This window comes from Crinia signifera, chromosome 7 (genome assembly GCF_055691185.1).
Source record: "Crinia signifera chromosome 7, ASM5569118v1, whole genome shotgun sequence".
Lineage (NCBI taxonomy): Eukaryota > Metazoa > Chordata > Amphibia > Anura > Myobatrachidae > Crinia > Crinia signifera.
Genome location: NC_139223.1, coordinates 175,531,424 through 175,600,023, shown reverse-complemented (window position 1 = coordinate 175,600,023; position 68,600 = coordinate 175,531,424). Strand labels below are relative to the sequence as shown.

At 47.8% G+C, this 68,600-nt stretch overlaps 1 long non-coding RNA gene across 2 annotated transcripts; it reads left to right on the top strand.

Moving 5' to 3' along the window:
• Window positions 1-22,092: 22,092 nt before the first annotated feature.
• On the top strand, window positions 22,093-57,348 carry LOC146019633 (uncharacterized). 2 transcript variants are annotated; one of them, XR_014450624.1, is made up of 3 exons: window positions 22,093-22,206; window positions 28,800-28,896; window positions 56,979-57,348. It is a non-coding gene; the product is annotated as an uncharacterized LOC146019633 (long non-coding RNA). The 2 variants fall into 2 exon arrangements; XR_014450625.1 differs by lacking the exon at window positions 56,979-57,348 and adding an exon at window positions 54,589-54,955.
• The last annotated feature ends 11,252 nt before the right edge of the window (window positions 57,349-68,600 follow it).

The following is a 68,600-nucleotide window of genomic DNA, read 5'->3' as shown; positions in this document are numbered from 1 at the left end:
CGGAAAACATTTCTTTTTACAGTAACATTCTCCCCAAGAGAATTTTGTCTGGATGGAATGGCGCCTGAGGTCGGAGGCCGTGCGGAATGCCGGACAAACTTTGATGTTTGTTTAAAGGGACAATCATTTACAATGCATGGTTTATTTAAAAAAAAAAAAGTCCAAGTTGGGGGGCTAGGATACGGTCGCGATGTCGATAGTCGACATACATTAGGTCAACAGGGCTTAGGTCGACACAAAATAGGTTGACAGGGTTGGAAGGTCGACCCATGCATTCGGTTGACAATGGGTCGGCAGTGTGTTGAGTGCAGCGAGCCATGTGAGGGGACGCGGTACACTGATACGGTGTCCATGTTGACTTACGTCGACATTCAACACACACCTTCCCATTGTCGACCTAATGCTTTTGTTAAAGTTACAACCCTGTCGGCCTTCATACAGTCTACCCTATGACCGATACCCGTGCGAGCCATGGGCTGGCTGAATACTCCCGGCAGGCCGTCGGTGGTTACAGCTGCCAGGGGCTTGCCTGTGTCTCATACTGGACCAGGAGCACTGAGCCTTACACATGATAAAGTGGGCGGAGATAAGCTATTAACCAACCAGCTACTGTCATTTTCCAGTCTGTAACATGGCAGTTAGGAGCTTATTGTACTTTATCTCTATCCACTTTATCACTTTTAAGGCTTAGAACATCTGTCCCCCAGGTCTAAATTCGCCGGGCGGGGTTTGGTGGACTCGCAAGGCTGCGAATTTGCAGCCTGGCAAATCAACCAGAATCACCCACCAGATCCGTAGTTCACCATGATGTGAGTAGCGCAGTTTAGTGCAGAGGCCAACATCTACAAGTAGAGTTAGCTACAGTGGATAATGGTTCATGGATTTAGAGCAGTATCAGGCCTTAAGAGTAATGAGCCTAATTCAGACCTGAATGCTGGGCTGCTTTTTTAACAAATGGGCAAAACCATGCTGCACTGCAGGTGGGGTAGATGCAACATGTGCAGAGAGAGTTATATTTGGGTGAGTCTTTCATTTCTGTGCAGGGTAAATACTGGCTGCTTTATTTTTACACTGCAATTTAGATTTCAGTTTAAACACCCCACCCAAACACAGACGTGGCAGAAAAGCGCTAGTGTGCGAGAATAAACACACACAGTCTTTGCTGTACGCATCTATTTGCACAGCGAGCACATTGATACGCAAGGTGGGATTTCACTATAGCGGGGCAGGGTTTCCTTGATTGCTGGCCGCTACATATGCACACAGCAGGTCTGAATTGGGCCCTGAGGCCAATATGTTCATGTCTCCGCCAACGTACATGTCCCTCGTTCTCCTCACCATGCAGGACATTGTGCTTGTACCCCTGTTACCCACGGTCTCTCCCTGTCGCCCACTGCCTCCCCTGTCACCCTCTGCCTCTCTATGTCATACTGTGTCTCCCCTGCTTTACTCTACCACCCACTGCTGTGCGGCATATTGTGAACTTGGATTGGGGTAAAGTGGGGGTCCAAATTATAGTTTTTGGGCCCACCACAAAAAGAAACTTCCACCACTGATCCTAAAGGTGCCCATATACTGGTACGATTTGGGCCAATTTCACCAGATCCCAATGGATTGGGCCAAAATATTGGCCCAAATCGGATGTGTTTGATGTCCCCCTTGGGTCCGATGTGCATCGGACCTGCTGCCTGTCCAGCAATGGACTGCGAGTAAATAACCACTGCCCAGACAGAGAGAAACACTTGCAAATGGATAGCTAATCGCAATCCATCTGTAAATCCGTTCGCAATCCCAGAAACATCAAAGAGACTCTGCCATCCGTGCAAGTCCGTGCAAGTCTGAGGCTGCCATTAATCTGCGACTGAGGCGGTCTGGAAGCGGTCAGCTCTGACGTCAGAGATCCTCCTCAAAAAAGTCTGGGCTTGCCTGCCTTATTTCAAACACACCCAGAATGTGAATTCCCTCATTAGTGACCTGTGCAGAATTAGGCTGTATGTGCTAAACCTTGGGTCTATGCACTAAACCTTGGAGAGGTGATAATGCACCAGGCAATCAGCTCCTAATTGCCATTTTTCAAATATAACATGGCAGTTAGCTGTTTGGCTGGTAATTTATCAATGTTATCTCTCTCCAAGGCTTAAGGTGCCCATACACTAGTAAGATTTATCTTCAGAACAAAAACATGGTTATGGATGAGTGACAGTTTGTCAGTTTTCCAGCATTTCCAAGCAAATGGTCAACTGTTATTTGCTCTCATCCATAACCAGGTTTTTGTTCCAACCAGCCAGATCTGAAGATAAATTTGCGTGTGTATGGCCACCTTTAGTTCATCTGACCCTGACCAGTGGCGGTTTTTACCTATGGGCTGCAAGACTGCAGACCCCCAGGTAAAGTTCCATCACTTTGCTCTGCCCAAGTGAAGCCAGAAGTAATCTGTGAGACTGCACTGGCTTCTCTGTGACTGGCAGTGCAGTGGCGTAGCTACGTATGTGGCAGACCCCGCAGCAGCTTGGGGGAGCGGCGCCAACGGGGTCTGTGAAGGGTGCCGCTGACTAAACTTACAGGCGACCCAGGCAGCAGTGAGCACTGAGCTGGTTCCGCCCTGTACATATCTAATGAGCGGGGACCCAGTGCAGTGCATATCGAATGAACGGGTCCCTGCATATGTAATGAGCAGGTCCCGCTCATTAAATATGCATGGAGTGGGGCCAGCTCAGCCCTCACTGCTGCCTGGTATGCCTGTCAGCTCAGCCAGCGGCGACCCTTCTTGGTGGGGAGGGGGGGGGGGTTGCGCAGGAATTGTTTTTGGCAGGGGGGAGTAAAATTTCTAGCTACACACATGTAACGGTGACTTCCTATAGCAGTGGTCAGGCAACTCGTCCTCATTACCCCACACAGTTCATGTTTTGCTGGTAACCCAGCACAACAGGTGCACAGGTGTACTAATTACTCACAGACACATTTTATAAGGTCCGCAGGTGGAGTTAATTCGTTCCCTGACCACTGTCCTATAGGTAGGGCGACCAATTACACAGGTTCTGTGGCTGGCTTTCACCTGGTTTTAACCCCTTCCCGACATATGACGTACATTTACGTCATATGTCGGGTGCGGGGGAATCAAGCCAGCTCACGGAGTGAGCTGGCTTGACAGAGAGCAGGTAATGGCTGTATATTACAGCCAGGTCCCTGCTCTCACGGCCACGAGCGGCGAGTTCGCCGATCGTGGCCGTTTAACCCTTTAAGCACCGCGGGCAAAGCGACCGCAGTGCTTAAATAGCTGATCGGAGGGGGGGCGCCCCCCTCCGGCGCCGATCGGGGCCCCCCGCAGCGAGATCGGAGGGTGCCGATCGGTTGCCATGGTAGCCAGGGGTCTAATGTAGACCCCTGTGCTGGCCGCGTCTGCATACCTATTATATCCTGCCTGAGGCAGGATGTAATAGGAAGTGCATAAAATCACTACGTTCAGCCATAGAGCTCTATGGCTGAACCTAGTACAGGCGATCGCGCCCCCTAGTGGTCAAGTACACTAGGGGGCCTTGTAGTAAAAGTAAAAAAAAAAAGTTTAAAAATAAAAAAAAAAAAAAAAAATATTAAAAGTTCAAATCACCCCCCTTTCCCCATTTCCCAAATAAAAATAAATAAAAAATAAAAAAATAAACATATTTGGTATCGCCGCGTTCCTAAAAGTCCGATCTATTAAAATATAACATTAGTTATCCCGCACGGTTAAAGGCGTAAACGGAAAATAATCCCCAACGCCAAAACTACGTTTTTTGGTCGCATCGCCTACCCAAAAAAAAATAGCTAAAAGAGATCAGAAAGTCGCCCATATCCCATAATGGTATTAATTAAAAAGTACACTTCAGCCCGCAAAAAATGAGCCCTCACCCAGGTCCGTAGGTGGAAAAATAAAAAAGTTATAAGCCGCAGAACATGGCGACACGACGCAAATTCGAAAAACCGTAACATTTTCTATTTTTTTTTTTAGTGGTAAAATGTAACGAAAACTATATAAGTTTGGTATCACCGGAATCGTAACGACCCATAGAATAAAGATAACCCATCATTTTAAACGAACTATGAACTCCAAAAAAAACGTAACCAGCGCAAAATTGTGGAATTGCGTTTTTTTTTTTTTTACCCCACATTGAATTATTTCCTGATTCCCCAGAATATTATACGGTATAGTAAATGGTACCATTAAAAAGTACAACTTGTCCCGCAAAAAAAAAGCCCTCATGTGTCTATATAGCCGGAAAATTAAAAAAGTTAAGCTTATTTGAACACAAGGAGGAAAAAAAAAAAAAAATTACCTTAAAAGGCAATGTCGGGAAGGGGTTAAACTGCCACACCTCAAGACTCCATTTCACCTGGTTTTAAACTGCAACAGAACTTGTGTAATTAATATGTGTCCCAGGGCGGTATTCAATGAGCCTGATTCGCCATGTTTTTATGGCGAATTTGTGCTGTTTGGCGAATTTCTGACTAAAACGGTGAATCACCCTATTCAATGACCACATGGCGAATACATTTCAAGGTTTTTTTCACCATGATTCACCGAGTAGCAATCGCTATCTTTTTATGGTGAAGTGGAATGTGAACTTATAAAATAAAGTGTTTTGTTTTTTACATTTGGTGTCAAAAAATCAGGAATTTTATTCTAAAGAGGGGCATGCTATTTTTATTCATGTGCTGTAAGCACATGAATATATATTTAATTTAAAAAAAAATATATATATATATTTTTTTTTTTTTTACACAGCTGCCAGCAGGGGGCGCCGGAGCCGAGCCGCTCATTACATATTCATATATTCACTGCACCCGATCGTTACTATCGGGTATAGTGAATATACGGTCCCCTGCTGGCACCCCCGGGGGGGCAGCCTGTGCTGCCTGGCACCCGGGGAGCCCACCTACCCCCCACAAAGTTCTGGGGCAGGCAGAGAGACTTCCATCTCTTTGCCTGCCACCGTCCTCAGGCTCCCTGCGGCAATCGCCGCAGGAGCTCATATTCGCCAGTCAGGGGCAGCGAGCCCCTGACACGTTAAATACCGGAGCCCGCCGGCTCTGGAACGTGGCGAATGTGCAGCGAATCCTAAAAAGGATTCGCTGCACCTCGCAGGTATTCTCATTGAATACCGCCCCCAGAGTAAAGGGATGAGTTGGTCACCCCACCTATAGGAAGTCTGACCTGCCAGTCACCCAAACCAGCCAATGGAAACGCTTTCAGCCAATCAAACTGTCAGCAGGGACGGAGATAGCCGGCTCACCCCGCTGTCAGTGCAGGTGAGCCTGCAGTGGAAAAGACGGAGTCAGCGCTGGAGCCTGGTGTTGTAAGTATACTGATGCAAAAGTGAGGTTTGTTTATTAAACTTGCTGGGACTTGTGGTTCACCTGTAAAAAGCAATGTTTTATATGGGTGATTTAACCGTATCAGGCCGGCGCCCACCGCCCATGGACGCCGGTGACAGCCCCGGGGTTCAGCCCTGGATGGGTGAAGCCTGGGAAGAGGGACTACTTTATTAGGCGGGGGGGGGGGACCCCGCTCCCCCAGGTACCCAGTCCAGAGCTGACCAGCCACGGTGAGCATGATACGGCCAGGGGACCTTATGTAAAAAGTGTCCCCCAGCTGTGGCATGACACCGCTGGCTGTTGGAGCCCGGTGCTGGTTCCAAAATACGGGGACCCCCAGTTTTGTAGTCTCCCTTATTTTTGGAACCAGGACTGGTCCAGGGCTGGTTTCAGAAATACGGGGGACCCCTACGCTTTTTGTCCCCCATATTTTTGGAACCAGGTCCGGCTCAATGAGTCCGGGGCTGGTTATGCTTAGGAGGGGGGACCTCACGCCATTTAAAAAAAAAATTGCATGTCCTCAAATTTTCAAGCCTAAAAATCTCACTTTACCGCACTTTGTTTCCCGGAATTCGCATCTCATAAAATATTCCATAATGTGCGATTTTGGAAAGTAACTTAAAATCTCATCCCATTAAATGTCACCCACAACGTCTTGTCTGTTACTCAGTGGGTTAATGACTTCTGTTCTTACCAGGGGCACAGGCGCGAGCCCTTCACTACATTTTTTTGTCCAGCGGGTCTGTGATTGGTCTTCTTGTGTCGTTTTGCAGTCAATGGATTTTGTCGCAGCCCAGTTGCAGTTACACAGGGGGGGGAGGGGGGGGCGATGTTCCCGGTCAGTAACTTAATATCGCATTTGGTCATCCATCTCTGAGGCTTTTTGGAGCAGGGCCCATAAATAGCTGTAGCGACGTTTCAGAGGAATGCTAGATGGAGAACATATGGTGTGTGCCAGGGCTGCTGAGCCATAGTCGGTGACTTCTGATATTGTCAAGTAGTTGGGGGAAATGTTCTACAAGTGAAAGAAAGTGCGCCATACCAACCAATCAGATTCTACTTCTTATTTATTTAGCACCTTCTAGAAGATAATAGATGGAATCTGATTGGTTGCCCATAGCAACATCCCATCTTCAATAGAACTCCCAACTTAGTAAGTTTACCCCTGTGTGAGGCGCTAATAGGACCTCAAGGTGTATTAATGCTAACTATGGGCCCGATTCAGACCTGATTGCTGGGCAGTGATCAGGTAAGCGCTGCCCCGTGTGCAGGGCTGCAAATACATTCCCAATTACATGCGATAAAAAACGACCTGATATCACGATTTCTGAGCGATGGTCATTATAACGGTATTTAATTAGAGGCCATTTTTTATTGGTCCGATCGTGCATTATCACATGGGGTCCAGGATAAGCTCCCCATCCCATGAATTATCGTGGCTCCGAGGGTTGGCTTTTCATAGAAATGATTGGTCAGTGGGCCTGGGCCATACTTGTCAACTCTCCCTGTTGGTATTAGAAAGGCCCAAAATTGGGGGACAACTTCTGCTCTCTTGACAGATCCTGATGTTGATATGTATGGTATTGCACAGCCCGTAGGGGAAGAGGCACAGCACTACCATACAGCTAATGATATCATGTGCAGGGGGCATCTGTAGATAAATATACCTCCCGCTAGCATCTTCCATCTGAGTGCTGCGTCCGAAGACCCAGCTTCGGATTGATGGCACAGGCCATCTGCGTAAGACATATACGCTAGTGAGATTTGGTCTGATTTGACCTGATTCTGATGGATCGGGCTGATAAATCGGACCAAATCTCATGTTTTGACATCCATATAATACTTATATGCAGCCCAGAGCCAGGCAGGGGGATGCTGGGAGCCAGCATGGGGGATGAAGAGCGGTGGGCGGGAGACCCACAGAACCATACAAATGAATAGAAGGCCGCTGATGGGCTGAGTTCAGCCAATCAGCGGCCTCCATTTATTTGTATGTGTATTTTTTTTTTGCAGTTCATCTCCCAGCACCCGGTTCCCCTGACTGGCTCTCTGAGAACACTGAAGTCCATTGGCCCCAATGTTAAATGCCCCCCAGACCCCATTTTTCATTGTATGCCCCCCCCCCCCCCCATTGTTAACGCCACGATTAACGTGAACCCGAAGCGTGGTGAGTGCAGCGAGCCCGCAAGAGGCGGCGGTACACGTCCGACCTTTTCATACCCCCACTATCCACGTTGGCGTGGAGTTGATTCTATATAGTTTGGCGAGCCACCGAGCCCAAAGCGTGGCGAGCGCATAACTTCAGATGTATTACGCGTCCCCTCGCGGGTCTTGCTGCGCTTGTCACGCTTCGGGCTCGGTGGCTCACTGCGCTCGCCACACTATATAAAATCAACTCCACGCCGACGTGGATAGTGGGGGTATGAAAAGGTCGGAGGACGCGTACCGCCGCCCCTCGCGGGCTCGCTGCGCTTCGGGTTGGCGTTCATCGTGGGGTGGTGTTAACAATGGGGGGCATTTGACATACAAATTACCATCTGGGTGGCTATACAATCAAAAATCAGGTATGGGGGGCCATTTAACATTGGTTCCTATGTAAAATCGGGTCCATCGCATTGGTCGCATCGCATGCCATTATAATGGCATGCGATGGACCCGATTTTTACATTGTCGGGAAAGCTGTTAAAAAGCCTGAAATCGGGTCAGTCGGGCCCCATCGCATACCTTAAGTTAAGGTATGCAATGGGACCCGACGGGCGCCCTGCTAGGAAACAAGTACCCATGTTTTAATTATGTTTAGTCTAAAATTGATTTTATTGAAAGATTTCAAATAAATTATAACAAAGCCTATTAACTTTGGATTATTAGTTATTATTCCAATACAAAGCAATGTTTCACAGTATTGTAACAGATAGGATACCGATATTTTTTCAGTAAACCATTAATGCACAAAAAAAAAACGGTCTAAATAAAAAAAAAAATTGGGGGGGGGGGGGGGTATTAAAAAATGACATAGGGTCAACACAATTAAGGTATGCGGTGAGAACACTGGCCCTGACCGGTGCTCTAACTAGATTTATCCAGCATGCTCAAATGATTTCTCCTGCAGCGGTTGCATGCGAGGGGATGTGTACTCATTATGGTACTGAGGGAAATCGGCGGCAGAGGGCGGGCGTTCAGACGGGCGGCGTCTCAGGCACTCAATAAGCGGAGCAGATCGCTTAGAAAATGCCCTGAAATCGCCCCGTGTGTAGGCCCCATTACAGACATGCCCAATAATCTTCAGGGTTACTTCTCTAACACAACAGCCTGCAGGGAATGCCGGATTGTCCCCGAGCACAGATCTCCTGGAGTCAGTTCTACGAGACTGAATTAGAACTTGAGTGGATAAGCCCTAAGTGCTAAGCAAGATGTGAGCTATTATAGGCTTCTCCAGTTGTCCCGTCCTTTTCCCTTGTGGCAGCCTGTACATGGAGAGACTGCGCTGACCAAATCCAAGGGATAAGGAAAATATTCTGGTTAGTGGCGCTGCAAATACGGCTGCTGAAATGTGCTGCAAGACAAAGACGCCCAACCTGACAATTGCTTGTGACACATTAATGGGCATGCAACTAATGTCAGCGAGCAGCCATTATTCTGATGACCGTAGTGCAATTCAGGGGACTTGGTTCTGGCCACTCCGGTGCATAAAATGCAGAGTCTATGGGCCCGATTCGCCTGATCGCACGGCTGCGCATTCCCGGGGCAGACAATAATCCTTACACTGCGCATGCAGACGGTTCACAGTGCACATGCGCAAGGCCGTCCTGCGATTAAATGCTGCAACTAAATCTATACGCGCGCCGTTAGCTGATGACAGGAAGTCCGCGTCTGGGAGTGGAAACTGGACGTTTAGTGGGAGCGCTAGGAAAAATGTAGGCGTGCCTAGGAAAACACTGGGAGTGTCAGGGAAACCGCAGTTGTGTCTAGGAAACTGCTGGGAGTGTCTGGGAGAACACAGGCGTGCCTGGGAAACTGCTGGGAGTGTCTGGGAGAACGCAGGCGTGCCTCGGAAACCGCTGGGAGAACGCAAGGGTGCCTGGGAAAATCTCTGGGACTGTCCGGGAAAACACAGCATGCCTGAGCGTTTTAGGGGAGGGTGTGTGATGTCCGCTCCAGGCCAGTTTTTCCTTTTTCCATTTGGTATCAGTCATACGGGTGATACCACTAAGGTCGACATGCATTGGTCGACATGGGGTTTTTCACCCTTTTTTTTTGTTCCAAATGTTGACATACACCGTATCGGTGCACCGCGTCCCATTGAATGGCTCGCTGTGCTTGCCATGTGTCTCGATACGCTCTGCACACTATTTTATTCTCCCAACACGACCTAGTGGATGGTAGGGCATGAAATACCGGCTACCGGCACATGTCGGCTCCAAAACAAAATAAAAAGGTGAAAACCCCCATGTCGACCTTTTGACTATCGACCTTGTCCATGTCGACCTAACGCTTGTGTTGACCTACTGACCCTGTCAACCTAAGCCCATGTCAACCATTTTAGGTGTCATGTGGCTCCTTGCTGGTTAATCGTAGACCCAATTTAGGGTAATGGTGGTGTGGGGTGCGGTGCCCCTGGACTGGTTGGGCTGGGTGGCTTTAGTGCGGCACGCCCTTACATTCTATTAACACTTTTCCCTCACTAACACTCTCTCTCTCTTATTTTAATTGCATTCCATTTTTTATTTTCTTTCTCTCTTTATATATAGCTTCGGCTTCCTATCACTAATTATTAACACTTAGTATATCACTGGTGCTCCGCGCTGGGCTTGCTAGCTTATGATAGTTTTTGGGGTGCTGCACCCTGCACCCAGGGCCGGTGCAAGGCACCGGAGCGCCCCAGGCGAGTCGGGCTGGGGGCGCCCCGGTGCCGGGGGGGGGGGGGGGGGTACCTTTCGTTCGGCGCTCTCTCTAATCAAACCTGGCGGCGGAGGCAGCGGGGGTCCCTGCAGTCTATTAAAAAGCACGAGCGCTATCCGCCGGGCTATGCGGAAGCGCTTCTAGTGTGAAAACACTGGCAGCACGCTGATTGGCTGCCAGAGTTTTCACAATAGAAGCGCTTCCGCATAGCCCGGCGGATAGCGCTCGTGCTTTTTAATAGACTGCAGGGACCCCCGCTGCCTCCGCCGCCAGGTTTAAATAGACAGGTACAGGTACCCGGGCGGCATTTTCCGCCCTCCAGTGGCCGGCGCCCTAGGCAAATGCCTAGGTTTGCCTAGTGGTGGCGCCGGCCCTGCCTGCACCTAGATATAGCGCTAGGGACCCCCAATATACAGAGAAGCCTTGACGCGGCTTGGGGGCATGTCATACACCTGCGCAGGTATATGTAACCAATATCTCTGAATTCTATTATCATGTAGTGTTCAGGATTGGGTACTAATAGCACTCAGTGTGCCGGGGGAACCAATGTCTTGTTACTTACTCAGTATTAACCCCTCCCTTGCATACACCTGAGTGGTATTACTGAACTAATTTGAGCATCTACCACTATCTGTATGTACATTTTAGGTGTCAACCTAGACCCATGTCGACCTTCAGTGGTCGACACAATGCATGTCGACCTTACTGATGTTGACCTTACGACTGCATACCTATCCATCGCACCTCCGAGTAAGTCTCTGGCTACTCTGAGCGGGCCTATATACTAGTGGTGACTGTAGTGTAATACTGAGGCTCCTTAGTCTGGTGACCACAGTGCAATGCATGTCGGTTTTAGTCCTGTGACCTCTAAATATTTTGCACAATCTATATTCTAATGACCACAGAGTACTGCAGAGGCCATATTCTGGTAACCATGTTACAGTTCCGATAATGGGGCAGATGTATTAAGCTTTAACAAGGGATAAATGCAAGGGTGATAAAGAGAGATAAACGTGCAACCAATCAGCTCCTTACTGACTTTTTCAAACACAGCCTGTAACATGGCAGTTAGCAGGTGATTGGCTGGACGTTTAGCTCTCCTTATCACCCTTGGATTTATCTCTTGTTAAAGCTTAATACATCTGCCCCAATATACCGTATATTCTGGTGACCATGTTACAGTTCCGATAATATACCGTATATTCTGGTAACCATGTTACAGTACAGATAATATACTGTATATTCTGGTAACCATGTTACAGTTCCGATAATATACTGTATATTCTGGTGACCATGTTACAGTTCCGATAATATACCGTCTATTCTGATGACCATGTTACAGTACAGATAATATACTGTATATTCTGGTAACCATGTTACAGTTCCGATAATATACTGTATATTCTGGTAACCATGTTACAGTACAGATAATATACCGTATATTCTGGTGACCATGTTACAGTTCTGATAATATACTGTATATTCTGGTAACCATGTTACAGTACAGATAATATACTGTATATTCTGGTAACCATGTTACAGTACAGATAATATACTGTATATTCTGGTGACCATGTTACAGTTCTGATAATATACTGTATATTCTGGTGATCATGTTACAGTTCTGATAATATACTGTATATTCTGGTAACCATGTTACAGTTCCGATAATATACTGTATATTCTGGTAACCATGTTACAGTACCGATAATATACCAAATATTCTGGTGACCATGTTACAGTACAGATAATATACTGTATATTCTGGTGACCATGTTACAGTACAGATAATATACTGTATATTCTGGTGACCATGTTACAGTACAGATAATATACCGTATATTCTGATAACCATGTTACAGTACCTATAATATACCGTATATTCTGGTGACCATGTTACAGTACAGATAATATACCTTATATTCTGGTGACCATGTTACAGTTCCGATAATATACTGTATATTCTGGTGACCATGTTACAGTACCGATAATATACAGTCTATTCTGGTGACCATGTTACAGTACAGATAATATACCATATATTCTGGTGACCATGTTACAGTACAGATAATATACCGTATATTCTGGTGACCATGTTACAGTACAGATAATATCCCGTATATTCTGGTGACCATGTTACAGTACCGATAATATACCAAATATTCTGGTGACCATATTACAGTACAGATAATATACCGTATATTCTGGTGACCATGTTACAGTACAGATAATATCCCGTATATTCTGGTGACCATGTTACAGTACAGATAATATCCCGTATATTCTGGTGACCATGTTACAGTATAGATAATATACCGTCTATTCTGGTGACCATGTTACAGTACAGATAATATACCGTCTATTCTGGTGACCATGTTACAGTACCGATAATATACCATATATTCTGGTAACCATGTTACAGTTCCGATAATATACTGTATATTCTGGTAACCATGTTACAGTTCCGATAATATACCGTATATTCTGGTGACCATGTTACAGTTCCGATAATATACCGTATATTCTGGTGACCATGTTACAGTACAGATAATATACAGTCTATTCTGGTGACCATGTTACAGTACAGATAATATACAGTCTATTCTGGTGACCATGTTACAGTACAGATAATATACAGTCTATTCTGGTGACCATGTTACAGTACAGATAATATACTGTATATTCTGGTGACCATGTTACAGTACAGATAATATACAGTCTATTCTGGTGACCATGTTACAGTACCGATAATATACCGTATATTCTGGTGACCATGTTACAGTACAGATAATATACCGTCTATTCTGGTGACCATGTTACAGTACAGATAATATACCGTATATTCTGGTGACCATGTTACAGTACAGATAATATACTGTATATTCTGGTGACCATGTTACAGTTCCGATAATATACTGTATATTCTGGTGACCATGTTACAGTACAGATAATATACTGTATATTCTAGTGACCATGTTACAGTACCTATAATATACCGTATATTCTGGTGACCATGTTACAGTACCTATAATATACCGTATATTCTGGTGACCATGTTACAGTACCGATAATATACCGTATATTCTGGTGACCATATTAGAGTACCGATAATATACCATATATTCTGGTGACCATGTTACAGTACCGATAATATACTGTATATTCTGATGACCATGTTACAGTACCGATAATATATAGTATATTTTGGTGACCATGTTACAGTACAGATAATATACCATATATTCTGGTGACCTTGTTACAGTACCAATAATACTCTGTATATTCTGGTGACCATGTTACAGTACCGATAATATATAGTATATTTTGGTGACCATGTTACAGTACAGATAATATACCATATATTCTGGTGACCATGTTACAGTACCGATAATATATAGTATATTTTAGTGACCATGTTACAGTACCGATAATATACCGTATATTCTGGTGACCATGTTACAGTACCGATAATATACCGTATATTCTGGTGACCATGTTACAGTACCGATAATATACCGTATATTCTGATGACCATGTTACAGTACCGATAATATATAGTATATTTTGGTGACCATGTTACAGTACAGATAATATACCATAGATTCTGATGACCATGTTACAGTACCAATAATATATAGTATATTTTGGTGACCATGTTACAGTACAGATAATATACCATATATTCTGGTGACCATGTTACACTACAGATAATATACTGTATATTCTCGTGACCATGTTACAGTACAGATAATATACAGTATATTTTGGTGACCATGTTACAGTACAGATAATATATAGAATATTTTGGTGACCATGTTACAATACCGATAATATACCGTATATTCTGGTGACGATGTTACAGTACAAATAATATACCGTATATTCTGGTGACCATGTTACAGTACCGATAATATATTGTATATTCTGGTGACCATTTTACAGTACCGATAATATATTGTATATTCTGGTGACCATGTTACAGTACCGATAATATACTGTATATTCTGGTGACCATGTTACAGTACAGATAATATACTGTATATTCTGGTGACCATGTTACAGTACAGATAATATACCGTATATTTTGGTGACCATGTTACAGTGCAGATAATATACAGTATATTCTGGTGACCATGTTACAGTACCAATAATATACCATATTTTCTGGTGACCATGTTACAGTACAGATAATATACCGTATATTCTAGTTACCATGTTACAGTACAGATAATATACTGTATATTCTGGTGACCACGTTACAGTACAGATAATATACCGTATATTCTGGTGACCAAGTTACAGTGCAGATAATATACCGTATATTCTGGTGACCATGTTACAGTACCTATAATATACCGTATATTCTGGTGACCATGTTACAGTACCGATAATATACTGTATATTCTGGTGACCATATTAGAGTACCGATAATATACCATATATTCTGGTGACCATGTTACAGTACAGATAATATTCCGTATATTCTGATGACCATGTTACAGTACCGATAATATATAGTATATTTTGGTGACCATGTTACAGTACAGATAATATACCATATATTCTGGTGACCACGTTACAGTACAGATAATATACCGTATATTCTGGTGACCACGTTACAGTACAGATAATATCCCATATATTCTGGTGACCACGTTACAGTACATTTAATATACCGTATATTCTGGTGATCATGTTACAGTACAGATAATATGCCGTATATTCTGGTGACCATACTACAGTACAGATAATATACCGTATATTCTGGTGACCATATTACAGTACAGATAATATACCGTATATTCTGGTGACCATATTACAGTACTGGTCATATACCATATATTCTGATGCAGTGCCCTAGCAAAGCATTAATGTGCACAGGGTTGGCCCTGTCACTGGGACCCAGAAGGCCCTTCCCAAAGACATGCAGGGTGGCTCTTCCGGTAGCAGAATGGTGCACCCCCAACCTTGCCTACTCTCCTGAGCAGGAGGCATCCAAAAATCGGCCAAGGAAAGTGGGCAACCCAGGCCCCGTCAAATGTATTGGGGTGACCGAACGGCCGGTGATACAATTTAGCAATTTATGCTGAATCACATCATCATAGCCCACCTTCCCCCACCTCCCTCAAGTATCGTGATTCTTCCTCAGCTCTGAACCCTAGGTGCTGGTATTGGTCACATGTCTCTAGTTACTGCGCTGTTCTATTAACCGCAGTCTTGTATTCTGGTGCCCAATAGCATACCTCCCACCATGACCCTCTCCAGGAGGGACACAATGCTCTGTTCCTAGACGTCTCTCTTAATTTGTGATTGTAATCACCTGTTTTTAAGAGGTGCTTCAACACAGGGGATGGCAATCATAAATTAACAGATAAGTCCTGGAGTAGAACATTGTGTCCCTCCTGGAGAGGGTCATGTTGGGAGGTATGCAAGAGAGTCCAAAAATCTATACAATGCAGAAGATGTGTTTTGGTGACCTCGTTATACTGCAGAGCGTATATATTATGGTGACCACATTATAATGCAGAGAATCTATATACTGTGACCAGGAAACAATTCCCAAGAATCTAAAGTCTGATGACCACAATATAATGCTCATTTGAACTCAGTTTCTGAACCCCTAATTAAATAAATGTACTTTCCATATAAAAGTTTTATTTGAAAGTCACCTGTGAGTGCCTCTGTTTCTAAATACAATATATACTGTACATCTGGTACTGCGTATTTGCAGGGTGCCCAATTAGCCCGTTTTAGTGCCGTGCGATGCGATGTCAGTATGGTATGGACGTTTGGCAGTTAGCGTAGCTGTGCTGTCAGAATCAGCATAGGCTGCGCAAATAGCATACCGGTCCGGTAGTCAGTCAGAACTTGCGTAAGTGTTCCCGGTCCCTGTCAGATTCAGTCAGAGCTGAAAAGGTTGCAGGGGGGCTCGCCACGCTTCGGGGTGGTGTGGATAGTGGGGGGGGGGGGGTGCCTAAAACTCATTGCATGTCATAGAAGTGTATAGTAAAGTTAATGGCATCGTACCCTATAAAATTGCATGCGATTTTGCGCGAGGTGCGATCGCATCCCATCGCACGGCACTAAAACGGGACACAAGTACCGTACATCTCTCTCTCTCTTATTTAATTGATCTTTATAATGCAGCACATATATATAATATGGTGACCACATTATTATACATTATGTGTGTTATGACAGGTTATAATGCAGAGAGTATATTATAAGTTGTTGATGTTAGGATGCAAAGAATCTCTAGAATGGTGTCCATGTTAGGATGCGGGGAATCTATAGGCCGGTGACCATGTTAGGTTGCGGGGAATCTATAGGCCGGTGATCATGTTAGGATGCGGGGAATCTATAGGCCGGTGATCATGTTAGCATGTGGAGAATCTATAGGCCGGTGACCATGTTAGGATGCGGGGAATCTATAGGCCGGTGACCATGTTAGGATGCGGGGAATCTATAGGCCGGTGACCATGTTAGGATGCGGGGAATCTATAGGCCGGTGACCATGTTAGGATGCGGGGAATCTATAGGCCGGTGATCATGTTAGGATGCAGAGAATCTATAGGCCGGTGACCATGTTAGGATGCAGGGAATCTCTAGAATGGTGACCATGTTAGGATGCGGGGAATCTCTAGAATGGTGACCATGTTAGGATGCGGGGAATCTCTAGAATGGTGACCATGTTAGGATGCGGGGAATCTATAGGCCGGTGACCATGTTAGGATGCGGGGAATCTCTAGAATGGTGACCATGTTAGGATGCGGGGAATCTCTAGAATGGTGACCATGTTAGGATGCGGGGAATCACTAGGTCAGTGACCATGTTAGGATGCGGGGAATCTCTAGAATGGTGACCATGTTAGGATGCGGGGAATCACTAGGTCGGTGACCATGTTAGGATGCGGGGAATCTCTAGAATGGTGACCATGTTAGGATGCGGGGAATCTATAGGTCGGTGACCATATTAGGATGCCGAGAATCTATAGGTCGGTGACCATGTTAGGCTGCGGGGAATCTATAGGCCGGTGACCATGTTAGGATGCGGGGAATCTATAGGCCGGTGACCATGTTAGGATGCGGGGAATCTATAGGCCGGTGACCATGTTAGGATGCGGGGAATCTATAGGCCGGTGACCATGTTAGGATGCGGGGAATCTATAGGCCGGTGACCATGTTAGGATGTGGAGAATCTATAGGTCGGTGACCATGTTAGGATGCGGGGAATCTATAGGCCGGTGACCATGTTAGGATGCGGGGAATCTATAGGCCGGTGACCATGTTAGGATGCGGGGAATCTATAGGCCGGTGACCATGTTAGGATGTGAAGAATCTATAGGTCGGTGACCATGTAAGGATGCGGGGAATCTCTAGAATGGTGACCATGTTAGGATGCGGGGAATCTCTAGAATGGTGACCATGTTAGGATGCGGGGAATCTCTAGAATGGTGACCATGTTAGGATGCGGGGAATCTATAGGCCGGTGACCATGTTAGGATGCGGGGAATCTCTAGAATGGTGACCATGTTAGGATGCGGGGAATCTCTAGAATGGTGACCATGTTAGGATGCGGGGAATCACTAGGTCAGTGACCATGTTAGGATGCGGGGAATCTCTAGAATGGTGACCATGTTAGGATGCGGGGAATCACTAGGTCGGTGACCATGTTAGGATGCGGGGAATCTCTAGAATGGTGACCATGTTAGGATGCGGGGAATCTATAGGTCGGTGACCATATTAGGATGCCGAGAATCTATAGGTCGGTGACCATGTTAGGCTGCGGGGAATCTATAGGCCGGTGACCATGTTAGGATGCGGGGAATCTATAGGCCGGTGACCATGTTAGGATGCGGGGAATCTATAGGCCGGTGACCATGTTAGGATGCGGGGAATCTATAGGCCGGTGACCATGTTAGGATGCGGGGAATCTATAGGCCGGTGACCATGTTAGGATGTGGAGAATCTATAGGCCGGTGACCATGTTAGGATGCGGGGAATCTCTAGAATGGTGACCATGTTAGGATGCGGGGAATCTATAGGTCGGTGACCATGTTAGGATGCCGGGAATCTACAGGTCGTGACCATGTTAGGATGCCGGGAATCTATAGGCCGGTGACCATGTTAGGATGCGGGGAATCTATAGGCCGGTGACCATGTTAGGATGCGCTGAATCTATAGGCCGGTGATCATGTTAGGATGCGGGGAATCTATAGGCCGGTGACCATGTTAGGATGCGGGGAATCTATAGGCCGGTGACCATGTTAGGATGCGGGGAATCTATAGGCCGGTGACCATGTTAGGATGCGGGGAATCTATAGGCCGGTGATCATGTTAGGATGCCGAGAATCTATAGGTCGTGACCATGTTAGGATGCGGGGAATCTATAGGCCGGTGACCATGTTAGGATGCGGGGAATCTATAGGCCGGTGACCATGTTAGGATGCAGAGAATCTATAGGTCGGTGACCATGTTAGGATGCGGGGAATCTATAGGCCGGTGACCTTGTAAGCATTTGGAGAATCTATAGGTCAGTGACCATGTTAGGATGCGGGGAATCTATAGGTCAGTGACCATGTTAGGATGCGGGGAATCTATAGGCCGGTGACCATGTTAGGATGCGGGGAATCTATAGGCCGGTGACCATGTTAGGATGCGGGGAATCTATAGGCCGGTGACCATGTTAGGATGCGGGGAATCTATAGGCCGGTGACCATGTTAGGATGCGGGGAATCTATAGGCCGGTGACCATGTTAGGATGCGGGGAATCTATAGGCCGGTGACCATGTTAGGATGCGGGGAATCTATAGGCCGGTGACCATGTTAGGATGCGGGGAATCTATAGGCCGGTGACCATGTTAGGATGCAGGGAATCTATAGGCCGGTGACCATGTTAGGATGCGGGGAATCTATAGGCCGGTGACCATGTTAGGATGCGGGGAATCTATAGGCCGGTGACCATGTTAGGATGCGGGGAATCTATAGGCCGGTGACCATGTTAGGATGCAGAGAATCTATAGGTCGGTGACCATGTTAGGATGCGGGGAATCTATAGGCCGGTGACCTTGTAAGCATTTGGAGAATCTATAGGTCAGTGACCATGTTAGGATGCGGGGAATCTATAGGTCAGTGACCATGTTAGGATGCGGGGAATCTATAGGCCGGTGACCATGTTAGGATGCGGGGAATCTATAGGCCGGTGACCATGTTAGGATGCGGGGAATCTATAGGCCGGTGACCATGTTAGGATGCGGGGAATCTATAGGCCGGTGACCATGTTAGGATGCGGGGAATCTATAGGCCGGTGACCATGTTAGGATGCGGGGAATCTATAGGCCGGTGACCATGTTAGGATGCAGGGAATCTATAGGCCGGTGACCATGTTAGGATGCAGGGAATCTATAGGCCGGTGACCATGTTAGGATGCAGGGAATCTATAGGCCGGTGACCATGTTAGGATGCGGGGAATCTATAGGCCGGTGACCATGTTAGGATGCTGGGAATCTATAGGCCGGTGACCATGTTAGGATGCGGGGAATCTATAGGCCGGTGACCATGTTAGGATGCGGGGAATCTATAGGCCGGTGACCATGTTAGGATGCGGGGAATCTATAGGCCGGTGACCATATTAGGATGCAGAGAATCTATAGGTCGGTGACCATGTTAGGATGCGGGGAATCTATAGGCCGGTGACCTTGTAAGCATTTGGAGAATCTATAGGTCAGTGACCATGTTAGGATGCGGGGAATCTATAGGCCGGTGACCATGTTAGGATGCGGGGAATCTATAGGCCGGTGACCATGTTAGGATGCGGGGAATCTATAGGCCGGTGACCATGTTAGGATGCGGGGAATCTATAGGCCGGTGACCATGTTAGGATGCGGGGAATCTATAGGCCGGTGACCATGTTAGGATGCAGAGAATCTATAGGTCGGTGACCATGTTAGGATGCAGAGAATCTATAGGCCGGTGACCATGTTAGGATGCGGGGAATCTATAGGCCGGTGACCATGTTAGGATGGGGGAATCTATAGGCCGGTGACCATGTTAGGATGCGGGGAATCTATAGGCCGGTGACCATGTTAGGATGCTGGGAATCTATAGGCCGGTGACCATGTTAGGATGCAGAGAATCTATAGGTCAGTGACCATGGGGGTTATTCTAGTCCATTCTTTCTGACAAAATCCTTCTTAGATGGACAAAACCATGTGCACTGCGGGTGGGGCAGATGTAACTTGTGCAGAGAGAATTAGATTTGGGTGGGGTTTTTCTTCAAAGTGAGATCTATATTGAAGTGTAAAATCATGCAGTCAGTATTTTCCCTGCACAGAAACAAAATAACTCACCCAAATCTAATTCTCTCTGCACATGTTACATCTGCCCCCCTGCAGTGCACATAGGCCCTTATTCTAATCGGATCGGTACGGCCCGCGTGCGGCCGTACCGCCGATGTTTTTACTCTGCACATGCGCAGAGGTGAATCTGCGCATGTGCAGCCCCCTTCGCCGCAGACGGATTTCGTCCGCCGCAAAGGGGGCGTATAGGGGCGTGAGAGGCATCATGCCCTCATTTCCCTATGTGTACGCCCCGCGTTTCATGGGCGTTCCCATGCAAACGCGGGGCGTACGCATGGTAATGAGGCCATGACGCAACTCATGGGGGCGGAAAGCTGACGTCGCCGGATGTCAGCTTTCAGCCCCCATACAAGCTACCACACGGACGATTGTCCGTGTGGTCTCAGCTTGCGGGAGCTGCCGCGGCGTGCGGACCTGCCTTCGATGGTCGACGACCATCGAATGCAGGGGGCAGCTCCCACCATGGTGGAGGCGTAGCCTCCACCATTTTTATGCGGTTCGCCAGCCGTCCGTGTACGGACGGCCGTGGCGAACCGTAGGGTGGGCGGGGATTCGTCTGGTGCGGTCGGAGCCGCATATGCGGCTCGACCGCACCAACCAGAATAAGGGCCATGGTTTTGTCCATCTAAGAAGGATTTTGTCAGAAAGAATGAACTAGAATAAACCCCCATGTTAGGATGCTGGGAATCTATAGGCCGGTGATCATGTTAGGATGCAGGGAATCTATAGGCCGGTGACCATGTTAGGATGCGGAGCATCTATAGGCCGGTGACCATGTTCGAATGTCCTTATTCACTTGCATATTTTTCTACCATAATATAAAGTATAACACCATTGTTCTCATGTAATATACAGTTGGATGAGGATGACACTGGAACCACTGGACATTCGTCTGGCTGTCAGTACACAGCTCCAGCCGCCAGTGTCCTCCACATCCTCCTTCAAGTGATTTTCTGACAGCTCTTGTCGCTGGTTCTGGGCACAGCACTAGAAATGATGAAATGACGCGTGTTGGATGCCCTTGTAACCGGTACGTAAATGAATACTGTGCTGGCCACATGGGTGATACATACCACACGTGTTCCAAGTAGTAAAATGCATATGTCCCTAAGTTACCCAGCCAATCAATACACTGATTACAAATTTATTTAGATTCAGCTACCCCATTGGTCCGAATATTACATCAACATGTGCTATGACATCACACGCACCACTACAAGGCATTACATCACGAACAAACACATTATCTATCTCCTAGCCTTCACATTGTCCGTTTGCAAGGGGCAGGGTTCCTGACTTTTCAGCTGCCCTCTCCAGGAGAGGACAGCCAGCTGCAGCAAGTAGGGGGCGGGGCCGGCATGTATAGCACAAAAGGGGGCAGAGCCGTGGGTGGGACTAACCAAATGAGATTGCAAGCAGTACTCACCGCTGCTGCTCCAGCCACTCACGCTGTCGCTCCCGCTCTCCGTGCTGCCAGTCCAACAGAGCCCTGCAGTGGCTGCCACTCACCGCTCCCACCGCTGCCGCTCACGCTCTCCACTTCATGCTGCAAGTCTCCGCAGTGGCAGTCACACAGGACAGCGACGCCATGACGCCAGGTATGTCATGACATCGCGCTGGTAACTATCACCCGCCCCCCCGGCACTTGGGGACTCGCGCATGCGCAGTCCAATTTTTCAGCAAGAAGGCTGAAAAACCGGGTGGATTGCGGGGACCGGAAGAAAGATTCAAAATGCAGGAGACTCCCGCTAAAAGCAGGAGGGTAGGCAACTATGGCAAGGGGACCCTGGGAATGCGCTGTCTTTCGCTAATCGGCAGGGCTGTACATTTATTTCTGTATTATTTTCAGGATTCGCGGCTCTTCAGGGCGGGAGTGGTACTAAACGAATTGATGTACACAATTTTATCCCCCTCCCCAAAAAATCGTGAATGCTGGTATTTGACCAGCAGAGGGAGGAGGTGCAGGGGGCTCTCTAAATGCAGGAGGCTTACCCACCCTTCCAAGTGGGCCAGGAGGGGAAAGGTTTTCGGGAGGGTAGGTATGTATGCCCCACCAGCACCACCGCTGATCACACTCATCTAGAGCAGGGATCGGTGATCTGAGCTCTAGGAGGGTTACCGGTCATCATTGCTCCCTGCTTCTGTGACCTCTGATGTGGTACAGTGAGCTTCCGCTTTGTATCATCACTTTACTGCATCAGGAGTAACAGGAGCCCCTGTGACCAGCAGCCCTCACCAGAGCACCGATCATCGGACCCTGGGGAGGTGTCGGGTGAGTATATATTTTTCTTCCTTTACACATTGGCCCTTATTCAGATCTGATCGCAGTACAAATTTGTTCTCAAAATGGGCAAAACCATGTGCACTGCAGGTGGGGCAGATGCAGGGCTGGTGTAAGGCTTCTCAGCACCCTAGGCAAAACTTCAACCTACTCCCACCCTCCCCACCCAAAAAAAAATAATGTGGTTCTCCCAGCTCCCCCGGGAAGGTGGGCAAGTCCCCTGCTTTCCCTGGAGGCCCTCTGCACCCTCCCCTTTGCCACCCAAACAGAGTACAAGGAAGAGGGGGCAGCAATGTGGGGAAGTATGTCTCAAGGGAAAGTATGGAGGGGAGGTCTTAGAAGTTCCACAGTCGCCGCCTGCATTAAGTACAACAAGGATCCTCATAGACATCCTTGATTTTTTGATTTGCAGGCTTGGTGGCGCCCCCCCCCCCCCCAGATCCCAGTGCCCTAGGCAGATGCCTAAAGTTGCTAATGGTAGAGCCGGCCCTGGGCAGATGTAACATGTATAGAGAGGAGTTGATCTGCCCCACCTGCAGTGCACATGGTTTTTCCCATTTTGAGAACATATTTGTACTGCAATCAGATCTGAATAAGGGCCATTGATCCATCGGGGGGACACAGCTGATCACAATGGCCCTGTCCCTGCACTGCCGTCTCTGCCAGGGGCAGAGACGGCTGTGCAGAAGCCAGAATTTGCTGTGAACCCTGTGATTCGCCAGCTGAAGCTGGCGTTAGTATGTCAGGGCTCACGGCAGATTTTTTTAGCCTAATTTTTTTGTAGTAAATTTGTCAAGATTACATGGGAAATGCAATCTGTTTACTTTAATTAAATGGGAATTAGAAGGTTTGGAGCGTTTTTGTTCACGAGGTACTTGTTTCCTAACTGGGCGCCCACGATCTCCATCGCGGGCGTCGCGGGTAAAGAAATCGCGGGGATCGCGGGCATCGCGGCCAGTACATTAACGTCCGCGATGCCTGCGATCCCCGCGATTTCCCATAGGGTTCAATGTTAAATTTAGTGCTGCCCATGATTTTACATTCAATGCTTCAATGGCCGCGATTTGGCCATAGGAATCAATGTTAAATGAGCCTTTTCATACCCCCACTATCCATGTCAGCATGGAGTTGAGAATAGAATAGTGTGGCGAGCGCAGCGAGCCACCGAGCCCGAAGCGTGGCGAGCGCAGCGAGCCCCGCGAGGGGACGCGGATACCTTCACAGGTAAACGCAGCCCTACGCGGGCTTCACAGGTATCCGCGTCCCCTCGCGGGGCTCGCTGCGCTCGCCACGCTTCGGGCTCGGTGGCTCGCTGCGCTCGCCACACTATTCTATTCTCAACTCCATGCTGACATGGATAGTGGGGGTATGAAAAGGCTCATTTAACATTGATTCCTATGGCCAAATCGCGGCCATTGAAGCATTGAATGTAAAATCGCGGCCAGCACTCAATTTAACATTGAACCCTATGGGAAATCACGGGGATCGCGGGCATCGCGTCGCGACCGTTAATGTACTGGCCACGATGCCCGCGATCCCTGCGATGGGCGCCCAGATAGGAAACAAGTACCGTTCACGAAAATTGCCCTTAAATACATTCTGTGATACTAACATAAGGCAAAAAAGGGTGTAAAAAACTTTAGTAAAACTGAAGTTGAAAAATCTTCCCCTGAAACGTTTGCACAGTACTATACAGTTGTGCTCATAACTTTACATACCCTAGCGGAATTTGTGATTTTCTGGCCATTTGTCAGAGAATATGAATGATAACTCACAAACTTTTCTTTCACTCATGGTTAGTGGCTGGATGTCAAACAAGTGTGTGTGTGTGTGTGTGTGTGTGTGTGTGTGTGTGTGTGTGTGTGTATAAAAGGTTAGTGAGTTTCTGGTCTCCTGAAAGACCCTTGCATCTTTCATCCAGTGCTGCACTGACGTGTCTGGATTCTCAGTCATGGGGAAAGCAAAATAATTGTCAAGGGATCTGTGGAAAAAGGTAATTGAACTGTATAAAGCAGGAAAGGGATATGAAAATATGGTACTTGTTTCCTAAAACGGCGCCCATCGCGGGCATCGCATGTACATCGCATGCCATTATAATGGCATGAGATGTGACCGATGCAATGCCCGCAATTTTACATAGAAATGCATGGTAAAATGTAAATCGCGTCGGTCGCATCGCACGCGGCCAAAAAATCGCATGCGATGCGACCAACGCGATTACCGATTTTACATAGGGAACAATGTTAAATGGCCCAATTGACCCGATTTCACATAGGGAACAATGTTAAATGGCCCACAGACCTCAAATAGCCACCTTGAAGTGTGAAATGCCCCCCCCCCAATTGTTAACGCCACCCCACGATCAACGTCAACCCGAAGCATGGCGAGCGTAGCGGTACGCGTCCTCCGACCTTTTCATACCCCCACTATCCACGTCGGCGTGGAGTTGAGACTAGAAAGTGTGGCGAGCAAAGCGAGCCACCGAGCCCGAAGCGGGCTCGCTGCGCTCGGCACGCTTCGGGTTGACGTTGATCGTGGGGTGGCGTTAACAATTGGGGGGGCCATTTCACACTTCGGGGTGGCTATTTGGGGTCTGTGGGCCATTTAACATTTTTCCCTATGTGAAATCGGGTCAATTGGGCCATTTAACATTGTTCCCTATGTAAAATCGCGGTAATTGCGTCTGTCGCATCGCAAGCGATTTTTTTTGGCCACATGCGATACGACCGACTCGATTTTTTTTCCTTGCGATGCCTAAGATCAATATCGTGGGCGCTGTTCTAGGAAACAAGTACCGAAAATATATCCAAGCATTTGAGAATGCCAATCAGCAGTGTTTAAACTCTAATTAAGAAATAGAAAATGAGGGATTATGTGGAAACTAAATCATGGTCAGGTAGACCAGTGGTAGCCATCTCCAGTCCTCAAGATGTACCAACAGTTCACAGTTTCCAGACAACCTAGCTGTAACCTCATTACTCACTAACACATTTTAAAAGATCCACAGGTGGAGCTAATTACTTCACTTGTGATTCTGTGAGGAGATCTGGAAAAAATGAACTATTGGTAGCTCTCGAGGACTGGAGTTGGCAACCCCAGAGGTAGACCAACAAAATTTCAGCCACAACTGGCAGGAAAATTGTTCGGGATGCAAAGAAAAATCCACAAATAACTTCAGCTGAAATATAGGACTCTGAAAAAAAAAAAAAAAAAAAGTGGTGTGGTTGTTTCAAGAATCACAATAAGGATGCATTTGAAGAAAAATGGTCTGCATGGTCGAGTCGCCAGAAGAAAGCCATTACTACGCAAATGCCACAAAGCATCCCGCTTACAATACTCCAAACAGCACAGAGACAAGCCTCAAAACTTCTGGAACAAAGTCATTTGAAGTAATGAAACCAAAATTTAACTTTTTGGCCACAACCATAAACATTACATTTGGAGAGGAGTCAACAAGGCCTATGATGAAAGGTTCCCCATTCCTACTGTGAAACACGGAGGTGGATTGCTGATGTTTTGGGGATGTGTGAGCTGCGAAGGCACTGGAAACATGGTCAGAATACATGGCAAGATGATTGCAGCATGGTATCAGAAAATACTGGAGGAAAATTTGCACTCATCAGCCCGGAAGCTGCGCATGGGACGTATTGGACGTTCCAACATGACAATGATCCAAAAGACAGGGCCAAGTCGACCTGTCATTGGCTACAGCAGAATAAAGTGAAGGTTCTGGAGTGGCCATCTCAGTCTCCTGACCTCAATATCATTGAGCCACTCTGGGGAGATCTCAAATGTGCAGTTCATGCAAGACAGCCCAAGAATGTACAGGAGCTGGAGGCTTTTTGCCAAGAAGAATGGGCAGCTTTACCATCTGAGGAAATAAAGAGCCTCATCCACAACTACCACAAATGACTTCAAGCTGCCATTGATGTTAATGGAAGCAATACACGGTATTAAGAATTGGGTATGTAAACTTTTGATCAGGGTCATTTGAGTAGTTTCTGTTGTCATTATGATATAAAAAGAGTAAACACAGTTGTGTGACAATAAATGGCTTCACCCAACCACTAACCAGGAGTGACAGAAAAGTCTGTGAGTTATCATTCATATTCTCTGACAAATGGCCAGAAAAGCACAAATTCTGCTAGGGTATGTAAACTTATGAGCACAACTGTATAGTCCCAGTCACTGCTCCACAGTGCATGCAGCCAGTACTTATACAATATCTCTATATTATCAGTATCCCCTGCAAAACAATCTCCCACTTATCCTCTTGTCTGGACAAATGAGCCGCTTGTCTTTTTAACCCTTCTATCAAACCGACACTTTCCATTTATAGCAATGTAAGACCCTGCCACCGTCATCCCACTCATCACACCACACTCACTTACAACATAGAACATGCTTCCTCCTACACCCAATCGTTCTGTAGTGTTATTCTCTGTCTCTGCTGGAAGCTGCCATTGTCTCCAGAACATAATATCTGACACGTTTCTCAAAGTGTATCACGGCTTGACCTACACATTCCAACATCCATTCCCCATCGATTCCCCACGAACTGTCATGCCGAATATGTTCCCAAAGATACCGTACTCCCCCACCATCAGGCCTTCCTGCTCATCTGCCCCAGTGTTATGCAAGCGAGGAGATTACAGTGGCCAGCCCGGTTCTGCCTCGCGCATCTCGCCTCTCACGCGATCTAGGGGTAGATGTCTGAAGCATGGTACATTATCACCGGCCAATCAGATCCTAACTGTCCCTTTTTAAACCCAGCCTGTAACTTAACAGTCAGGAGCTGATTGGCCGGTGATAAAGTACCAGGCACTTTATCACTTCTCCTCCCTTATCACTGCTTCATACATCTTTACACATCCGCTCGCATGCGGCCACACAGAGGAAAAAATAATTCGATGGTTGCTCACATCAAATGATTTTTATCCTAGACATTGATGGCAGAAATGGGGGCGGGCGGCTGACATCACAGGGGTACGCCCATAAAACCTGGCGAGTGTTAAAATCGGTAAAGGCGTTCGCTCCGGGGGTTTGCACATGCGCATATTTGTGAATGCGCAAAAGCCAACAATCGGCCAGGGTCGCGAATTCGGACCTGAAGGACCAGGTTCTGAATCACCCCCCCCCCCCCCAATATCTAGAGAGACAGTCATTAGGTCAACACCAAAAGGTCGACATTGACAAAATGTCAAAATAGCAATGGCCAACACATGAAAAAGTCACAATGAGTTTTTCGTGATTTTTTTAAAAAATTGGGACTTTTTTGGGAATGGTAAAGTTTGGCCTGAGGCATGACGGGTGAAAAGGGCCAGGAAAGGGTGTGGGCTACACTAATTGGGGGTCCACGTTCTCAGGTGTCGACATTGACACCCAAAATATTTCCCTAGTGGAATCTTACTTGTTGCTATGGACAACATCCCATCATCAATAGAATTCCATAATAGTAAATTTACCCCATACTGTTTGCGGGGTGCCGTTCACCCCCATTTCCAGCCCTGGTCCCGCATTCCGGGCAGCGGCTGAGGCGGGAGCGGGCACCCTGCTCACGGGGGGGGGGGGGGATGTGGCCACCGCTGCCGAGTAGAGGGGGAGGGGACCTTGAAGCGACCTCCCCCGCAGAATCCGGGGAGCGGGGCGCTCATTTGGCTCCAAGAGGGGGGGGGGGTGCTCCCATGCCGCCCTCCAGTGGCCAGTACCCTAGGCAGATGCCTACGGCTGCCTAGTGGTGGAGCCGGCCCTGATTCCGGGCACTTTTCTCATGATGTAGGTGAGGTGTGGTGTAAATATCTCAGTGTGTTATTTTTGTTGTATTGCCCCAATTTAACATGTTGGTGGCAATATGTAAATAGATTATACTAAACACTATTTTATGTGATTTGAATGTTTTTGTTTTATTAGCAAGCAGGAAAATCCATTGACGGATCACAAAGCCGCTAGATCCATAAGTAGCTTCGACCATATGCTATAGAGGAACCCTGACATTCCAAACGCCATAGTAAGTGTACGAACAAGGTCTATTTGTAAACAGCGCCCTTACATAGCAGCAGCTTATTTTTGGTGTGAAAGAATATGCTGTAAGGAGTGCAGCCAGGGACAGCCATGGCAAAGTGACCTGGGAGTACAGGCTGAGTATCCCTTACCCAAAATGATCAGGGCCAGAAGCTTTTTGGATAACGGATTATTCCATTCATTCAATGAGGCATCCTGAGGACGGGACACATGTGTGAACACAAAATGCATTCATGTTGTATAAACACATTGAACACATGAAATACACACAAATATATTTTATTTGTGCATGAAACAAGGTTTAAAAACATGAAACAAAGTTTGTGTACTCAAGCCCTGAATGTGTATGCCACACAATCATTTTCTTGCACATATTTAGTGCCAGTTACATATCATGTCCCCAGTAGTGCCAGTTACATATCATGTCCTCAGTAGTGCCAGTTACATATCATGTCCCCTGTAGTGCCAGTTACATATCATGTCCCCTGTAGTGCCAGTTACATATCATGTCCCCAGTAGTGCCAGTTACATATCATGTCCCCTGTAGTGCCAGTTACATATCCTGTCCCCAGTAGTGCCAGTTACATATCATTTCCCCTGTAGTGCCAGTTACATATCATGTCCCCAGTAGTGCCAGTTACATATCATGTCCCCAGTAGTGCCAGTTACATATCATGTCCCCTGTAGTGCCAGTTACATATCATGTCCCCAGTAGTGCCAGTTACATATCATGTCCCCAGTAGTGCCAGTTACATATCATGTCCCCAGTAGTGCCAGTTACATATCATGTCCCCAGTAGTGCCAGTTACATATCATGTCTCCAGTAGTGCCAATTACAGATGTCCCCAGTAGTGCCAGTTACAGGTGTCCCCAGTAGTGCCAGTTACAGATGTCCCCAGTAGTGCCAGTTACAGATGTCCCCAGTAGTGTCAGTTACACGTGTCCCCAGTAGTGTTTTAAAAAAAAAAATTACATTCCGCCGTTCGGAATAATTTGGTTAAACGATATCTGGATATTGGATACTCAACCTGTATTCACAATAGGTTATCTTTCCCCTTTCTGTGTGCTCGGGAGTGCTTAGGCCAGTGGTTCCCAAACTGTTTTGAATCACGGCGCCCTAGAGCAGTGGTTCCCAACCTGGGGTACTAGTACCCCATACCTCCCAACTGTCACGATTTCCGCGGGAACGTCCCGATATTCGGGGACGTTCCCGCGTCCCGCCCGGGGCCGCCATTGTGGGGGTGGGGGGGACAGTTGGGAGCCCGCGGTGGGGGGGACAGTTGGGAGCCCCCCCAGCTTGCCGAGAATAGACGCTGTGCGCATGCGCACAGCATCTATTCAGCGCCGACGAGCGTCGAAAACGGGGGCGTGGCCGGAGTTTGCGTCACCCCGTGAGGCCACGCCCCTTTTCTCGAGGCCACGCCCCTTTTCGCGAACGTCCTGACCTCCCAACTTCAAAAGTTGGGAGGTATGGTACCCCTGAGGGTACTCTGCAGACCAGTTGGGGGTACTTGAAAATAATATTGGTAATTGCGGAAGAAGAAGAAGTCTCCAGGATAAGTCTCCCATTGCCATGGAGACGAATCACGTTACATCACTTCCGGTTCTGCCTGCATCGTCATTAGCGTCTTCTCATGTTTTTGCCCGATCAGCAATCCACTGGGAGCTACTTGCGCTGCCACAGGTGGAGGAAGCAGCGGCATTTATCTTACAGGCGTTAGCAGGAACCCCGGAGACAGTACACAGCAAGCGGACAGACACAGAGCGACTCAATTCCTGACCACACATTACTCCTCCGCTACTCCTTAATATAAGGACACGCATAAGGAAACACATACCGCTCACTTCCACTCCACTTGTAAGTACTGTGGATAGTTCAAATTGAGAGGAGGGGGTACTTATAAATGAAAAGCTTAATCAAGGGGTACGGGAAAGAAAAAAGGTTGGGAACCGCTGCTCTACAGCATCAAAATGTTTTCAAGGCACCCCTAGGCCAAATGCTTCTTATCGAGAAATTCAGAAAGAAAAATATTAAATGTTTATTATATTAAATTATATTTATTGTATTAAATGCATTGTGTGTGTATATGTTGCAGTTATCTGGTGAGGACAGGATTTGCTTCTGTTTGTCCACATATATAATGATTGGCAGCCACAAGCACTGGTTTTGCCTGGTACATTGACCATAAATAATATGAATTGATCTTGGTCCACCAACCCAAGGCACCCCTGCAAGTGTCCCGAGGCACCCCGGGGTGCCTAGGCACACAGTTTGGGAACCACTGGCTTAGGCAGTGGTATTGCTGTGAGTAATTCCGATCAAAAACATTTCTGAGTTCTCAAAAGCCCCATCGCCAAGCAGCGCAGGAGTTTGCCACATTCTGTTTTGAAGTTATTTTAAGATTTATTTATTAACAGTCATTTATATCGCACACATATTCTGCAGCGCCTTACAGAGTATTACTATCACATCAATCCCAGATCATAGCCATCGCTGGCTGTTCGCAAGTTGATTAACTTAGTTGGGGGCATTGGTAGGCGGCACACCAGCATTTTCTGGGAGTGCCATCTGAAAGAGCAGATGTGACGAGGGAGGACCCCTGACATCAGCGGCGGCCTCCTTCTTCCCACGGCCATCGCAGCATCGATTAAATCTAGACTTACTCAGCGCTGTGAACATGGGGAAAACCATTAGATGCTGAGTGATTACGATTGGTTTTCACAGCCGTCCAGAGGGGTGGGTGGAGACCTTGGCGGGGTGGCGTTTACCTGATCGCTGGGCCCCAAAGATTCGCAGCCCAGCCATTAGGCCTGAATCAGGCCCTATTTACCTAACACATCAGAGTATGTACTGGAAGGTCACGCAAATACTGTACACAGAGAACATGCAGACTCAACACAGATAGGGCCTTGGTGGGAATAAAACACAAGACCACAGTCCTTTGGGGGAGCAATGATAACCATTACACCCACTGTGCTACCCAAAAATGTGATCATATCAAAATTACGAAAACGTGAGTCACCACTCCCCTTGTACAAGGGGAAACAGTGGAACAATGGAGTCAAGCTGAGCAGGCCACCAGGCAATGCTCCAAAAATGTTACCGCCGCACACTCTGCATCATGGTGCTGGGGTGCAGGCAGGCCCACTGCTTGGGAGGGGCAGCTGGACCTGTTACAGAGGGGGGAGTTGCGGGTAGACTTGCTGCTTGGGAGGGCTGCTGGACCTGCTGCTCCAGGGGGGAGGGGGTGCGGGCAGACCCGCTGCTTGGGGAGGGGGTGGTGGTTTTCGGGCAAACACGCTGATCCAGTGGTGGGGGGGATGCGGGAAGACCCGTCCCTCACCTACAACAGTTCCAGTCGGGGCAGGCAGCATGCTGGTGAGGATGGCTGGCTGTGGTGTATAATAGTGGGCATGTGCTGTAGCCCTGGCTTGGCGGTGGGTGGTGTATTACAAGGGGGTGGTGGTGTGTATAACGCTAACCAGGGCCGGGATGCTAAGGCAGAATCTGGCTAGATTTGTGTGTATAACGCTGTCAATCACTCTTGTAACTCCGCCCAGCATTATACACACAGGTGATGAGTGACAGATATGGCTAAATATATAAGAGATATGTGCTGGATGGTCCCCCGGGGACCCCAGAATCAGCACTTTCACACTCAATTCCCGGGGGAACAATCCAGCACATACTGTATATAGCATACATGATTACATGCATGTTTATATGTGGTAAGAGAGGAGGGGGCCGTGTGCAGGCTGCGATCGCTCCGATCTTGCATTGCGCCAGAGACTAATGCACATGCGCAGGTCTCTGAGAGAATGGCACATACGCTGGGTTCCCGGGGACACCTTTATTGGGAATCACCAGAATATGGGCCATTTTCCCAGTGATTTCTGCTGCTGTGCTGCCGGCATCGGACCAATGGAGGGTGAGTATAAATATGTGTGGTGTGCAGTGTATGGGCCCTGTGGACCCAGGAGCCTGTGTGTAGCACACACCTTGCATCCATTATAGATACATTAGTGACTATGAGGTCCCCCTGGACGACATGGCCGCCGCTGTACTGCCGATGGTCCACACTCTGGATGAGATGCACTACGCATCACACTTACTCTCCCAATAACAGCTGTCCTTTGTGATACAAAGGTGCAAATTAACTAAGATGGGAATTCTATTTCACATGGGCAACCAATCAGAATCTACTTCTTATTTATTTAGTACCTTCTGATTGGTTGCACATAGCAACATTCCATCTGAAATAGAATTCCAATCTTAGTAAATTTCCCCCAAGGACTTCTGGGATTGGGACCGGGAGCCGTTCAGCTGCCTGTTGAAGAACCCATCACAGTGGACACATTTGGATCTCTCTCTGGAAGTGTATGACTATTAAGGCCCCCATATACTAAACCGAGTTGTCCTAAGGACAAGTCAGACCCAGGGCCAGATTCTCTAAGCTTCAAAAGTGATAAAATGGAGAGTGATAAACAGCCAGCCAATCAGCTCCTGCCTGCCATGTCACAGACTGTGTTTGGAAAAAGTCAGGCAGGAGCTGATTGGCTGGCTGTTTATCACTCTCTATTTTATCACGTTTGAAGCTTAGAGAATCTGGCCAATATAGTTAAAATAGTTTTCACGTTAGTACATCCCGTCCTCTAGAAGTCAAGAACCACAACAAATAAAATTAAAACTCCTGGACCTGACCGATCACCTAAATGGCAACCTACATAAATCCTGACTATAAGGACGGCAGCACAAGTGTCACTCACACACACACACATACACACACACACACACTCGGAACACGACCAGATCTGTGCCAGAAGCCTCCTTGCACCATGACTTTACGCATAGAACAGTAGACCTTGGAGGAATCTTAAACTTTCTGCAAGGTCCCTGCTTAGAGAGCTGATGAATGAATGACCCTGTTATATATTTAAACTCTGAGGTAGATAACTACCCCCCTTTACTCAGGAGCTAAAATAACCCCTTGTAAGGAGCAGCAGTGGGTGAGGGGACGCTGAGGAAAACAAGCCAGCTGCTACCAGGGTTACAGTTTCCTCAGCTGCTGCCATTATTTTCAGAAACATATCCAGGTTGTCAAGTCCAGCGGCAAGGAGAGGGACCTGCTCCAAGCTGAAGCTAGATGGAGCATTACTCTGATACCGCTCGGCCCCTCCAGTCTGCCCTTTATCTAACTGCTTCCCCATCTCCTACCCTGTATGATCCCTGACCTTCTGTTCCTAGCAGGACTATATGCACTTATTGTACCAAAGGTCGCGTCTCATCTCCGCCGGATGTACTCATCACTGATCTGCCGACATTTCTATAGAAGCTTGCTGGGGCTCCAATAAAATGAGAATAATAAGCCTGATTGCATGATTATCGATAGACTGCAGATTAGGGTAGACAATCCTGGGATTTGGCCCCAAAATGTCCAAGATTTCAATCCCGGGATTGGACTATCCAATCTTTCGGAATTGTGCAGTCTATTGCCGGGCAGCGTCTGAGCACCCGCTCAGACACTGCCCGGCTGTTCCCGACGCGGGGTACGGCCGAGAGAGGTCCGGCGGCGGGCAGAGGATTCCGCCCTCTGTCACTCACTCTGTTGGATGGCGAGCAGGTTCCGGCCTCTGTGACTTGTTCCGTGACACTGGAGGGGTGGGGTGGCGAGCGGGTTTCAGCGCCGGAGGTGCAGCGCTGCACCTCCGGGGCCAGACCACGCTCACGGCCGCACACAGCATTCCTCTCTGTCTGGCGTCGCAGCCACCACCTGCCCCGCGCCACCACTTATATAAGGGGGACAGCCGCTACCTGCCCTGCTCCACCGCACTAAAGTAAGATGAACAGCGGCGGTTTTCTTTTAGGGATGCCAATCCCAGGAATCCCGGGATTGAGCATTTTTCAATCCTGATTCCCAGGATTGAAAAATGCCTCGGGATTGACATCCCTGCTGCAGATGCGTACTGTCCACAGTATGCGTGTGCGAGCCGTGCTGCGATGAACTCCTGAAACTCATTCTGTTCGCTGCCCATTCGCAAGGCGATTGACAGGGAGTGTGAGGGTGGAAAGCAACCATTTTTATGGGAGTGGCAACAAAGATGCAGGCGCGCCGGAATAAAACAAACCTGGGAGTGTCAGCGAAAGCCAGTTAGGGGCGGGGTATGTGACATAAGAAGTAGGCCCGATAAGTCCTTGGCTACGAGGTGACTGATGAGTTTTGGCCATTTGATGGTGAGCCTGTTACAATGGGTTTCGGATATTTAGGCCGGGTTGCGAATGTCAGCCGAGCGTATGTATTCCCTGTGTATATATTACACGTTGGCTATCCCCGATGATGTAATACATTCCTACACACTACATACTTACCATAAAGGGGACACCCTGCACCCATTTATTTTACTTACCCCTCTGGCATCTCTTTGCTGCAGGTATAATTCACTTGGAAAATGGCCGTCGTGGCCGTTTGCAAGTGATTTGAGCACTGAAGATGTCCCCGGGAGGGATTCGGTATGAAATCCCAACGGTCAAAATCCTGAATGGGTCATAATACCGAGAAGGACAAAATCCCGAAATTTAAAATACCGACAAGGACAAAATCCCGACATTTAAAATCCCGCCAAGGTCAAAATACCGACATATAGAATGTACAGGTAAAACAGTCAACATGACTTTGTGTCGACAGGTCGCGAGGTTGACATGTTTTTTTCACAGTTTTTTTTACTCTAATGTCGACACGGTCGGCATGGACACAGTTTGTGAACCGCAGCCCCTCGCTTCGCTTGCAATGCTTCGGGCACACTATTTTATTCTCCCACCACGCCCTAGTGATTGGAAGGGCATGAAATACCGCCTGTCGGCACATGTCGGGTCAAACAAACAGTGAAAAAAACCATGTCGACCTCGCGACCTGTCGACACAAAGTCGTGTTGACTGTTTTACCTGTACATTCTATATGTCGGTATTTTGACCTTGTCGGGATTTTAAATGTCAGGATTTTGTCCTTGTCGGGATTTTGACTGCATCCCCCCGGGAGCACCATATTCCAGGAGACCTACGCATGCGCAGTAGACTCTGCCATTATGCCAGAGTGTACTAGCTGTCAGAGAGGTTGGGGACCGTAGTGGACGCTGCGCGTGGGCCCTCTTCCCTTTTAAAAGACCCCTGCTAATTACTTGTCTATTGTTACCCAGTCAGGGCTGGATAAAGATTTGCTTGGCCCCTGCAAAAAAAAAAAATTCAAATTCAGTACTTGAGTATTATCCCGGCGCCCACCTTTTCCATCGTAGGGCATTGTACAACCAAAAAAACGCGTCGCATCGCATGCGAGCCCGAAGCGTGGCGAGCGCAGCAAGCCCCGCGAGGGGACGCAGATGACTTCACACTTCCACGTCCGCTCCCCACACTATATAAAATCAACTCCACGCCGACATAGATAGTGGGGGTATGAAAAGGTTGGAGGATGCGTACCTCCGCCCCTCGCAGGCTCGCTGTGCTCGCCCTGCTTTGGGTTGGCGTTTATAGTGGGGTGGTGTTAACAATGGGGGGGGGGGGGGCATTTAACATAGTCATTACCCATCAGGGTGGGTGTACAATTAAAAATTAGGTCTGGGGGGGGGGCATTTAACATGGGAGTAAGCCCAAATCGGGCATGATCGCGTCGCATCGCATGCCATTATAATGGCATGCGATGCGACGCAATATTAAAATTGTATACTCAGCCCGGGGAAAGGCTCTAATCGGGTCCCATCGCATACCATCGCATACCTTAATTAGTGGCATGCGATGCGATGGGCGCCGTGATAATACACAAGTACCTCAAATTCTATACTGGTAATGTTATTAAGAAACATAGGGGGTGATTCTGGTTGACTGGATAAGCTATAAGCACCACTGCGACTATACAAGTTGCCGAAGGTGTCCAGACAGCAGCCCTGCACGTGTGCATGTGCCATTATGCGCATACACAGACAGCAAACACCGGTCGCCGGTGCGAACACACCAGGAACCGAACAGACTTGAATGACCCCCATAATGTGTAACTCATTCTTATGCAGATGCTACTTTGGGGGTGGACTTCATCAAGCCCCTCCCCTATACTGGCAAAATTTTCAGAATTTCAGCCCCCTCCCCACCTCGCGGCACAGCGATTGTCAATGACTGAATCAAAGGGTTGGGATATGTATCAATCTGCGCACTTAGACAGCCTATGGCCCTTATTCAGATCTGATCGCAGCACAAATTTGTTCTCAAAATGGACAAAACCATGTGCACTGCAGGTGGGGCAGATGTAACATGTGCAGAGAGAGTTAGATTTGGGTGAGTTATTTTGTTTCTGTGCAGGGTAAATACTGGCTGCTTTATTTTTACACTGCAATTAAGATTTCAGTTTCAACACACCCCACCCAAATCTAACTCTCTCTGCACATGTTACATCTGCCCCACCTGCAGTGCACATGGATTTGCCCATTTTGAGAACAAATTTGTACTGCGATCAGACCTGAATAAAGGCCTATGTCTTATTGCGGTAAGGTAAATCACCTAGCCCCTAGATATGTACAAATTGTGGAATCAAATGGACATTGGCGCTCCTAAAATTAAAACCAGTACTACCATTTGGGTGGTCGTTCAGAAATCCCTCTTCATCCCATAGGGGGCTCAGTGACTGGGTGCCCCAAAGTTGAAGGACCTCGCCTTTCTGAAGGACCAGCTGGAGGGTCTACAACGTAAAATAGAGGAAAATAAGTGAGGAGAAAGACCCACCAGATACCCCGTTAGCTTACAACCGTTTTGTGAGTAATTGGCTTAGGGGTTTGCCCCCAACTTATTTGAATTACACTGTGGACTTTTGGGACACCTAGGAAGTGTGATAAGCACAGTTTATTGGAATGGGGGATAAGACCCCGTCATATTTCTCCCCTATATGGTCAGACCTATTAAATATCTGCCCCTTATAAAGAAATTTATATTTAAACGGTATTACACGATGGAATGTGCGTTCTCTCTCTGTTTTGTTATATACTTCTATGGGGGGGGGGGGGGTTGTTTACCCTACGGGGGGGCACTGCCAATATTTTCGGCAGGGGGGCGCCGAATTAATAGTTACACCACTGCATGTAACCCCCTAGCAAGGAGCATATAACTCTCTGACAATGAGCAAGAAACCCTCCCGGCAACAAGCATGTAATCCCCTGGCAACGAGCATGTAAGCCCTGGCAACGAGCATGTACCCTTTGGCAATGTGAAAGAAACCCCTCACAATATTGTTCTCACACGTCCAAGTAGTGGAACAAATTGTTATATTAAAGCCAGTGACAGAGTGACAATTTGTACATGCCGGCATACCACACGCCTCTCTAGTGTTACAATGGATGCGCCAGGATCTGGCAGCTGTCCCAGACTGTCACTGCAAGCAGGACTCAGGGCCTTATACAGAGCTCATCCTGAGCATGTGCAATATGGGTCCTGCGAATGCATTGCTGCACTGCAAACGCCTCCGCTGATTGACAGGCAGTGGTGTTTGTAGAGAGGGGCAGAGAAGCGTTCTCGGGGAGGCAGATTTATTTGGCCTCGCAATGCCCCCTGCGACCGGAATCCTGCGTAAGGTCAGACTTCTTTCATTGTAAATTGCGGTCGCATCACAGTTTTACAACCGCAAACTCAGGCAGGGGGTGATATGTAGGCAGGGGTTGGTCTGCAGGCAGGGGGTGGTGTGCAGGAAGGGGGTGGTGTGCATGCAGGTAGTATGCATGCAGTGGGTGGTATGCAGGCAGGGGGTGGTATGGTGGTGTGCAGGCAGGGGGTGGTATGCAGGTAGGGGGTGGTGTGCAGGCAGGGGGTGGTATGCAGGCAGGGGGTGGTATGCAGGCAGGGGGTGGTATGCATGCAGTGGGTGGTATGCAGGCAGGGGGTGGTATGCAGGCAGGGGGTGGTATGCATGCAGTGGGTGGTATGCAGGCAGGGGGCGGTGTGCAGGAAGGGGGTGGTGTGCAGGCAGGGGGTGGTATGCAGGCAGGGGTGGTATGCGGGTAGGATGTGGTATGTATTCAGTGGGTGACATGCAGACAGAGGGAGGTAGGCAGGCAGGGGGTGGTATGCAGGGGGGATCAGGTGTGTGATATCAGTGGGACCTATGTATAGTGATCAGTGTGTACCAGGTGTGTGATATCAGTGTGTGACCTGTGTATAGTGATCAGTGTATACCAGGTGTGTGATATCAGTGTGACCTTGTGTGTATCAGGTGTGTGATATCGGTGTGACCTGTGTATAGTGATCAGTGTGTATCAGGTGTGTGATATCGGTGTGACCTGTGTATAGTGATCAGTGTGTACCAGGTGTGTGATATCGGTGTGACCTGTGTATAGTGATCAGTGTGTACCAGGTGTGTGATATCGGTGTGACCTGTGTATAGTGATCAGTGTGTACCAGGTGTGTGATATCGGTGTGACCTGTGTATAGTGATCAGTGTGTACCAGGTGTGTGATATCGGTGTGACCTGTGTATAGTGATCAGTGTGTACCAGGTGTGTGATATCGGTGTGACCTGTGTATAGTGATCAGTGTGTATCAGGTGTGTGATATCGGTGTGACCTGTGTATAGTGATCAGTGTGTACCAGGTGTGTGATATCGGTGTGACCTGTGTATAGTGATCAGTGTGTATCAGGTGTGTGATATCGGTGTGACCTGTGTATAGTGATCAGTGTGTATCAGGTGTGTGATATCGGTGTGACCTGTGTATAGTGATCAGTGTTTATCCGGTGTGTGATATCGGTGTGACCTGTGTATAGTGATCAGTGTGTATCTGGTGTGTGATATAGGTGTGATCTGTGTATAGTGATCAGTGTGTATCAGGTGTGTCATATCGGTGTGACCTGTGTATAGTGATCAGTGTGTATCAGGTGTGATATCAGTGTGATCTGTGTATAGTGATCAGTGTGTATCAGGTGTGTCATATCGGTGTGACCTGTGTATAGTGATCAGTGTGTATCAGGTGTGTGATATCGGTGTGACCTGTGTATAGTGATCAGTGTGTATCAGGTGTGTGAGATCAGTGTGACCTGTGTATAGTGATCAGTGTGTATCAGGTGTGTGATATCGGTGTGAACTGTGTATAGTGATCAGTGTGTATCAGGTGTGTGATATCGGTGTGACCTGTATGTAGTGATCAGTGTGTATCAGGTGTGTGATATCGGTGTGACCTGTGTATAGTGATCAGTGTGTATCAGGTGTGTGATATTGCTGTGACCTGTGTATAGTGATCAGTGTGTATCAGGTGTGTGATATTGCTGTGACCTGTGTATAGTGATCAGTGTGTATCAGGTGTGTGATATCGGTGTGACCTGTGTATAGTGATCAGTGTGTATCAGGTGTGTGATATCAGTGTGACCTGTGTATAGTGATCAGTGTGTATCAGGTGTGTCATATCGGTGTGACCTGTGTATAGTGATCAGTGTGTATCGGGTGTGTGATATCGGTGTGACCTGTGTATAGTGATCAGTGTGTACCAGGTGTGTGATATCAGTGTGACCTGTGTATAGTGATCAGTGTGTACCAGGTGTGTGATATCAGTGTGACCTGTGTATAGTGATCAGTGTGTATCAGGTGTGAGATATCAGTGTGACCTGTGTATAGTGATCAGTGTGTGATATCAGTGTGACCTGTGTCAGTGTGTGTCAGGTGTGTGATATCGGTGTGACCTCTGTATAGTGATCAGTGTGTATCAGGTGTGTGAAATCGGTGTGACCTGTGTCAGTGTGTATCAGGTGTGTGATATCGGTGTGACCTGTGTATAGTGATCAGTGTGTACCAGGTGTGTGATATCAGTGTGACCTGTGTATAGTGATCATTGTGTACCAGGTGTGTGATATCAGTGTGACCTGTGTATAGTGATCAGTGTGATATCGGTGTGACATGTGTACAGTGATCAGTGTGTATCAGGTGTGTGATATCGGTGTGACCTGTGTATAGTGATCAGTGTGTGATATCAGTGTGACCTGTGTCAGTGTGTGTCAGGTGTGTGATATCGGTGTGACCTCTGTATAGTGATCAGTGTGTATCAGGTGTGTGAAATCTGTGTGACCTGTGTCAGTGTGTATCAGGTGTGTGATATCGGTGTGACCTGTGTGATATCAGGGATGGGGAATCTTCAGCGCTCCAGCTGTTGTTGAACTACACATACCAGCATGCCACAGTACAGGTTTGCTCTTTGGCCATGCTCACACTGTTGCCGGGCATGCTGGGATGTGTAGTTTAACAACATCTGGAGGGCCGATGATGATCATTTGCTGACTCAGGTTAATATTAGTACAGGCAGTAGGTGGCTGCATTGATATCCGCTCTGCCCTCCCTATCTGACAGGATCACGGGATCACGTCTGTTGACGTGTGTGAGAGATCTCCTCAATTAAAATGCATTTCTGATAAAGAGGGCTGTTACTGAGTACTTTGGAAATTGTCCAATACTGGCTGACCGCGTTTACAGAACCCCTCGAGCAATTAAAGCTCTTCCTCTCCCTCTTACTGACAGAAATTAATTGTTACATGATAGAGTGATTACTTACTAAGGCCGACTACATATCAGAATCCGATGGGCGGCAGGACCCTGCATCGGCATGGGCATATCACTTGTGCAATGCAGGGGACAATGGCGCAACCTAACATACCATGCTGCATCTGTAGCGATCTCTCCAGGCGGAACCTGCAGCAGGGCCGCCAGATGTCACCTGCAACCCGATTTGTCAATTTGACCTGAAATATCAAATCAGACCAGTACTCAACAAAAGCTTTACATACGTAGTGAAGGGTTTGATACGAAATCCCGGCGTTCAAAATCATGATGCCTAAATCCCGACCGCCGAAATCCCGGCAAGGGGGGGGGGGGGGGCGTGGATCGCCCCCCTTGCAGGCCCGGCGAGGGAGAAAGTGTCGGGATTTGGGCGGTCTGAATTCCGGCGTCAGGATTTTGAATGCCGGGATTCTGTCCACCAGGATTATAACTGCATCCCGCAGTGAATAGTGTCTGTGTGACATCATTGTTCATGTGTTTCAATGTGTAAAGGTATAGTATGGAGCTTGGTTCATTAGGTGGACAGGGAAAATAGCGGTACTTGTGTAATAGCACGGCGCCCATTACGTAGATAGCGTAGCGTCTCTGTCAGAATCAGCGTAGTGTTTGGGCGGCCAGCGTAGTTAGCGTAGTCAGTCAGAAGTAGCGCAGTGTTCCCGCAGGCCAGCGTAGTCAGCGTCCCTGTCATATTCAGCGTACTTTCCCACGGCCAGCATAGTCAGTCAGAAGTAGCATAGTGTTCCCGCGGCCAGCGTAGTCAGCGTCCCTGTCAGATTCAGCGTACTTTCCCACGGCCAGCATAGTCAGTCAGAAGTAGCATAGTGTTCCCGCGGCCAGCGTAGTCAGCGTCCCTGTCAGATTCACCATAGTGTTCCCGCGGCCAGCGTAGTCACACTACGCGCGGCCAGCGTAGTCAGTCAGAAGTAGCGTAGTGTTCCCGCGGCCAGCGTAGTCAGCGTCCCTGTCATATTCAGCATAGTGTTCCTGTGGCCAGCATAGTCAGTCAGATGTAGCGTAGTGTTCCCGCGGCCAGCGTAGTCACACTACGCGCGGCCAGCGTAGTCAGTCAGAAGTAGCGTAGTGTTCCCACGGCCAGCGTAGTCAGCGTCCCTGTCAGATTCAGCGTACTTTCCCACGGCCAGCATAGTCAGTCAGAAGTAGCATAGTGTTCCCGCGGCCAGCGTAGTCAGCGTCCCTGTCAGATTCACCATAGTGTTCCCGCAGCCAGCGTAGTCACACTACGCGCGGCCAGCGTAGTCAGTCAGAAGTAGCATAGTGTTCCCGCGGCCAGCGTAGTCAGCGTCCCTGTCAGATTCACCGTAGTGTTCCCGCGGCCAGCGTAGTCAGTCAGAAGTAGCATAGTGTTCCCGCGGCCAGCGTAGTCACAGTCCCTGTCAGATTCAGCGTAGTGTTCCCGCAGCCAGCGTAGTCAGTCAGCGTTACGCAGTTACCGTAGTCAGTCAGAGGTGAAGGTGACTGCGGCTGTATTATTTCTGACGCTCGTATAAGCTCCTTATTAATTAGGAATGGCTGCAGATCCTCTCACGATGTTTAACCTGCCGCAGACAGAGGAGGAGTCGGTGGCATTTGCTGCCACTGACACAAACCTTAATGGGCTAAAAGTCTTGATGGCCACTCAATGTGCTTGAGTATGAAGGAGTGTATGTGGCGCTGCCAGATTAAAACATGCCGATAGAAGGTCAGTCTCCGTGCGGCACATTGGTTCCCGGGCTGTTGTATCCCATTTCTTACCCTCATTCGTTTTATATCTTCATGGGTAGAGGAGCTCACAAGCATATCTTTTTGTGAGCGACAACTAAAATTGTCGAACAAAACCACCGTGCTGTACAATAACCTTATGCGGGAGGCCTGCACCGTGGACTTAATGTCGCAGCCCCAACGCTGGATTGGCGGTCCGGGAAAAATAGTGGAGGTGGACGAGAGTCCAGAGAAAAAGTCATGTCGGACGCGTGTTGCCTCAACAGTGGCTGTTTGGAGGCATATCCAGGGGATGCAGTGTAAATCCCGACGGTCGGGATCCCGGCGTTCAGAATCCCGACGCTGGGATCCCGATCGCCGAAATCCCAACACTTTCTCCCTCCGGGGGTGTCCACGACACCCCCGGAGGGAGAATAAATTAGCAGCGAGCCTGCAAGGGGAGGGTGATCCACGTCCCCCCCTTGTCGGGATTTTGGCGATCAGGATTCCAGCGTCGGGATTCTGAACGCCGGGATCCCGACTGCCGGGATTTAATACTGAATCCATATCCAGAGACACCGGTAAATGTTTTGTAACGCCTGTGGACAGACGTGACGCCAGCACCCTGATATCCGCCATCAACAAATATATAGAACCGGGGACGACTATGTATTCTGATTACTGGCGTGTATATAACACTGAACAGCTGGAGCAGGCAGGGTACCACCATGCACGGGTAAACCACCGGTATAATTTTGTGGATCCGGAGACTGGGGTTCATACCCAAAACATCAAACGCCTTTGGGGATCTTGTAAGTGGCGTAACAAAAGGCAAAGGTGCACTGCGCGCCAAAATCTTCAGGAATTTATTTGGCACAAATCTGTCGGCGCAGAAAACGCTTTCCAGCTGATTCTATATGCCCTAACTCAAAGCAGACGACACAGATGCAGACACAACTGCGTCAACTTCAGCTGCAGTTTCCGTGAATGCAGAAACTGAAGAATAACTGTTTTTTATTTTCTTTGTCTTGTTATTTCATATTATTGTAGTTTGTTAAGTGTTTTTTTTCTTCTTTATTAGTCACTAAAATCCAGTTATCAGTTAACACGTCATCATTACTGTCTCAGATGTATGATATGGCAGGTGTGACTGTGTTCCTGAAACACACCCACTATCCACACCAGCCTGAAGCGTGGCGGCAGTGGCGTGCGGTGGGGTGAGGCACAGCCTTTCCTGTCATACTTATTGGCAGAGTGTCTATAAGTACGTGCAGTGTGGTTGTCAGACCTCACACTTAGAAGATATAACCAAATGAAGGGTTTATTCAAGTGGCAGGCTTGTAGGTTACAACAGTACTTTAGTAGTTAACTTCAAGCGGTAATACAAATTGGTACATTGGGGACGACAGTCTCTGGTTGTTACTTAGCTGTAGCGTTTTGGCGCGTGCAGGGTCAATGACAGTTTGCTGGTTTACGCTGCGGTATCTCTCCCAGTCTCGCTGCTGCCAATGATGACTGATCTCCCTGTGCAAAAGGTCACGCTGGTAACGGGATTACAGCGGGGACTTGCTCCTATGCGCTCCGGTGCACGTGGAGCTACAAACAGCATGGACGGAGTCACATACGCTCTGAGGCACACACTACGCGGGGACTTCCTCACAGGAAGGGGAACGCTGCCAGCAGGGTCAGGGGTCTCTGCCCTGCTATTCGCTTAAGCGAGCTGTCACTCAGGGTGACGCCTAGCTGCGTTGGCTGCAAGGGGACAAGGCAGACTGTAAGCCTTACACTAAACAGTGTATGGAGACAGGCGCTGAGCGCTGCAATCTAACACTCCCCCTCGCTCAAGGCTGTCTTCGGCTACATAAAAGAACTTAATACAATTCTCTGTCCTTTTGTGATACCTGTAACCGAAAATATGGTTAGAGAGAAAAGACATTCAGAACATCAGAACTTCAAATCAACATTTTGAACTTAGACAAGTCCACAGTCCTTCACGAACTTAATAAGCAAGTTTGTCGACAGTCCTTTAGTAAGCATGTCAGCGACATTCTGTTCACTTGCAATGTATTCAACATCGATGGACTTGTTCTCCACTAGTTCTCTGATGAAGTGGTGTCTTATCGCGATGTGCTTCGACCTTCCATGGTGCTTGGTAGTACAGGAAAGATCTATTGCTCCCCTGTTGTCACATGCGATACTGATAGTCTCTTCTTCATAAAGTAGACCTAACTCACACAAAGTCTCTTTGATCCAGAGTGCTTCTTTTGATGTCTCTGTAAGAGCCATGTATTCGGCCTCAGTTGTTGAGAGAGCAACTGTTGGTTGTTTTCTACTCGCCCAACTAACTGCTGCTCCGGCCAGTGTGAACAGGTAACCGGTGTGGGAACGACGATCATCTTCATCTGCTCCCCAGTCGGCATCGCAGAAGACTTTCAAATTTGAATTGCTTGTCTTGGCGAATTTTAACTTCAAAGAACTTGTACCTTTTAGGTATCTCAGAATCCTCTTCACCGCAATCCAGTGTTGTCTTCCAGGATTTATTGCAAATTGGCTCACCCGACTGACTGCATGAGTGATGTCTGGACGGGTTCCAATACTTGCATACATAAGACTTCCAACCACGTTCTTGTAAGGAACATCTTGCATTTCCTCTGCTTCTTCTTGTGTGGTTGGTGACATACCTTTTGTAATCTTGATGCTTTTGTCAATTGGTGTATTCACTGACTTGGAGTCTGCCATCCCATACTTCAAGATTGTTGCCTCGATGTACATTTGTTGGTCGACTGTGACTGTTCCCTTTTGCAAGTTTTGAACAATTCTCATGCCCAACAGATGATTGGCTGGACCTAAGTCTTTCAACTTGAATCTCTGTTTCAGTTGATCTCTTACACTTGTGATGTGATCTTCGTGACCTGCTATAAGTATATCATCCACATAGACTGCTATGATGAACAACTTTTCTCCCAGAGTTTTGTGATAAAGGCAGTGGTCAGTCTCTGATCTAATAAAATTCATTTCAAGTAGTACTGTGTCCAATTTTATGTACCAGCAACGACCACTCTGCTTCAGGCCGTATATGGATTTCTTCAGAAGACACACTTTCTCTGTCTGAAGTTCATTCTCATCATAATGATCTGGTGATTCCATATAGATTTCTTCAAGTAGCTCTCCATTTAGGAACGCTGAGTCGAAGTCTAGTTGGTATAGCAGTAAGTCTTGTAAGGTGGCGACTGCAATTACTAACCTGAGAGTGTTATACCTCGCAACGGGTGAGTATATCTCCCCATAGTCAATTCCGGATCTCTGTGTGTATCCCTTAGCAACAAGACGGGCTTTGTAACGGGCAACTTCTCCGTCTGAATTTAACTTCTTGCAGAAGACCCACTTGTTCTTGACTGTCTTGCGGTTGCTTGGCCTATCTACTATGGTCCAAGTATCGTTCTCTCTCAGTGCTGATAGCTCTGTGTCTATTGCAGATTTCCATTTCGCCCAATCACTGCACGCTTTCGCTTCTTGAATACTCTGAGGTTCACTGAAAGCAATATTCGCATATTCTTCCTCATATCTCCTGGCTGGTATGCCCTTGTTTCTTCTTACAGAAGCTCTATTAGTTGGTTCGCTTCCTTCTTCAGTATTTTCTGTTGCAGGTATGCTCTCTATTTCACATACCTCTACTAGTGCTTGCTTTTCTTGCTCTTTTGCTTTTGTGGGTGATGCTGTTTCTTGAAATATCACATCTCTTGATTTTAGAAGACGTCTGTTCTCTGCATCCCAGAGCCTGTACCCTTTGCTCTCCTCACAATAGCCTAGCAATATGCACTGTCTTGATTTTGGGTCAAGTTTCTTCCTTTTCTCCTTTGGTATATGCGCATAAGCTCTGCTCCCAAAGACGCGGAGGTGACTGATGTCTGGCTTCTTCCCAGACCAGGCCTCTAAGGGGGTTTTTCCCTTCACGGCCACTGTAGGTGTTCTGTTTTTCAGGTATACTGCAGTAGATACAGCTTCTGCCCAAAAACTCTTCTCCAGGCCAGCATCGTTCACCATCGCTCGTGCTCTTTCAACGATTGTTCGGTTCGCCCTTTCACTTACGCCATTCTGTTCAGGCGTGTAGGCCATCGTCAGCTGATGCTTTATGCCATGTTTTCTGAGAAAGTCGGTTAGAACTTCATTTTCGTACTCTCCCCCATTGTCGGACCTCAGGACCTTTAGCTTTAGGCCCGTCTGAGTTTCCACCAGGTTCTTGTACTCCACAATTTTCTTGACCACCTCACTTTTCTTCCTTATGAAGTATACGTGTGTCATTCTTGTGGCGTCATCGATGAGAGTCATGAAGTATTTGTAACCACTGGTTGACTCCTCTTCCATTGGTCCGCACACATCTGTGTGCACCAGAGCTAATTGTGTTTCTGCTCTGCCTGCTGACTTGGGAAATGGGTTGCGGGTCTGCTTGCCTTTTATGCAACTCTCGCACACAGGTCTTCCGGTGTCCTTCACTGTGATTCCTGTTGCCATTCCATCAGCTAATTTCTGGACATTATCATATCCTAAGTGTCCCAAACGTCTGTGCCAGAGTTCCATCGACTCATTTTCAGCAGAGGCTGCCAAAGCTACACATTCCTCTGTGTCTAGGACGTATAGTTGGTTGCATCGGGTTGCTGAAGCAATTACAGTCCCTCTTTCATTATGCACCATACACTTGCCCTTTGCAAACTGGACTCTGTAGCCTTTTGCCTCGAGTACGCTGATAGCGATGAGGTTACTTCCCAATTCTGGTACATACAGGACGTCTTGGATATCTGTGACTACTGTCTGTCCCTCAATTCTTAGTCTCACTGTGATTGTCCCAACATTTGAAGCAGTAAGGACCTTTTCACCAATCCCGGTAACTGTTGTGGGGTTACACTGTGTTAAAGAATTGAACCACTCCTTGTTGCAGCTGAAGTGTCTAGAGGCTCCCGAGTCCATGTACCAGAGATCCCTCCTTGGCTTGTCTGTTACATTCAGTGCTGACTCGTTCTTCTTATCATGCCGCTTGTGCATGCCACTAGTGTTCTTCAGCCTGCATTCTGAAGCCTTGTGCCCTACTTTGTGGCACACATAACATTTGAATGTGCATTTCTTGGGTTTCGCACCCTTTGCTACTAAGGCAGAACCCTCAGCTATGGCATCCTTGTGGATTCTCTCTTGGAACTGTAGTAGTTTGGCTCTCACAACTTCAGTTGTAAGCTTGGTTTCATTTGACTCTAGTGCGACAACTAGGAAGTCAAATTCTTCTGTCAAGTTCTGCAGCATTACCATCGCCACTTCTTCCTCATCCACTTTTGCTCCTACACATGCCAATTGCTGAGCTATCGATAGTATCTTATCAATATAATCGTTCATGTCCTTGCATGCATTCAGCTTTGTTCCATACAGTGTGCGTCTCAGACTTATCCTTCTCATTAAGCCTTTATTCTCATAAGCACCTTGTAGAGTTGTCCACATGTCCTTAGCGGACTCCTTCCCACAGATAGTAGAATAAACATGCTGCTCCACAGCCAGGCCTATTGTGCCAATGGCCTTGTCTACCTCTTCTGGGTTTGGACTATCTCCTGGGGCTATTGTGACTTTCCATAGCTTCTCCCTCTTAAGCTGCATTTCCATAGCGAACTTCCATGTAGTATAATTCTCTGAGCCTTTGAGCTTTGGAAAGTTCATGCTATGCCCTGTACTGTGCATTCTCGTTAACTCTCCCACAAATGGCAATTTAGAAATAATTCCTTTGTGTTCTTTTATGTACTGCGCTAGCACTTTGTCTTCAGGGGGTTAATCTTCGCGCACGTGACGTGCTGGGCCCATAACCTATTGGCAGAGTGTCTATAAGTACGTGCAGTGTGGTTGTCAGACCTCACACTTAGAAGATATAACCAAATGTAGGGTTTATTCAAGTGGCAGGCTTGTAGGTTACAACAGTACTTTAGTAGTTAACTTCAAGCGGTAATACAAACTGGTACATTGGGGACGACAGTCTCTGGTTGTTACTTAGCTATAGCGTTTTGGCGCGTGCAGGGTCAATGACAGTTTGCTGGTTTACGCTGCGGTATCTCTCCCAGTCTCGCTGCTGCCAATGATGACTGATCTCCCTGTGCAAAAGGTCACGCTGGTAACGGGATTACAGCGGGGACTTGCTCCTATGCGCTCCGGTGCACGTGGAGCTACAAACAGCATGGACGGAGTCACATACGCTCTGAGGCACACACTACGCGGGGACTTCCTCACAGGAAGGGGAACGCTGCCAGCAGGGTCAGGGGTCTCTGCCCTGCTATTCGCTTAAGCGAGCTGTCACTCAGGGTGACGCCTAGCTGCGTTGGCTGCAAGGGGACAAGGCAGACTGTAAGCCTTACACTAAACAGTGTATGGAGACAGGCGCTGAGCGCTGCAATCTAACAATACTAGCATATATGCCGGAGTTTTAAATTTATAAAATATGTCAAAATTACAAATAATATATTTTAAAAAATCTTATTTTTATAATTCTATTCATTTTTATAGTCAAAACTCTGGAGGAAAAAGTCTATGGTTCACTGAGTTTTGATAAGAGATGTGCAGAAAAGGTAGCCAAGTGAGGCACTGCCTCACCTGGCTACCTTTTCTGCACATCTCTTATCAAAACTCAGTGAATCTCCAGCAGTGTATACTGCTGCACATGTGTATAATGCCGGCTTGTACCCCATGACTCATATATTTTGTGCATATCTGGCTCTGGTACTTGCCAGGGACTCTTGAGCCATTTACCTCACCACAAGTCCCTGGTGGCGAGTGTGCGCGTTATGCGTCCCCATGACCTGGTCATACCCCCACTGTCCACGTCGGCGTGGAGTTGATTTTATAAAGTGTGACGAGCAGACTTGGATTACTTTATATGTATTCCACGTCCCCTCGCGGGGCGCGTTGCGCTCACCAGGCTTCGGGCTCGCTGCGCTCGCCACACTTTATAGAATTAACTCCATGCTGACGTGGATAGTGGAGGTATGAACAGGTCGGGGGACGCAAAACGTGTCCCCTTGCTGGGCTCGCCACGCTTCGGGCTGGTGTGGATAGTGGGGGTTTCAAAAGGAGGCATTTGCCAGTAAGTAACATGGAGCACTGGCAAATGCCTCCTTTATTGTGCATGAGATGCACTTGCGCCCGCATCCCCTTTTGTGCACGAGACGCACGTGCTACCGAACCCCCTAACCCCATCTCACTGAAGCAGACACAGGCAGGGTTGCCGTACCCTGCCCCAAAAATTACTGAGACGCAGGAGCGCCTCTCCGCCGGCGCCCGCATGATCCCCTCCCACATGATCCCAGCCATTGGGCTGTCACTACGCTAACTACGCAAGGCAGCTACTGGACTATGCTGACAGTGTAGCTTAGCCTACGCTGAATACGTAGCCGGGCGCCGTGCTATTACACAAGTACCAAAATAGCGATCAACTTTGAATAACGCCCAGTGTGTACACACAAAATCCTTTCTCAAGTGGACAAAACCATGCTGCACTGCAGGTGTGGCAGATGCAACAAGTGCAGAGAGAGTTAGATCTGGGTGGGTTTTTTTGTTTTTGTTTCTGTGCAGTGTAAATACTGGCTGCTTTATTCTTACACTAGAATTTAGATTTCAGTTTGAACACCTCAATCAAATCTAACTCTCTCTGCACATGTTTAATCTGCCCCACCTGCAGTACAGCTTGGTTTTGCCCAGTTCAGAAACATTAGCGATGAACTATGAATCAGGCCCTATATCATATTTCCCAACATTCTTGTAATTGTAGTAGGGACTCCTGCGCGGCCTGCCACGCGTGTTCCTGGAGAGGGGGCATGCCCTTGGGGACAGGGGGTGTGGCTTCTCTTGAATGCATGTGGTTGTGAGGCCATGCCCTCAGTTCACGGCTGTGGGGTCATGGCCAGTGCTCTGAGAACTCCTGGCCATGCCCCCTGTCCCTCTGCCTCCTGTGAATAGAAGCCATGGGCAGATTGGCTTCTGAAGATCATCAGTGGGCTACATGTGGCTGGGAGATGGTAGAGGGAGACAGACCAGGGTTGCCGACTTTCTTATTCTCCTCTCCGGGAGAAGCCCAGAGAGGAGAGATTCAGTAACCGCTCAGGGGGCAGGGCTTAAGTGTGACATCACTAAGCCCCGCCCCCATGCTGGTTAACCAGCAAATTCAGGGATCTCCGTGGAGGGGGTGGGGCTAAAATGACGCGATTGTGTCATTTTAGCTCCGCCCCCTCCTCTGAGACCCGAGGATTGCGGCATTTTAATGCTGCAATCCGGGGGACAGCGGGGGTCCCCCCTGAATCCGGGAGGGTTGCCCACCCTTCCGGGGGGCTGGGAGGGGGCCCCGATTTTCGGGAGACTCCCGGAAATTCCGGGAGGGTCGGCAACCCTGAGACAGACTGGTGGTGTGGGTGTATTAAAGGGGTAGATGGTGGCATGCTGGTATGGGTGTATTTGGGGGTAGAAGGTTGCAGGCCGGGGATGTGGGTGTGTAAGTGGCCACTTTTTGGATTTTTTTCCTGGGCCACTTTAAATTCACAGTCAGCCCCTGACACCAGGGAAGAGCACTGTACTGGTATTATCATAAAGTCACAGATACAACTGCAGGAAAATACACAAGGACAGCTGCAACTGTCACCACCCCATCACCAGACCCCACCTCCATGAGGGCTGCTTCCAGAGTTCTCCTGGGCTGGTTTTCCATCCCAATCCCTCTCTGATAGATGCTGTGCGCAGCGTCTATTCACCTTTGTGACAGGGGGGCACTCAACTGCTCCCACCACTGAACACTACCAGCCCCTGGTGGAGAAGTTATGACTGACCTGCAAAGATAGTGTCAGTTGGGAGGTGTGCCTATATCCGGGTGACATCACTGAACGATATCATTAGTGACATCATTCCGTTTGTATGTACTATGTAGTTTGCACAAGTAACAGGGTTAGGCGTAGGGATTAGATAGTTATAGATGGAGAATTGTCACTGCCTCCATTAGATGACAGTCGCATGACACTCGGGACCTGGAAGACGCAGCTGTAGCTGCTGCAGCCGCCAAGAGCAGGTAAGTCACCACTGGACCACCATGGATGATATGTCCACATTCTAGCATGTCAACATTTCATAAGTGCCTACATAATAAATGGTAACATGGTCAATGACATCATAATGACATGTCGCCATTCTCATGACATCACACCCACGAACAAAAAAAACACTGAGCGTTCCTACACTTTTTATACTGCTGAATGTGTGCAGATTCCAATGTCTAGGTCGACCGCCAAAACGTCGACAGCAAAAGGTTGGTCAACACTGACTGTCGCGTCTCATCTGCGGCCGCTGATCCAAATCATTTTCATCCACATTTCTAAAAATAATTTCATTGCACTATGACCAGGCCTCGTTTGTGAAACTCCAGTGTTGCCCATCCTCCCGGAATGGCCTGGAGGCTCCTGAAAATCGTGTTCTAGAAGATAATAGATAGTATCTGATTGGTTGCCCATAGCAACATCCCATGTGAACTAGAAATCCCATCTTAGTACATTTCCTCCTAAGTGTCCCTCACCCTCATACCATGCGGCCCTCTCCTTGGAGGCCCAGACTAGGGAGGCCATGGCCCATCGATGATTCCAAATCATTGATGGTTTGTGACCGATGTAGAATAGTTTTGCCATTGATGGAGGAGAACCAGATGTCCCCCCCCCCCCATCAATCAATGTCAAGACATACTTTTTTTTTTCTTAGCCATGGGGCCGACACTGTTAAGCCCCGCCACCAGGTTCTGATTAGCAAAGGGGCCAGTCAGTCAAATAAAAGGGATGGCCATCGATAATTAAATCCATTGATGGTCATACATCACATAGTATGCTACCATCGATTAGCGTTTTAACTATTGCTGTCAATGGCAACCATTGATGGCAATAGCGTTATTGGCTCTCCCTAGACCAGCCTAGGGATGGCCGTTATGTTCTCCACCAGTGATTGCTATTGATTTAAAATGTGGAACGAACCAACAATGGTATTAAACTATGAAATGTATTACCATCAATGGTTGCTACCATTAAAGCTTTGTGCAGAGGTAGCACTGAAGACAGGAGCCAATCCCTGGGTGGTGAGTAAAATCACCGGTCCTGGTGGGGTTGCTGTGCACAGGGGAGAGGGGGGTGTTGCCACATTGAGTATGGGGGTGCTGGCATTAGCGGCGATGTTGATGGTGGCACATACTTTCCGACTTTTGAGTACTCCTCTCTGGGAGAAGCCCGGAGAGGAGACCCGATATTAGCATATCAGGGGGGCGGGACGGGTCAGATGTCATCAAGTCCCGCCCCCATGGTTGTCAAACAATGCAATTCGCAGGTCCGCAAATTGTGGGAGGGGCTAAAATGACGCAAAAATTACGCAAATCGCGTCATTTTAGCCCCGCCCCTCACCGCAGACCCGCGAAAACCGGCATTTTGTGCAGCAATGAAGGGGGCTACGGGGGGCTGCCTGGGCAATGCGGGAGGATTGCCCACCTTCCCGGGAGGGGGAACCGATTTTCGGGAGCATCCTGGCAATTCCGGGAGGGTAGGCAAGCCTGTGGTGGCGGCACATGTTTACAGGCTGTGGGACAGATGTATCAAGCTTTAAACATTGATAAAATGGAGAGTGATAAACAACCAACCAATCAGCTCCTACCTGTCATGTTACAGGCTGGGTTTGAAATATGACAGATAGGAGCTGATTGGCTGGTTGTTTATCACTCTCCACCTTATCACTTTTGACGCTTGATACATTTAGAACTGAAGGGTAGATGTACAGTATGAAGCAGTGATAAGGGAGGAGAAATTATAAAGTTCCTGGTACTTTATGACCGGCCAATCAGCTCCTAACTGTTAAGTTACAGGTTGGGTTTAAAAAGGGACAGTTAGAAGCTGATTGGCCAGTGATAAAGTGCAAGGAACTTTGGGGCGTTATTCTAGTCCATTCTTTCTGACAAAATCCTTCTTAGATGGACAAAACCATGTGCACTGCAGGTGGGGCAGATGTAACTTGTGCAGAGAGAATTAGATTTGGGTGGGGTTTTTCTTCAAAGTGAGATCTATATTGAAGTGTAAAATAAAGCAGCCAGTATTTTCCCTGCACAGAAACAAAATAACTCACCCAAATCTAATTCTCTCTGCACATGTTACATCTGCCCCCCTGCAGTGCACATGGTTTTGTCCATCTAAGAAGGATTTTGTCAGAAAGAATGAACTAGAATAAACCCTTTTATCACTTCTCCTCCCTTATCGCTGCTTCATACATTTACTCCTGTGTTTGAAATATGACAGTTAGGAGCTGATTGGTTGTTACTTTATCTCTCTTCAAGTCTACAGAGCATTAAACTGATCCACTTTATCGCTCCCTTTCCTTTTTCCTTTATAGCATATTCGGTATCTGTGTGTTTGGGGGATATAAAATCCACGATGTAATAGAACAAGCGATGCAAAACCGCTTGGCCCAGTTCCAAGCTGAGGATGAAAAGATGGACGCAGCCGCCTCGGAAACACGATTCTCCGATGCAAAGTATTTTCAAGTGGGTCTAAAAGCCGGGCAGGCCTCCCACAGTAACGGGCTAATTGAAAATGTGGGTGTGGCCATCTCAATCTGCTGTCTGGGTTCTTGGAAGTTTGCAAGATCAGATTCACAGAGCGGTGAGAGGATGTTCCTGCTGGTAATCTCCTGGTTACTCAGAACTCTCCTTGGCTTTCATTACGAATATGGTCATAGGGTCGACCAGTAAAGGTCAACACATGAAGTAGGTCAACATGGCTAAGTTCGACAGGGTCGTAAGAACGACACAAGCATTAGGTCGGCAAAGGGACAGGTCAACAGCCAAAAGGTCGACTTTTTTGTCCATAATTTCGACATAGACATCAGTGTACTGCGTCCGCTCACCATGATTCAGGCTCTATTACATTCTCCCTCCACAACCTAGAGGAGGGTAGGGTCTGAAATACCGCCTGTCGGCACATGTCGGCTCACAAAAAGAAAAGGAAGGAGGTGAAGAATCCTGCTCTCTGGGATCAGGGCTTAATTCAACGCACTGAGCGCAGGCAGCACAGCGGAGGCAGTTGGGTGGGGAGGGATGGGTCATAGATCTACAGATTTATTGTCCAATCCGGCTGGTTGGAACAAAAACCTGGTAATGGATGAGAAGAAGAAGCCTGTGCTCTGGGAGGAAGGGGATGTGTGGGACCCTGAGTTTTGCTCTGCTCCCTCCCAGGTGCCGAGAATGACCTCTCCTGTAATGCTGCATTACACAGGCATGAAGGTTGACCGACACTCTAAATAAAGACACTTTCAAAATGCCGACATTCATTATACGGACATGGTCAAAAGGCTGACATGGTCAAAAAGTTGACTTTTTGTGACTGTGTGGACATAGGTCAATATGGACACCATATAAGTGTATGGGATACGGTCATTGGGTCTGCAACAACTAGGTCGACACCACTAGGTCGATAGGCAGCAAGGTCGACATGGGTTTAGGTCGACGAGGGTCAAGGTCTATGGGTTTAGGTCGACATGGGTCTAGGTCGACATGTCATTATGTCGACACAAGCATTAGGTCGACATGGGCAAGGTCGAAAGTCAAAAGGTCGACATGGGGTTTTTCACTTGGATAGCGAAGTAAAAACAAGAAAAAACTCAACTCAATTCGAGTTTTTGGCCTGTCGACAATTGAAATGTCAGCATTTTGAGCACATCAGCATACTGAATGTCAGCATTTTAAACGTGTCTGTATTTTGACCGTCGGTATTATGACTGCATCCCCAATCTCCCCAGGGGTAATATCAGTATGGGGTTTGTCTGTACAGGAAAATGGAATAATTACCTACTTCGGTTGATAGGTCTACTGCGTCAACAGTCAATAGGTCGACCCACAAAAAAAAGGTTGACTTGCAAAAGGTCTACACAAGCAAAAGGTCAACGTGAGTTTTTCATCCTTTTTTTCTCAATTTTTTCTACTTTTTCCTACATCGACCTGGATTCCGATTCAGAAAGTAGAGAGCCACACAACGGTAAGTGCTACAATAATTGGGGATCCAGTTTGACAGGTGTTGACATTGACACCCCAAAAACTGTAAAAGCTCACGTCGACCTTTTCATGTGTTGATCTTTCTCATGGGGTCCTTTTGCTTATATCGGCATGTTCTCAATGTTGTCCTTTTTGCATGTCAACATTTTGGCAATGTCGACTTTTAGCATGTCAACTGTTTGATGTCGACCAATTGCCTAGACACTGTATACCTCTCCATCCACCCTCGCTCTTGGCATAGTAGTCAGATGGCTCAGGGAAATTTTGATCATTTTGGGTCAATTAAAAAAAAAAATACACATACACTGTAGGGGATGTCACTGTCACTGTCACCAGACCTGGCATTGCCACCACGGTGTTAATCTTATGTAGAATTCTTGAAGCCAAGCCAAATGGATTGGAATGATGTGAAAAGGGTCATATGTTATTTAACCAGGTCCTTTCCATCAAAAACTTTCAGCAATTGACAAATGCAAACTGGTCGGACATTTAACTGCAGCTGGGACTGGAGACTTATGTGGTAGTGGGGGTAGATGTTTCAAACCTTGGAAACAGATAAGTACCAACCAATCAGCTCCAAACTGCCATGCTACAGGCTTGATTTGAAAAGTGACAGTTAGTAGCTGATTTGATGGTACTTTATCTCTCTCCACATTGTTAATCTCCTCCAAGGGATAGTCACCTGAACTAGTAGAGACTTGAAAACAATTGTCTGTAACCCTTTCTTTTACAGGGACAGAATATTTGGCAGTAGTTGAGAATTTCTATTGCTGAGACCTGGCAGGCAGAATCAGAGGACAACCAAGGATGCCTGTCACTGGCACAGACAGAACCACTTGACCTGAGAACAAAGTACATTGACTTATAGTACTGTCCAGCTGGGGACATAATCTCAGACAGCTTTACAAAACCTTCCTGAAGACATTATAAGCTATAAAGAAACATGCAGTGGTAAATACGGGATTTCCAGAGGGGATTTCCAAATGCAGTCCCCAACCTCCCTCTGGAGCAAGTGCGCGAGTCTGCAGGAGACATAGAAGAACCTAGTAAGGACCCTGTACATTAATGTAAACATTAGGCTGTAATACAGTATTAGGTACTCTTTACCTAGCACGGCGCCCACGATGTCCATCGCGGTCATCGGGGGTAAAAAATCGCGGGCATCGCGGCCATCGCATGCACTAAAAAAACGGGTGCGACGCGATGCCCGCGATTTCCCATAGGGATCAATGTTAAAAGTGTGATTGGACGCGATTTTACTGTTTAATGCCTCAATGCCCGCGATTTTTCCATAGGAAACAATGTTAAATGGGCCACAGAGCCCTAATAGTCCCCCTGAAGTCTGAAATGGCCCCCACAATTGTTAACGCCACCCCACGATCAACGTGAACCCGAAACGTGGCGAGCGCAGCGAGCCCGCGAGGGGCGGCGGTACGCGGCCTCCGACCTTTTCATACCCCCACTATCCACGTCAGCGTGGAGTTGAGAATAGAATAGTGTGGCGAGCGCAGCGAGCCACGGAGCCCGAAGCGTGGCGAGCGCAGCAGATACCTGTGAAGCCCGTGAAGGGACGCGTTTACCTGTGAGGGTATACGCGTCCCCTCGCGGGGCTCGCTGCGCTCGCCACGCTTCGGGCTCGGTGGCTCGCTGCGCTCGCCACACTATTCTATTCTCAACTCCACGCCGACGTGGACAGTGGGGGTATGAAAAGGTCTGAGGACGCGTACCGCCGCCCCTTGCGGGCTCGCTGCGCTCGCCACGCTTCGGGTTCACGTTGATCGTGGGGTGGCGTTAACAATTGTGGGGGCCATTTCAGACTTCAAGGGGACTATTTGGGCTCTGTGGCCCATTTAACATTGTTTTCTATGGAAAAATCGCGGGCATTGAGGCATTGAACAGTAAAATCGCGTCCAATCACACTTTTAACATTGTTCCCTATGGGAAATCGCGGGCATCGCGTCGCACCCGTTTTTTAGTGCATTTGATGGCCGCGATGCCCGCGATGGGCACCGTGCTAGGTAAAGAGTACCCAGTATTAATATCAAACACTAGAGATGGTCTATAGCATGGGTCTTCAAACTATGGCCCTCCAGATGTTGTGGAACTACATGTCCCAGCATGCCCTGACAGTTTTGGCATGCTATTATAGGAAAAAATGTGGCAATGCATGTTGGAACATGTAGTGTCACAACATCTGGAGGGCCACAGTTTGAAGACCCATGGTCTATAGCAGGGGTTCCCAAACTTTTTGGAATCACGGCACCCTGGAGTATCAGAATTTTTTTCGTGGCACCCCTAGGCCAAAATTTTCTTATGGAGTACTTTAAAAAATATATATATTAAATTAAATAAATTGTGTTTATATGTGATCCTTAGGTCCATTTATGTTGTGAGGGACAGTATTCACTTCAGTTTGTTCTCATATTGTATGATTGGAAGCCATAAGCACTGATTTTACCTATTACATTGACCATAAATAAAATTAATTGTTCCTGGACCACCATCCCAGGGCACCCCTGCATGTGCTCTGAGGCACCCCAGGGTGCCGCGGCACACAGTTTGGGAACCACTGGTCTATAGTATAGGCTGGATCAAACATTTAAATGATATTACAACAAAAAAAAACAGTTAGGAAAAGGTTTACGCATCCCATAATAAATAAATACACAAACATGATAGAACCATTAATGCACTTTCTAAACACAGATTCTCCCACCTCATGGTAAGGCTCCTGACTCTTTTTCCTGGCAGCTGCTCTTTGGTCCAGTGCATTGATACACACACATATACACATACACAAACACAGCAAACTTGGTAATAAAAGTTGCTACTACTGGGCATGTAATATTGGGCAGCACGGACAGTGTAATGGTTAACATTACTGCCTCACAGCACTGAGGTCATGGGTTCAATCCCCACATGGCTCTAACTGTGCAGAGAATGTATACTCTCCCCGTGCTGGTATGCGGTCATCTATTAGAATGAACTTAGGTCTACAGTCATTAGGTCGACCCCACTAGGTCGACTGGCAGGAAGGTCGACCTGACTTAAGGTCGACATGGGCCAAGGTCGACATGACGTAAGGTCGAATTTGCATAAAGGTCGACATGAGGAAGGTTGACTGATCATAAGGTCGACATGGGTTTTTCACTGTTTTTTTGAGCCGACATGTGCCGACAGGCGGTATTTCATGCCCTACCATCCACTAGGGCGCGGCGGGAGAATAAAATAGTGTGCCGAGCGCAGCGAGGCACCGTGCCCGAAGCATTGCGAGCGAAGCGAGCGATGCGAGGGTCCGATTCTCATTGCCAACTGTGTCCATGTCGACTGTGTCGACCTTCGGATAAAAAACAGTGAAAAACCCATGTCGACCTTATGACCAGTCGACCTTCCTCATGTCGACCTTTATGCAAATTCGACCTTAAGTCATGTCGACCTTTATGCAAATTCGACCTTAAGTCATGTCGACCTTGGCCCATGTCGACCTTAAGTCAGGTCGACCTTCCTGCCAGTCGACCTAGTGGTGTCGACCTAATGACTGTAGACCTAAGTTCATTCTGACAGATGTCCCGATTCCCCCGTGCTTGTGTGGGTTTACTCCGGGTACTCCGGTTTCCTCCCACAATCCAAAAATATACTGGTAGGCTAATTGGCTTCCAATAAGATTAACCCTAGAATGTCTGTGTGTGTGTGCGTGTACATGTGGTAGGGAATAGTAGATTGTAAGCTCCACTGGGGCAGGGATGTGAATGTTGAAATACTGTATTCTCGGTACTTATGTAGTATCTGGGCTGCCGATTTTTTGATTGTATGCCTTAAGTTAAGGCATACAATCAGATGCGATGCGATGCGATATCGCATCGCATCGCATACGACCATATCGCATGCGATGCGATGCGATGACCCGATTTTTCCATAGGATTCAATGTTAAAATGGACTGAGTCCATTTTAACATGGAATTCAATGGGAAAAAGGGATCCTTTTCATACCCCTACTATCCAAGTGGGCATGGAGTTGGATATAAACCTGTGGCGAGTGTAGCGAGCCACCGAGCCCGAAGCGTGGCGAGCGAAGCGAGCCCCGCGAGGGGACGGTATTCTGTGTCCCCTCGCGGGGTACGCTACGCTCGCCACGCTTCGGGCTCGGTGGCTCGCTACACTCGCCACAGGTTTATATCCAACTCCATGCCCACTTGGATAGTAGGGGTATGAAAAGGACCCCTTTTCCCATTGAATTCCATGTTAAAATGAACTCAGTCCATTTTAACATTGAATCCTATGGAAAAATCGGGTCCATCGCATCGCATCGCATGCGATATGGTCGGGTGCGATGCGATGCGATGGACCCGATTTCAAAATCGGCAGCCCAGTTACTACATAAGTACCGTATTCTCTGTAAAGCGCTGTGGAATATGTGTGCGCTATATAAGAAACTGTTAATAAATAAATAAATGTGCCGCAGCTCTGCCCTGTCCCTTACACTGCACGATGCATTGTTGTCATAATTTGAGCCACTTGCCAATAGGAGGGGGTTTCCGGGCAGACAACCCCCCACACACCATTTGTTTGAATAGAAACTAACCTCAGTTGTTGAAAAAGTCGGTACTTGAGTATAACAACAGCTACGGAGTAATATTGCTTGAGAAATTATATGGATGAACAGTAGGTGGCACTGCATGGAACTAAAGGGCTCCAGTGTATGCACACTGGACCAGAGAGCAGCTGCCAGGAAAAAGAGTCAGGAGCCTTTCCATAACCATGCATTTAACTATGCCAGGATGTCCACTCTGAGGGGTACCTTTACTAAGTTCTATCGAAGATGGGATGATGCCGATAGCAGGTCTGAATCCTATGTAGCATCTACGGAAAGAGCTGAAACATATACATATGGGTGACTGGCGTTTGATCCAGATGGAGACAATTCCAACAGGGATCAAATAGGTATACTTACCCCATCCCTAACCCATTTCCCCACAGCCCACCCTCCCTACTGAGTTCCTCCAACTGTACCAAAGCCCTGCACAATGATTCCAACAGAAAAGCCTGTCCCTGTGGCTTCCTTTCTGGTACGGCATATGTGATGTCATACCGTGAAGAAGAGAGGTAGCTGCTGGAGACAGAGACAGGTATGTGTATAAAGGGCACTTACTGTGGGCATTATGTGTATAAGCAATACTACTGTGGGGATTAGTTAGGCTGGGGCAAGAGGTTAGGGTTAAGCTCTGAGGAGGAAGTTAGCGTTAGGCTGCTGGGAGAGGTTAGCATTAGGCTGTGGGGGTGGTTAGGGTTAAGCTGAAGGAAGAGTTAGGGTCAGGCTGGGGGGGGGGGGGGTTTAGAGTTTGGCTGGGTGTTGGAGGTAATGGTTAGGCTGGAGGGAGGTAAGGGTTAAATTGCGTGGTAAAGGTTAAGGTTAGGCTATGGGAAGGTTAGGATTAGGCTTCTAGGGGTGGTTAAGGTTAGGTTGCGGGGGAGGTTAGGGTTAGGCTGTGGAGAGAGGTTAGAGTTAGGCTGCGGGGAGAGATTAAGTTGCAGGGGAGGTTAGGGTTAGGCTGCTGGGAGAGGTTTTGTTTAGGCTGTGGGGAGAGGTTAGTGTTAAGCCGTGGGGGAGGTCGTGGTTGGGCTATGGGGAGAGATTAAGCTGCAGGGGAGGTTAGGGTTAGGCTGGTTAGGGGAGAAGTTAGGGTTTGGCTATGGGGAGAGGTTAGGCTGCAGGGGAGGTTAGGGTTAGGCTGCTGAGAGAGGTTATCCTTAGGCTGTGGGGAGAGGTTAGCATTAGGCCGTGGGGAGAGGTCAGTGTTAGGCTGCGAGGAGAGATTAGGCTGCAGGGGAGGTTAGGGTTAGGCTGCTGGGAGAGGTTTTGCTTAGGCTGTGAGGAAAGGTTAGGCTGAAGGGGAGGTTAGGGTTAGGCTGCTGGGAGAGGTTTTGCTTAGGCTGTGGGGAGAGGTTAGGCGATGGGGAAAGGTTAGGCTGCAGGGGAGATTAGGATTAGGCTGCTGAGAGAGGTTATCCTTAGGCTGTGGGGAGAGGTTAGCGTTAGGCCATGGGGAGAGGTCAGGGTTAGGCTGTGAGGAGATATTAGGCTGTAGGGGAGGTTAGGGTTAGGCTGTGGGGAGAAGTTAGGGTTGGGCTATGGGGAGAGGTTAGGCTGCAGGGGAGGTTATCCCTAGGCCGTGGGGAGAGGTCAGGGTTAGGCAGTGAGGAGATATTAGGCTGCAGGGGAGGTCAGTGTTAGGCAGTGAGGAGAGTTTAGGTTGCAGGGAGAGGTTGCAGGGTTAGATTATGTGATAGACATAACTTGATCGGTACTAATCTTAGTTATTAGGATTCAATGTTATAATTTTATATTTTAGTCCCCTCTTGACTGTGTATTGGGGATGGTTCTCCCTGTCTCTATTTGTATACCAATAAAGCCAAAGAAAGACTTAATCGGTGCACTCTGGGGTTATTGTGTAAGGCTCCACTGGTGCTTTAGCGGTTAGAGTTAGGCTGCGGGGGAGGTCAGGGTTAGGCTGTGCTGAGAATTTAGGGTTAGGCTGTGGGAAGAAGTTAGGGTTAGGCTGTGGGGAGGGGTTAGGCTGTAGGGGAGGTTAGGGTTAGGCTGTGGAGAGAGGTTAGTGGTAGGCTGCTGGGAGAAGTTATAGGTAAGATGTGGGGAGAGATTAGGGTTAGGCTGTGGGGAGAGGTTTGAGATAGGCTGCGGGAGAGGTTAGGGTTAGGCTGCAGGGCAGGGCTGGCAACAGAAATCTTGGGGCCCTGTACAATTATATTTCTGGGGCCTAATCCCAAATCCACACAACCCTCTTCTGTACGAGCCTCATTTAACCTTTCGCTGCTCCATATCCTGCTTTCAGGTGCAGACTTCTGTAGTCCTCAGTCCTGTTGGCCTGGCTGCTGCCTTCTGCTGGCCTTTCACAAAAGAACGCCGAGCACTATAAGCAGGCACGGAACAGACGACCCGCACATGTGCTATAAAGTATAGGAGCCAGAGACTGAGGCTACAGTGCCAGCGGCGGGTATGGCTGTGCACCTGCAGCCACAGGCCATGTGCACACACAGAGTAGATGGCTCTGAACACCAAATGGCAGGGCGCACACACAGTAGAGAGCAGTGGCACACAGTGTCAGTCAGACTCAGCCACACACAGATGGTGCACAGTAGACGGCCTGGCCACGAGGGTCACTAACAGGCCAGCAGCCGTGGTGGGGCATGGAAGCTCTGGGGCCCTTGAGATTGCTGGGGCCCGTCACACTTGTCCCCCTTGACCCCTGCTGTCGTCTGCCCTGCTGCAGGGGGAGGTTAGCATTAAGCTGCTGGGAGAGGTTAGGGTTAGGCTGTGGGGAGAGGTTATGGTTAGGCTGTGGGGAGAGGTTAGAGATAGACTGTGGGAGAGGTTAGCATTAGTCTGCTGGGAGAGGTTAGGGTTAGGCTGTGGGGAGAGGTTAGCATTAAGCTGCTGGGGGAGGTTAGGGTTATGCTGCGCGGGAGGTTAGGCTGTGGCGGGAGGTTAGGGTTAAGCTCTGAGGGGGAAGTTAGGGATAGGTTGTGGGGGAGGTTAGGGTTAGACAGTGGGGGGGGGGGGAGTTAGGGCTTGGCTGCGTGTTGGAGATTAAGGTTAGGCTACAGGGGGAGAGGTTAGGATTAGGATGCGGTGAGGTTAGGGTTAAGATGGGTGGTGAGGGTTAAGGTTAGGCTATGGGGAAGAGGTTAGGGTTAAGATGGGTGGTGAGGGTTAAGGTTAGGCTATGGGGAAGAGGTTAGGGTTAAGCTGCAGGGTGGAGGATAAGGTCAGGCTATGGGGGAGAGGTTAAGGTTAAGCTACAAGGTGGAGGTTAAGGTCAGGCTATGGGGAAGAGGTTAGGGTTAAGATGCAGGGTGGAGGTTAAGGTCAAGCTATGGGGGAGAGGTTAGGGTTAAGCTACAGGGTGGAGGTTAAGGTCAGGCTATGGGGAGAGGTTAGGGTTAAGCTGAAGGGTGGAGGTTAATGTTAGGCTATGGGGAGAGGTTAGGGTTAAGCTACAGGGTGGACGTTAAGGTCAGGCTATGGGGAGAGGTTAGGGTTAAGCTGCAGGGTGGAGGTTAAGGTTAGGCTATGGGGGAGAGGTTAGGGTTAAGCTGCAGGGTGGAGGTTAAGGTTAGGCTGTGGAGGGAGAACATGGTAGATAGTAATTAATCTCTGCTGTTACATTATATGAGATGGGTCTGCTCTGTGGTACACAACTGATGAGGAGAGCAGTCCAGTGTAAGTGTAGAAGAGTACTGCAAGTAAGAGGCCAGGACTCATGTCTCTTCATTAATCTACATGATTGGCAGAGAAGCGGGTTACAGTCACTCAACACTAAATTATCATAGTGATAGAATAGTTTAAATGTGTCTGTAATCATTAGTACTACGTGTATTTCAGTGATTGCTGGATACAACAGGTGACTCAGACCATGCAACCATTCCAGCTGCACTGTCTACAGGCTCCCATATATCGGTTGCAGATTCTCAATCCTCCGATGCCTGGGTCGGGAAACCTGCGATATTCAAAAAGATTAAAATCTCGATTTTTCGATCCCAGCCAAAAAATGAGCAGGATCGACAAATTGGGCATTTATACATTAATTTACGCTTTGCTGAACATCAAAGGCTGCTAATGTGCAGTTCCGGGTGGGTTGTGGAATCAGGTAAAAGGCAGGAGGATGTATGGGATCATTAAGGCTACTGCCCATACATTTGCCATATAGTCTCCAACTGCCTACTCTCCATTTAGGGGCCATTTAGCAAACAATAAAGGCCCATACACCAAGTTTGAGCAGCTTTTAGCTCAAAGACGCCCAGTGTGTATGTCTCGGTGATGAGCGGTGGGCGGTGATGCGCGCTCCCGCATCATCGCCGGGAAAGCCACTCATCTGCTGGTATTACCAGTAGATAATCGGCTTTGTGGATGGCTTTGCATAGCGCTGTGCTATACAAAGCCGTCCGCCCCCACTGACATCGCTGTCCATACGCACTGGGCAAAATTGCCCAGTGTGTATGGACCTTAAGGGTAATTCAGAACTGATTGCACGGGTGCGGATTTCCAGTGGCCTGCGATCAGTTAAGCCTCTGCCCTGCTCCAGTGAAATCCCGCCTTGCAAGTTAATGTGCTCGCTGTGCGAACAGATGTGTTTGGGGGCACATCCGTTTGCTCCTGTGTGAATATGTCCGGAACCCTTTGTAACAGGCTCACCATGGAATGATTTTACATAGGCCACAAGTCAGCGCCGCATAGCCTGAGACTTTCTGGGCACTGCAATAAAAACAAGAACATCTGACCTGAAGCTCCCCTTAGCCGGCTCCGACACTCCCAGCATCTCTCTAGGCAAGCCCATTGTTTTTCTTAACACTCCCAAAAAATGGTCCCGTCCCCCCCCCATGCCTACTCACTGTCAATCGCCTTGCGAATGGCCAGTGAACAGAACTAGTTGCGGGAGTTCATTGCTGGTTGGCCTTGTGCATGGGTTTGTGAAAGGTATGAATGTGCAGTGTATCGACAATCGCTCCCTCTGCTAATTTGCAGCCATGTGATCAGGTCTGAATCTGGCCTAATATTTGTGTCCATTTACCAGAAAACACCAGTCTCCAACTGGCTAAACTCCAAGCAGTCTCCGACTGGCTACTCTCCATATAGTCTCCATATAGTCTCCGACTGGCTACTCTCCATATAGTCTCCATACAGTCTCCAACTGTCTACTGTCCATATAGTCTCCATACAGTCTCCGACTGGCTACTCTCCATATAGTCTCCATATAGTCTCCGACTGGCTACTCTCCATATAGTCTCCATACAGTCTCCAACTGTCTACTGTCCATATAGTCTCCATACAGTCTCCGACTGGCTACTCTCCATATAGTCTCCATATAGTCTCCGACTGGCTACTCTCCATATAGTCTCCACATAGTCTCCGACTGGCTACTCTCCATATAGTCTCCATACAGTCTCCAACTGTCTACTGTCCATATAGTTTCCATACAGTCTCCAACTGGCTACTCTCCATTTAGTCTCCATACAGTCTCCAACTGTCTACTGTCCATATAGTCTCCATACAGTCTCCGACTGGCTACTCTCCATATAGTCTCCATACAGTCTCCAACTGTCTACTGTCCATATAGTCTCCATACAGTCTCCGACTGGCTACTCTCCATATAGTCTCCATACAGTCTCCAACTGTCTACTGTCCATATAGTCTCCATACAGTCTCCAACTGGCTACTCTCCATATAGTCTCCATACAGTCTCCAACTGTCCACTGTCCATACAATCTCCGACTGGCTTCTCTCCATATAATCTCCAATTGGCTTCTCTCCATATAGTCTCAATACAGTCTCCAGCTGGCTACTCTCCATATAGTGTCTATACAGACTCCATACACTCTCCAACTGGCTTCTCTCCATAGAGCTTCCATACAGTCACCAACTGGCTTTTGTCCATGTAGTCTCCATACAGTCTCCAATTGGCTTCTCTCCTTACAGTCTCCATACAGTCTCCAACTGTCTTCTCTCCATATAGAGCCTTATTCTACTTCACTCTTTCTGACAAAATCCTTCTTAGATGGACAAAACCATATGCACTGCAGGGGGGCAGATGTAAAATGTGCAGAGAGAATTAGATTTGGGTGAGTTATTTTGTTTCTGTGCAGGGTAAGTACTGGCTGCATTATGTTTACACTGCAATATAGATCTCACTTTGAAGTAAAACCCCACCCAAATCTAATTCTCTCTGCACATGTTACATCTGCCCCACCTGCAGTACACATGGTTTTGTCCATCTAAGAAGGATTTTGTCAGAAAGAGTGAACTAGAATAACCCCCATAGTCTCCATACAGTCTCCAACTGTCTACTCTCCATATAGTCTCCATACTGTCTTCATACAGACTCCATACAGTCTCCAACTGGCTTATCTCCTTGTAGTCTCCATACAGTCTCCAACTGGCTACTCTCCATATAGCCTCCATACAGACTCCAACTGGCGTTTCTCCTTATAGTCTCTATACAGTCTAAAACTGTCTACTGTCCCTATAGTCTCCATACAGTCTCCAACTGGCTACTGTCCATATAGTCTCCATACAGTCTCCATACAGACTCTAACTGGCTACTCTCCATATAGTCTCCATACAGTCTCCATACAGACTCCATACACTCTCCAACTGGCTACTCTCCATATAGGCTCCATACAGTCTCCATACACTCTCCAACTAGCTTCTCTCAATATACTGTAGTCTCCATACAGTCTCCATACAGTCTCTAACTGGCTTCTCTCCATTTAGTCGCCATACAGTCTCTAACTGGCTTCTCTCCATAGAGTTTCCATACAGTCTCCAACTGGCTACTCTCCATATACTGTAGTCGCAATATAGTCCCAACTGGCTACTCTTCATACAGTCTCCAACTGGCTTCTCTCCATATAGTCTCCAAACAGTCTCTGACTGGCTTCTATCCATATGGGGTTTATTTACTAAGATGAAAGTTCTATTGAAGATATACAGTCTCCAACTGATTACTATCTTTAATCTCTATACAGTCTCCAACGGGTTACTCTCCGTACAGTCTAGATACAGTCTCCAACTAGTTACTCTCCATACAGTCTCCATACAGTCTCCAACTGGTTTTTATCCATACAGTCTCCATACAATCTCCAACTGGTTATTCTTCATAAAGTCTCCAACTTGCTTCTCTCCGGGATCTGTTCAGCATCCTGGTGGTCAGGATGCCGGCATTTACTATACCAATGGAAGGATACCGACTTCCACCAGGAGACTGGCCACAGGAATCCCAACATCAATTAGATCTGGTGGGATTCCAAATGTAAGTATGCTGTGCGGGTTAGGGCTAAGGGGAAGGGGGCAGAAGGATAAGGTTAGGCTGTGGGGAGGGAGGGTTAGGGTTAGCCACTTAGAAGGGGGTAAGTTTAGGCTGTAGCGTGTGGGGGTCAGGTTTAGGGACTACGAGTATGGTTAGGGTCAGGCTGAGGGGGGATTGGCTAGAATTAGGTTGCTAGAAGGGCAGGTTGGAGTAGGGTGGCCAATCACGGGATCAGGATTGCTTAAATCCTGGGATTTGGCCGCAAAAATTGCTGGGATTTCAATCCCGGGATTATAAAATGGGGCTTGCCCATGGGAATTCCCTGCGTGTAATGGGCGTTCCCATGGGTACGCGGGTGGGCCAACATCACAGGGCTATTTATCCTGCAGCGGAGGCATGCACGGAGATGAGTTTTCGGTTACACATCCCCTTGCATGTTACCGAGGGGATTTGGCGGCGGCGGCTGCATTAAAGTAATGTAATCATTACTATAATGCAGCTATTATTATGAATAATCACTTACATTCTATTGA